Here is a 72,089-nt window from a genome sequence, read left to right as displayed (position 1 = left end):
GACAATGGAGACATTCAGTTATAGGATTAGATAGAATTCTTATACTAAATTCATTGGAAGATATTTTCAAGAGAAATTCAGAAAAAAAGTCCTTGTAATCATTGTATTTTATCAATGCACCATATATGATCAATGCATAAATAACATTTGAACATTTGAACATATCTGAAATGGGGATGTGTCTTACAGTTTATTTCGTCTTATGATTGCCATCAGATATGTGGAAGTTATAACAAAGATGGTGTTTCCTAAGTATACATAAATATAGTCAGGGCTGTTAAAATCATTGCCTTTCCAGTTTAGTTATTTGCAACATTGACACTGCCTGTGTGGAATTCATTACCTCTCACTGTCTTCAAAATGATTGCAATATAGTTTGGAAATAAAACCAAAAGAAACTTTTATATGAGGATACTTCAAAAAGTTCATGTAATGATTCATATTATCTTTTAATTCTATTTTTCCATTAAATTTTTGAAATACCCTTGTATACCTCTAGCAGGGAACTAAATGAGAGGGTCACAGTATTGGAAACAAAGAGAGTAACATAAATTTGACATTATTGGAACAAACACTTTTGGAGAAAAGATCACAATTTTGTATTTCTTGCAAAGCACTAACTGATTTATGAGACAAACTAATTCAAAATACACACATGCAAGTGAAGCTGAGCAAAAAAGGATTGTTTGCAATATTATGTGAAATATAACTGAGGGCACAGCGAATTGCAAGATCTTTCATATGAATGCATTTCACATCCATGACGTGCTGGGAAGATAATTGAAGAAAACCATAATTGAGTTGTAATTTAAATGGTAGCATTTTTTATTTATTGGTTATGTAGGAAGAAGTGATGCAACTTATTAGGATGCTATCTTATATTTCATGAAATAAAATATGCATATAAAACATACAAATAAAGAACATATGAGGAAAAATTTAAAATACCTTCAACATTCTCCCTTAATGCCTTTTCAGTTTCAAGTCTCTCCTTCTAGGAGCTCAGTGACCACTTAAAAATTAGATTTTTTTTTAATAGGATACACACACATACACACTATATATACACATATATGTATAAAGTGTATATATAATATATATTTATATATATATACATACATACTCTCTATATATACACATATACTCTCTGTATAGTATGCATATACACATACATACAAATAAATACATTTCATTTTATTTTTCCAGATGACCATTTGCTTGGTTTATTTATGAACATATTTCTTCTACCATATGATCCAGCAATTTGGCGTATACCCAAAGGAATGGAAATCATCATGTTGAAGGGATACCTGCACTCCCATGTTCATTGCAGCTCTATTTACAATAGCCAAGATATGGAGCCAACCTAAATGTCCACTGATGGCTGACTGGATTAAAAAAATTGGTATATATACACAATGAATACTACTTTGCCATGAAATAGAATGAAATTCTTCCATTTGCAGCAACGTGGATGAACTTGGAGAAAATTATGTTAAGTGAAATAAGCCAGGAACAGAAAGAGAAATACCACATGTCCTCACTCATTAGTGGGAACTAAGAAAAGAAAGAGAGAGAGAAAAAGAGAGAGAAAAGGAAGGAAGGAAGGAAGGAAGGAAGGAAGGAAGGAAGGAAGGAAGGAAGGAAGGAAGGAAGGAAGAAAGAAAGAAAGAAAGAAAGAAAGAAAGAAAGAAAGAAAGAAAGAAAGAAAGAAAGAAAGAAAGAAAGAAAGAAAAGAAAGAAGGGAAGGAGGGAGGGACGACAATAAAATGTTGAGCTTTCAGAAGGAGAGAACAGACCTATTGTTACTAGAGATGAGAAAGGGGGAGAGAGATTGGGGAGTAATTAGGCAAAGGAGACAAAAAGTAATTATGATTTGTAATGATGAACATTGATTTGTTCATCACATACTCTACACAAATGCTGATAGTCAACTCGGTACCCCATAAATATGTATAAGCAAAAATAAATAAATAAATAAAGTTTTTAGAAGATAAAAAAAGAACACATTTCTTATTACTCTGGCTAATTGGACATTTTTGGAATAGAAAATGAAAATACTCAGCAATGTTTTAAAGGCTGAAGACTAGGGTAAACCATTTACCCTTCATTGTACAGTAAATGTAAGCTCTGTATTTCCACATTTATATGAGAAAAGTTGATTTAAATGTTTCCTAAGCATATTAGTAACGAGAGTGCTTATTAACTTATTCCTGCACAACACGTACTATGACACATATATGTACCTGGATATTCTCAGCCTGTTAGAAGTGGGAGGCCCCTGGCTGGGCTAGTGCTTTCTGGAGTTGATGAATAATATGCTGCTGTGCAATAGCCAGGTGCTCAGCATTGACCACGTTGCAGGAACATATGCTCACTTTTAAATATTAATATTTTAGGTTCATTCTCTATTTTTTTAAAAAAAATTCTTAGATTTTTTAATATTAAAGCCACTTTATCATCTTAATTTGGAAATCTATCAAAAGCTCTGCAATAATTATTTTAATAAGATTTATAAAATAGTTTATCCTTAGTCTTTTTAACAAGTTATTTAAAAAAACGATTTTATGTAATGGTCATTTTCTACCTATACATCATTATGAAGAAAAATAAATCATATCCAGTCCTTTTTACTTACTCTTTTTGAAACAACCTCAGAGTTAAGTTTATAGACTTTACATTGTAGTTTCTTTGACAGTCTTCTCTCCATAGTATGAATATTTTATTTATAGTCTACTGACCCTCTTGTGTGTCTATGGCTAGAACTCAAGAACTCTAAACTTGGATGAAAAAACATTTCCTTCGTTTTACTGACCTCTTACTAAAAAGTAGCATTTTCTTTCAAATAAAAACAGGCAAAATCCTTAGTAGTACTAGAAGAACCTGTGATTTTGTCATTGGTAAATGAATGAAAAATATTTTTATCATATATTACTTGCAGATATCATTATACGAAAATCATGGTAGTTAATAAACCTGTCAGTACATTTTATTATTCCATATGTTAATAAAAAAGCAAAAGAGCATATATATGTAACAATATCATAAATATGTTTCTTATTTTCAATAACAATATATCAATATTGTTAGTTTCATTTTATCCTATATATTTTTGTATACATTATGAAACATTATTCTGATATGGAGTATATAGACTTCATCAGAAGTCACTTAACTGTGTGTGTGTGTATGTGTGTGTATGTGTGTGTTTACGGAGAGAGAAAAAAGGAAGGGAGTGAGGGAGGGAAGAAGGGAGAGATTAAAGAAGAGTGTGGATAGCATAAAATTGAGTAAAAATAAATAGTATATGAACCAGTGCCTCTGTCAGCATAGGCTAGCCATGAGACAAGTGATTCTGTAAATCTTCGTGACTTACAAAGAGTTTTTTCCTCTCATGCTATATTTTCAAAATAAATTGTCTCATCTCGTTTCCCAGTTTCAAGCTAATGAAGCAGCTTCTATGTGGAACACATAAGGCATAAAGACAAAGGGGAAAGAGCATGACTATATGTTACTCTACTACAGTGGTCTCCTAAAGCCTTGGTCTAAAACGCTTGTTCCATTTCACTGACAAGCTGCATGGTCAAGCTGACTTCCCCAGGAAGGGTTCATGGATAAGTATAGGCCCTCATATAATCCACCACACTCAGTCAAAGAGAAGTGGGTCTGGAAAAGAGTTGTGCTAGTAAAAATGCCTTTATTTATCAACAAATACTTACTGATCCAGTATTTCATTTGATACAATGTGATAAGTTCTGATGATATAGTGATGAATATAATAGTCATAGTTCCTATCCTCAAAGAACTTGCATAGTCACAAAAAATACCTATATTAAATAAACCTTATGCTAATGTATCAGGAATATGCTAATAGATTACATTGCACAGATTAGGATGGAGTCAAGTGGGTAGATTCAAGAGGCAATCAAAAAAAAAAAAATGCTAAGCCCCAATGATGGTTTGAATTATTCACATTCATGAGAGAAAGTTCAAGGTGACTCCTAGCTTGGTAATTGGGTATACCATGGCTGCATTCAGTGAAACAGAAATAGGAGAGAAGAATAATTATTGTGGACAAAGGATGAGGTCAATTTTGTATATATTGAATTTAAAATGTGTTTGAAACACTAATGTGGTAATAGAGATTGAATCTCAGATTGAAATTATATTATGACGGAATAGATATTTTGATATTCTAATTGAATATTTTTAAATGCTGAATTTGAGATTGCTAGCATGAGTTATTTCAACAGTTGTGATATTCCTGGCACAATCAGGAATTTCTAAAGCAAAATGATCTGATTGTTGAATACCAAATCTTGATATTAAGGTTGTTATCTAACTGTGTAAGTGTGGAGCATTCAAATAGGGTTATGTAGTTGAAAATAACATGTGATTGAAAATGGAAGACAGAGATTTAAATTTTGAAGCTGTAATTTAGAGAAGCAATATCTTTAAAGGTAGTTACTCTCATTGTTATAGACTGAATATTTATGTTCACCCCAAATTCATATGATGAAATTCTAACTTACAAATTGACAGTCTTAAGAGGTGGGGCTTTTGGGGGGTAATGAAGTCATGAGGTTGGAGCTGCCATAGATGGATTAGTGTCCTTATGAAAAGACACCATAGAGATTGCTTCCTCTCTGTTTGCTGTCACATGAGGGTACAATGAGAAGATGGCCATCTGAAAAACAGGAAGAGGGCCCTAAACAGAAACTAGATCTGTCAGCACCTTGATTTTGGACTTCCCAGTCTCCAGACCATGAGAAATAACTGTTTATTGTTTAAAGCCACCCAGATTATGGTATTTTGTTATGGCAGCCTGTACTGACTGAAACTCTCATGAAAGAGAGTAGAAATATATAAGAGCCCAGATCTGAGTATTGAGTCATACTTTTATGTGAGAAGAAGATAAATCAGTGAAGGGAAAGAACAAAAAATGAACAAATACGAAAGAAAAGAAGAACCAGGATAATAGCATAGAAGATTAATATGAATAATCAATGAAATAAACTGTGAAAATACCTGTTTATATTCCAAAATCCCATGACATTAAAGTGTCAGTTTGAAAAATTTGAAGTTGTACAAGAAAACAGTTTGCTTTAACAAATGAGTCTTAGATGACTATTTAAAATTAAATTCAGGTTAATTCAAACACAAAGTCAAAGCATAAAGGGACCAGAGAAGCACCTGAAGTAAAATAACTCAAGTAAAATAACTTGGTATTAATATGGACACCTCTGAAGTGGTAACAGAGATAGTCTGTCACAGACAGTCTGTTTGATAGAGATACTCATGGGTATATCTGTGCATGTGTACCTATAAATATAAGTATAAATAAACTAGAACTAAAGATAACCTATTAGCAGATACAAATAAAAAGAAAAAATGTACAACCAGAACAGAAAATCCAGCTGACATATATGCAGTGGCTAAAGCAGCTGGGAGGATATTATAGCCAAGTACAGTCTCTCAGTGCTGCAGAGCTGGGACTTGACTGGCTATACAAGAGAGATGTGGTCTTCTGCCAACACCAAGAATGAGGTTGAAATTGGGAGCCTAGCATAAGAGAGTAACAAAAATGCACATAAAACTAGTCATTAGATAGTGAAGCATTTGGAGAAGTAAATTTCAATTTTAAAAAATTTTTTTCTTTTACATTATTTTATTGTTTATATTTATTTATTTATTTTAAATTTTTTAACGTTTTATTTTGTTTTATTGGTTATGAATATTCATGGGGTACAAAGCAAATTATCACCACTTGTACATAAGATGTGATGGCCAGACTCATACTGGCAGCATGTCTATTACCACAAATTGTGATTATACTCGGTGTCCCCCACCCAATTATCCCCTCAATTATCCCCAAACTCCTTCCCCATCCCCCTTTTCCCACTCTGTATCCCTAGGTGTGCTCTTTCCCTCTGCAAGTCCAACACACCACTGCGGTCTTTCTTTCCTTTCTTCTTTCTCTCTTAGCTTCCACTTCTGAGAGAGTACATACAGTATTTATCCCTCTATACTTTGCTTATTTCATTCAACATAAGTTTCTCCAAGCCTATCCATGTTGTTGCAAATGGGAGAATTTCAAATATTGGTCATAAGAAATATATCCATATTACAAACAGCAAAAGAAAGTCACCAGAAACCAAACAGACTTCATTTTAGCCAAGGACAAGATTATAACAAAAGCATCCAAATTTGTAAAGAAATAATTTATCAAGGAAAAATAGAAAACTTTGAAAGAAGGGAATAACTAACCTAAGAATTCGGATATTAGAACAAGTTGATATAAACTATAAATTGGTTGATTAAAATGTGTAATATTACAAAAGAAAGATTAAAATTAAGAGGAAAGAGAATAACACCATGAAATAACTCCATGAAAAGTGGAGATAGAGATTAGAAAACTAACCAAATAGAAACTAAAATATATATATATAGTGACAAACATGAAAACTCAATAAACAGGTTAAGCAGCAAGTTTGCTGCAGCTGGAGAGAGAACTAGTGAACCAGAAAAAAAAAGAACTTTGAAATAGTTACAAAGAATACAGTAAAAAACCATAAATTATGACCTATTATAAAAAAAGAGCTTAAGGGACATAAGGAAAGAATTTGAATTTATAAAAACAATCCAACGTGCCTTTCAGTAGGAGAGAATATAGAATACGTGGAAAAGGAATATCCAAAGGAAATTCTAGAATTGATGGAGACAAAACTGTACTTTTTTCAAAACAATATGTTCTAAGCAGGCAAACACACACAACAAACACACACACACACAGAAACTGATATACATACAAATGGAAATTGACCAGACCAGATATTAAAATAGAACACCGAGCCACAACCTAAAGCAACCAGCCAAGAAGCCTAACTATAAGCGCTGCCACAGTTGACCCCAAATGGTGAGACCTTGACCAATGATAGCCAACTTTCCTAATATTCAGTACTCCAACTGTTTACTACATTCTGAAACCCATTCTGGAAACACCTAAATAATAATAACAATAATATATGTGGTTTTGAGTCAGGCAGACCTGGCTACAAATTTTATCTTTACAGTTTTCCAGCTGTGGAATGTAGAGAAAACTAACTTTGTTTATTCTTCTATGAAATAGTATTAGTAGTAGATACTGTGCAGGGATATTTTGAGAATTGACAACTAGGCAAAAAAATTCATCATTGCTTAATAATTGATCACTTGAAAAAAATCTGTTGAATTCATAGGTGTTGTTCTTTGAATATACTCTTAGTAACAACTACTCTCTTTTAAATACTTTTGTAATATAAAAGAATAATTATTCTCTCTGAAATTTGAATTGTACTTTGTTTGGTCTATTAGAAACTTTAATATTTGTACAATTTCTCTTGCAATGGTTCATGTGGTGACAATTTATATATTATTAACATGACCACATTTATTAGTAGATTATAGAGAATAGAGTGGTAAAAATGCTCGTTTGTTTTGCCAACTAATCAAACTATATGTTCTTTCTTAGGTAAAATTGTGATTTAATCTTAGAAGCTGCAGTGGAATGGAGAAAATTCTGAGGCAGGAGCTCTCAGTTTTGGTGTAAATATGAGTGAGTCTGATTGGTCTTAAACAAATCCATCGCTAATTTCCTGCATCTTGGTTTCCTTATCAGTGAAATAAGAAGGTCTTGAATAGCCTTCTAATTATCCTACTTTGAGAAAAAAAATTTGTGATGATTTTCATTGTTGAATAGTTTAGGGACTTCCGTGCATACCCTAATAGACAGGTTGGCATAAAATCTATTAGGAAATATAACATTCATATTGTATATAGCAGGGCAAGAGAAGAAAACTAACTAAGGGACTCATAGATGTTTGTCTAATAAAATGTTTATGAGAATAAAGGCTATTTATTCAAGAACAGAGTAAAGTGTGTAAGGAATGGGTAACAGCTTCTCAAGCTCATGCAAAATACATAACAAACTTTTTCACTGAGAATACACACTCCTAAGGTGAGGTAAAGTTAGCCTCATTTAGCTAATGATAGTTTCATTTGCATATTTTACATGAAACAATGTAAATGCGTTTTCAAAAAGATTATTTTAAGAAGCACACACAGAAAAAATTACAACAAATTACCTTAACTGATGCAGAAATGATTAAATATCAAGAAAAATGACTCTACATCTGACATATTACTTATTTTAGGGTTGAGTTATATTTAAAGGCTCATTTATTCAAAATAACTTGTGTTTACGTTACAAAATAAGCATTAGTTTGGCCTCTTAAAAGAACACGATTTTATTTTTCAATGTGTCAGCATTTACCTGATTTCCATTTTTTAAAAAAAGTCAAGTAAGCTTTCTTGCTAAAAAAGAATTTGTGCATAAAATGAAGGTACTTTTATATAAAATCTCTTCATTGAAATAATTATAAAAGAAGTTAAAAACCCTCTGTATTATCTTATATAACAAGTTGGGTAAATTTAAGTAATGACTACCCGGCCAAAATATTTGCTCTTTCAGTCTCCTTTGGCCTCACAGGTCACATTTTTAAATTGCTGCCACAATATAGAATAGGAACATAACACAAATTCTCTGTTGAAATTCTTTGTTCCTGAAAAAGGACAAAAGGAGAAACTTCTGATATCCTTGTAGTTTAGTTAAACACATTCTTGGAGTAAAAAATGACTCAAAAACTGTGGTTCTAAGTAGGTTCCCTAGAACATCAGCATGAGTGTGACCTGGGAACTCATTACAAATGTAAACTCTCAGGCATAGCCCTAGAAATAACACTGAATTGGAAGCTCTGGCATGTCTAAGAAACTTTCCAGCTGACTCAGATGCATGCTAAAGTTTGAGAACCACTCTGCTCCAGAAGGAGGGGAAACTCCACAAATAAGTGACTGAGAAGCCCAGAAGGTTTCACTCTAGTAAAATCAAAGTAACAGATTGGATTTTGCTCATTCCATTTTTGAGGAGTATGTGGTTGACTTCATGTAATAAGGAAGGTGATAGGTCCCTCTATTGATTTCTTTATGTCTGCTACTCCAGGAAAATTACAACTGGATCCCTGGTAGGATGCTATTTTTAGAAATTTGACAGAAGAGGACATGTTAACATGTGTGGAAGCCATTAGTTCACGGCCTTATTAAAAATATTGCAGCATGAGAACAGCTCAAGATGTCAATTCTTCTGGGGAGCAGAAAGCCTAAAGTATTTATATGTTAAACTGAGGAAGGTTAGTTAAAGTTAGTTTAACTGTTCTAATTTCAAAAGGTATAGATAACTTGGGTTTTCCTCATTGCAAAGGGTCTGCTAGACCTGGACTATGATTTTAGTACTAGCAAGTTGGTCAAATTGGTTTTAGCAAGAGCTAAGAGGAGGAAGAGTTAAGGGTCATCAATCTTACAAGGGTCAGTGAAAACACTTTAGTCCATCAATTTTAGCACTTGCATTAAACCTAATGTGAAAGACAAGAGTTGTAAAAATAAGCCCCCTCTTACTTCAATCATAAGAATTAATTTTCAGATAGTTCATATAATAATTATCCATTTATAAATGTAGGATGTCACCAGGGTATCCTGTATCTAGATTATTTTATCTATTCTTTGAATTATTTGTGATATGATTTCTTGTCTCATATTTTACAAATGTAAGATGGTTGGCCAAGAGAGCAAAGTTTAAAAGTAAATTCTTAGGTTAAAGCATTTCTTCTCAGCAGTTTACCTAAACTACTTCTAAATATACTATAAAAGATAAAATCAATTTTAAACATGCTAGAAACACTTTATAATCAAAGGCAGAAATTAAATAAAACACAATTTTATTAATATAGTTATTCTTTATGTGTTTCCACTTCTACTAAAGATCCATTTTAGTTTTAAATAAAAATCAATGAAACCAGGTATATTAGTCCATTTCTTATGCTTATAACAAACTACATGGAACTGGGTATTTTAAAAAGGAAATTAAATGTATTGCTTACAGCTAGGAAGTGCAAAGTCCAGGGAACACATCTGCTGAGACTTCATTGGTGGTGGTTTTACAGCAATGCAGGGGTCTCACGTGGCAGAAAATGGAAGAGCAGAGGGAGCACGAGATCAATCTCCTCATTTGCTCTTCTTTGAAAGCCCTCCACACCACATCCCTGACCACCACTATTAATCCATTCACTATGGCAGGGTCCTACAATCTAATCACCTCTTCAAGGCTCTGTCTTTCAATTATGGTAATAGGATTTCCCACCCTCAGCAATTATAGTGGGAATTAAGTTTGGGGGGACATTCAACCCAAGTCGCTGGGCTAAAAGATTACAATCCATTAAAAATACCTGATTATTATGTGAAGGAAAAAATCTTTGGCTTTCTAGATCTGCAAGTTTTTCAACAATGATCGTATAGCCATATGGAATATACAAAATTGATAATGAGATTTTAGTTTTATTTTTACAAATAGGCACATACACACATACATACACAGGACTAAGTTTTTTTCCCCCCAAGAGATTACTTAAAATGCAATGTTTATTGGTTTACAGATGATCGGAAACTAGAGTCCAAAGCTATTCTTTGCTACATTTAAGGGCAAATAAGTGGCAAGTGTTTTTCACATAATTAAGTAACTCAAAGAATGTTATTTGATATGTGCAAATAACAAGACTTATAAGAATAATAATATCTTAGATAGGACATAATTGATAATCGATTGCTTCTCTGCCAGGTCAGTGTATGGCCCATTGCTAATTTGAAAGTCTGTTGATAGAGCAGCTTAGCATAAGACCATTTTTGTCGTATTTCCCATGGGCAGGTTGAAAGCAAGACTCATTAATGTTATTTAGAAGTAAAGCTCTCTTCTCTCTTGATTCTCCCAGCACTTTATTAGACCAAATACAAAGTTAGCAAGATACAAACCAATCCCTCTTGGAGTGCTTAAATGAAACGATTTTTTCATCACTCTTTTGAGCCCACAGGAAAAAAATAAGATGAAAGTTTCAGCTACAGGAAGCAACCAAGGTTAAATCAGAGTGTTATCACCAAACATGGGAGCAAAGGCTTATATACTTTAAGAAAATCATTACAATATTTTTTTTTTATGTATCAACCTGCCTTAGGGAATATTTTCAATTTTCTTGACTATTTAAAGTACTTCATTGATGCTCACAAGTCCCCTAATAATTAATAACACTACAGAAAAGAGAATAAACTTTTTTTTCCAATTGCACACTTGTTTTTCAATTTATTAATTTATTCTTCTAAATGTTATAAGATTCAATTCCTTATTTTCCCTCATTTCTTCTTCCAACTTTTTTAGTCAAGGTATTTATTTCATGCCCATCACATTAATGAATCTGCTCCTCTAAATTCATTTTGGAATCACATCCAATCTCCTTATTGTGGACTTTAAACTACTCTACATTTTGGTATTGTCATGCATTTGCAGGGACAGTGTTTTGAAAAACACCTATTCCTCTTCTTTCTATATGCATTGCAGTTTCTTCACTGCCATACTTGGGAATATTAAGTTAGCATACTGAGGCTCTCTGTTTCCAGAGTTGTTATGTCCTGATGTATGTGTGCTCCAGCAATTTGTTTCTGATCACCGTTCTTCTCTTTTTCCTCCCTTGGTTAATAATGCAACAATCAACACATCTGCTGAGCTCTTTCTAAGTTCCAGGCAAAGAGCTAATTAATTTATATGTACAATGCAACATAATAAAAGATAAAAATTAATTTTTTATGGAGCTATGAGATTCCTGTTTGCTTTTTGCTGACCCAAGTGACTGAACTTCTTCTGATATCAATTTATTAAGGACATTTAATAATTTAAGCAATGATACAAGACTTTATTTGTTATTATCAGCATCTATTTAGACCACACAAACAAAAAACTGCAAAGAGCTACAAAGAAAAATCTATAAAAGCTCATTTAGCATAAACATGTAAATAAATAATTCAAAATTTCCAGTGAATTCCCAAGCATACTATTTGTTTTAATATTCACAGCCACTTTTTAGTGCAGGTAGGAATTTGTTAAATTACAAAGTTCACTTAACTAATATATAGAAGGAGTTAAGAACTGAATCCATGTTTTTTATATTCTAGTTGAGGGACTATTCTGCTCTGTTAACCAGCCTCCTGGAAATAGTGCTGAAATGTATGTTTCCTAAAGTTCATTGTGAATTTAAATACTAAGTACAAACATTAACCCATATTAATATATAGACTTGAATAGAATTTACCTTCAAATGACTTCATCAAATTTTAAACCTCTTCCATTTTATTGACAGCGTTAGGATAATAATACAAAAATGAATGTATAGTCTCAGACTTTACCTCAAATCTGTAAATTGATATGCTTTATAACATTGAATAAGCAACTCAGCCATCCCACACCTTAATTTTCCCATCTGTGTAATAGAATAGTTCATGATTCTCAAGAAATAAAGTGTTTAATACTCCACTTGGCTAGGAAGACATTATATTATGAATTAGTATATAGCAAAAGGAAATATAAATCAGAAGATTCTGGATTTACAAAATATGCTTAAAGCCAGAAGGTCAGAGAAAAGTTGTTAAAACTGAAGCTACTTTGCTTTACTTATTTGTGCAAAATATTAGAGTCAGACCAAAAGACTCATGAACTTGACTGTCCTTTATGAATTTGCTTTCATTTTATCACTATGGAAGTTAATAGTCACACTGCTGAATAATGATAGCTAAAATTATCATAGCACTTCAAAGCAATGTAAGAATGAATTGAGAATTAAAGAAACAAGACAAGAGTTACTAAGAATTATGTTTTATAATCATTTTGCTTGGTGCTTTTTTAGGTCCCAAATTTTCCTTTTTTGCAAAATGTAGTTTATTTTTTAACAATTATTAATTCCTGCAGGGATCTGTTGGAAAAAATAAAGAAAACTGCCTTTAAATGAATTATTCAATTTTGTGTGTGTTTGGGTGTGTGTGCGCATATTAAATCTCAGATCACAGTTTTAAAAGAAAGAAAAATCACGTCAAGATTAAGGAACAGTTCAAAACACAAGGCACATTCAATAAGATGGCAATTTATTCTAAAATTTGATCTCCGATTAATGTGAAATACCTTCAGAAAAGAAAGACTTCGTTCTGAATACAGGATAATGATTACTTTCTTTTCTCTGTCACTTGAATCAATCCAGTGGCAATTATAATGTAAAGCAAAAATATTGAGAATAAAGACAGTTTAAAATAATAACATAGGTGAATGAGTGTGCTATAAGTTTTATAGATGAGAAAATGAAGTCCTAAAAATTGATTCATTTATTTAAAATTGCACAGCAATTGTCAGAGTCAAAATTAGAATTCTGTTAAGACTAGTATTTTTTCACTACATTAGGTTACTTTCTATACAAGTTAATTAATAGAGATATAAATAGGGACTCTTTTACCCTAATGAAAATAGGTCTTAGAACAGTGGTTATAAATCCTGTTACTAGTTTAACTACATAAGAATTATTTGTGAGGGGATTATTTGTGTCATGGCTTTGAGTATCTGCATCCCACCTATAGTGGTTCTAATTCAGGAAATCTGAAATGTATCACAGGAATTCTAATCCTTAAACAAGTTTTGCAGGTTCTAGCTCTCAAGCACGGTGCAAACTATTATTCTGAAAGATTGCTCTGTAGAGTTCAAAACTAACCAATAATAAGGATTTTTTAAATTATAAAATTGGCTTACAATTTCACAGAAACAAACCCCCAGACAAGAATTTCAGCACAAGTAGGTTATTTCTTCTTAAGGTTCCAGAAAACATTACTCCAGTAAAGAGTTGGAAAAATCAGGAAGGGAAGAAAAGGAAGTCACACTAGAAGGTTCAGTGCCCACTGTGAGAAACTGGAACAAGGACACTGGATTATTGATCTACTAACTGTCCATCACTGACTAAGGGCTGTCCCTAGGGCTATAAATTAACCCCTTTCTTGCTCCCTGTCTCTAATACACACACACACACACACACACACACACACACGTGCACACGTGCACACACACACACACACACACACACACACAATCTCTCTGTCTTACATTGTACCCAGAAGGTCCCTATAGTCACATATAAAATACTCATAGGTGTTCGAAGTAAAAGCTTTTCTCATGTATGGGTGTGCTCTAAGATTATGTGGGTAGAGCACTGAAAGTGTTTGCTGCATAGAACCCACAATGAGTATACTGATGAGTCATGTGAAACAACAATTGTGATTTACATGTATGTGTTGATCCAATTATTGGATAAAATTCAATTATAAATAATCAATAGTATAGTGTAGTGTGTCTTTGGTATAGTGTTGAGAAGTTTAGCAAAATAAAAATACAGGACACAGTCACATTTAAGTTTCAAATACAGATGTATCATCTGTTAGTACAAAATGACCCAAATATTTCATGGAGCACACTTGTATTTAAAAATATGTCATTTATTGCTTATCTGAATTCAAACTGAATTGTGCATTATCTATTTTATCTGGTAATATTACCTTGCCAATAGCTTTAGTAAGAAACTGACTTTGCAGGATTATTAGAGCTTAATGTTTCCCTCAAGAAAATTCTGAAAGTTCTCTGACATTATTTATTTTTCCGAATAGTTTAAGTGAAGATATGCCAAGCTATCTAATATATTTTAAAAATTAGAAGCAAGTTTTCTTTCAGTACTGAACTCCTCTCCAATAGATGTAAATGAAGAAACATACTTATAAATCTTAAACATTTCAGAGATATTTAAGTCATAGTTATTTCTTCGACCGCTTTCTGGCACTACTCAGATAGATTTTTGCCAGTTTGGAGGTGGTCGACTCATTTTTTGCATCAAGAGTAAAGAAAACTGTCCTGTGAAGTTAAATTTCAATTCTACGAACTTATACATCCACTCATCATGAAAATGCATGCTCATTCAGGGAATAGATACAAGCATTTTCATAGTCAGTATTCAAAAGTGTGGGAGAATTATGTAAATAGCTCACTTTGTGAAAATTTCTATGTATATATAAAATTATTTTCTTTCATAGAACAAATTTTATCAGCATCTTATAAGTAAAGCAGGAACAGAAGTTCAGTATAGTAACATAGTATGTAAGAGTCTGCCCTTCAAAGTGATAGGGACTGCTGTAGATTGGATGTCCTCCAAACTCATCAAAGCTTGCTCCCCACTGTGACAATGGTAAGAGGGTGGGAAATCCTATTATGGTCAATAAAAGGGAGTCCTTGCAGAGGTGATTAGATTGTGAGGACCATGCCCTAGTGAATGGATTAATCCATTGATGGCTTAATGGTGGTCATAGGCTTGGTTCTGATGTCTTTACAAGGAGTGTGCGTGAAAGGCTCTCTCTTTGCTCAACCCATCCACCTTGTGACATCCTGTGTTGCTGAGTCACCACCAGAGAAGGCCCTCAGCAGACATCTTCCCTAGACTTTGGACTTCCCAGCATCTAAAACTGTAAGCAATAAATATTGTTTCTTACAAATTACCCAGTTTCAGGTATTTCTGTTACAAGCAACAGGAACCAACTAATACAGAGGTATATGCTCACAACAAAGTTGCAAAGTGCAGTAGTAGAAATATCAAGGGGGCAAATTAAAATTATTATTATCCGTGGTGCACAATCTTCTTTGGGTGGCTATTTTTGCCCTGTGGGCTTATTCTTTTTCTCCAGCAAATTTACTTCTCCCTTATGTGCAAGAATATCTTAAAATCTCCTTAGAAAAACACCCTGCTCCACCATCTTTAACCCCCTTAAATAAGTAGATGAACTCAATTCCTTACTGATAAAGTAGAAATTCAGACGGAAGTTATCTTAAACTTCCTGCCACCAGATCTATATATCAATCTGTATTAGGACATGTTCTTTCCCAGCACCTCCACTTGCTTTCAAAATCTGGTATGCCCTTCTTTATGAAGAATTTTACCTAAAAATTATTTCTTCTATTCCTTCAATATCTTTTTGTATGTATTGAATCAAATAGAAGGGCACTTCAAAAAGTTCATGGAAAAATAGAATTGAAATATAATATGACTCTTTCCACGAACTTTTACAAGACCACTTGTTTGTCCATATTGGCAAACAAAATTGTTATACCATCTTAAAAATATGTTTAAAAATAAATACTTCATTGATTTCCCATTTCTATACAATGATGACCTTAATTTTCTCTTTTTTATTATCTATATTTTCTTGAATTATCTGTAGGGACAGTACCCATCTTCTAGTTTATCTCTTATTTTGATTCTCTTTTAATGACTTCTTTCTTCACTATGCTATAGGCACTATTTGGTTTTATATTCTTTCCATTAACTCACTGGTGACCTCTATCTGATTAAATTAGGCAAAATCCTTGAAGTCTTCTTTTACCAGTAATTATATGGTTGATGGCTCCTTGCTGTCTTTGTTTGGTAGTTCCTTGGTTTTAACTCGTAACCCTTGGTTTCCATGATGTCACACAAACCTGGATTTTCTTTTTTTTCCTGAACGCTGGTTTTGAGCCATATATGCCACCCTTTCATTCTTCTTGACATTATTAGATGCTGCACAGAAAGATAACCCACATCCTTTTTCTAATTCTACACTGTCTTTCTAGATGACTGTTTGCTACCATGTTTTTAGCCAACATCAATGTGCCGAGAGTGGACAAAACTATACCTCCAGCAAAGATTGTCTTCTGAGCCTCAAAAGCTTCCATATCTACAGGTATACTTTACAGATGTATTTTTATGTCTAGCAGGAAGTTCAATCTCAACATATTCATCCATCCATCTCTTCACCTTCCATCCATCCACTCGTTAAATGTTTACTGAATGCCTACTATGTGTTCAGGGAATATGGCAGTCAGTGAATAAAACAGAAAGCAAACAAAATAAAACAAATTCTGCCTTCTATGTAGTTAAGGCACTACTGTAAAGGGTGAAACAAAACAAAAAGTTTGTGATATGCTTATTAATAATTTACTTATATTTAGCTTTAAATGTACTAAGGAAAGAAATAAGATTTGGGGGAAGGTTGGAAATTTTAGATGGTGTGGCCAAGGAAGGCACTCCTGTGCAAAACCTGTGAGGAAGGTGAAATGAATAGCTTTGAAGCCCTCTGGGGAAAGATCTGTCCAATCAAGCAATACAAGTATGAAGGCCCAGAGGCAGACATGTGATTGTGTGTTTAAGACACTGCTATAAGCCTCGTGTGCCTGAGTAAGGAAATGATAACAAAGGATGAACAAAGGAGGGAGAAGAAAATGATGAATTCAAAGGAGTAATAGGAACCCTGATTAGTAGGACCTTATGCATTGTATTAATCTGTTTTTCTTTTGCTGTTAATAGAATACCTGAAGTTGGGTTAATTTATACAGAAATCAAATTGATTTATTACAGTTTTGGAGGCTGGGAAGTCCAAAGTCCAGGGGGCTCATCTAGTGATGGCCTTTCTTATGGTGCAGAGTCATGTGGAGATGCAGGGCATCAGATGGAGAGGAGGGGCAAGAGTACTTGTGATGTGCTCACTTTCTCTCCTTATAAAGCCACCAGTTATCATCCATGAGAACCAATTAAACTACTAATCCATTACTCCATGAATGGACTAATACATTCATGACAGAATAGTTCTCATGATCTAATCATATGTTGAAGGCCCCACCTTTCAACACTGTCACTTGAGGATTAATCTTCCACATGAACTTTGGAGGGAACAAACATTCAAATAATAGCATGCCACCCCTCATCCCCCCAAGCTCATGTCCTTCCTGCATACAAATACATTATTTTCAGATGTGAGGGCGATCTGGCTGTGACATCTGTCACACCATTGATCTCCAGCGTTGATTCAGCTGATTTGGCTGGCTAGGTGGGTGTCCCTTTCTTCCCTCACCGCTTCATGTGTGTCCCTCCTGAAGTTGCATGCTCAGTCGAAGAGGACGACCTTCCCCATGGAGGACAGGACCGTTCTTTAGTTGAGGGTATACGAGGAGCTGCACTCCCCTGCTAGAACCTCCAAACAAGCTCTCAAATACATTATTTTCATCCCATAGCCCCCCAAATTTAACTTGTTCTGGCACCAATTCAAAAATCCAAAGTCCAAAGTTTCAACTGTGAAATCAGAATAAGTTATCTACTTCCAAGATACAATGGCGGGACAAGCATAAGGTACACATTCCCATTCCAAGAGGGAGCAACAGAAAAAGAAGAAAGGAGTAATAAGCCCAAATCACATCTGAAAATCATCAGGGCAGGCATTAAACCTTAAAGCTGGAGAATGATCTCCCTTGTCCAGCATTGTCTGCACACTGTTGTAGGGATTGGGCTTCCAAGTCCTTAGGCAGTCCTGCCCCTATGGCTTTCCTGGGCTCAGTTTATGCTTCAATTTCCTAGGCTGGGGATGCATGCCAGTAGATCTACAGTTCTGGAGTCTCAATGGTGGTTTCACTCTCAAAGCTTCACTAGGCATGGCTCTGGTGGGGGCTCTCTGCTGCAACTACGACCCCACATTTCCACTCATCATTGTTCTAGTGAAGGCACTGTGCAGTGACTCTGCACCTGTGACAGACCTCTCCCTGTGTTACCAGACTTTTTACAAATTCTGTGAAATCTGGGCTGAGGCTGCCATGTCTCCACAGCTCCTACATACTATGAGCCTGCAGACTTAATACCACATGGACATCACCAAGGCTTTTGGCTTGTATCTCTTGAAACAGTGTGTATTGCAGCATCTGGGGCCAATTTAGCCACCGCTGGAGCAGCCAGAACAGCTGGGGTGTGGGAAGCAGCACGTTAGCTGGTCCTGGGCAGCAAGGCCCAGGCCTGTCGCCCAAAACATTCTGTCTTCCTAGGCCTCTGGGCTGTGATGGGAGGGGTAACCTCAAAGATATCTGAACTCCTTGAAGGTATTTTTTCTATTGATGATGCATCATAATAAGTGGTTTAGTTTTTACGGTGAATAAGATTGGAGGTTAATGGAAGGTTTTGAGCAGAGGAATGAAATTGATTGACTTAACATTTTAACAAGATAAATTTCTAGCTGCTCTTTAGGACTGAAGAGGTCATGGGAGGAAGCAGTAGAGCAGTTAGAATGCTATTGAAATAAATTAAGCAAGAGATGAACTGCTTTGGATAAGATCTGAACAGTGTAGGTGGTGTTGATAAGTTTTAGGATGATGATATTTATGAGGTTGAAGTGGTGATTCTGATGTAAGGTTTGGAGAAAAGTATAAAGGACAATTACAAGGTTATTTATGTAGATGGAACAATCAGAAAAATTGATTAAACGGTTACTGACTATAGTAAAACTCAAATAAAACATTCAAGTTATCTACCAAAACCTCATTCTTGTCCAGGGTTTCTCTTCTCAGTAACTGATACTGATCAGATGTTTAATCCAAAAACTTGAAATTATGCTTGTATTCTTCTTACTGAGAATAATATAAATTTATATGTATCTCTTTTTTGAAATGTAGAGACCTAATATTAGCACCAGGAATCTACTCCCTTATTATCCTCTCTAGTCCAGTGTATTGCAGAAGAAACTTAATCAGATTCCCCACAGCCATTTTTGACCCTTCAAATTCATTATTTAAATTAAAGAAATAAAATAATTTAAAAGTAAAGATCCAAACAAAACTTAGATTCTTAGCTTAAAGCAATTTGATTATCTTTCTAGTATTCCTTACATTTAAAATTCTTAAATTGAGCATCAAAATCTTGAATCGTTTAATTGCCATCTGCCTCTCAAACTATCTGTCAAATACCCAACTATCCTTTGATCTGTGTATTTTAACCCTGGTGATCGTCTTTCAGTTCCTCTGATGGACTCCATTCTCTTTTGCACCATAGGATCTTCACATATGCAGTTTCCCATATAGTTAATATTCTAGTTAATTTCTACTCCTTTTTCAGTCTCAAATAAGGTGACTTCCTTATATAAAGATGTAATTTCTGAACCCATAGAACAAGTTAGGTTCAACAGTTAAATGTATTTATAGAATTTTTTCCCTTAATTATTTATAAATATCTTACCACGTAGATTGATAAAGTCCATGAAGACTGGGAATAAAATATCTTGATAAGGTACAGGTCTCCTGCACCTACAATGCAAGATTATTTGTTAAATTGATTAAGGGTTAGGTTTTATGTTGGTTTTAACTTGTCTCTTTCATTGTACGATCTACGTGCACTTTTATTTGGTTATAATGTGTTAATATATGTACATATTAATTTAATGTATTATTTAACATATATTAACTAATATTGCATTTATATATTAATTTAATGGTTAGTTTCTTAAATTTATACAGGTTTTTATTAGTTATAACATGAAGACTTTTCCCAAGTTGTGTCTAGAAAAACATCAGAAGACTAAGTTTTTGATAGAAAATAAATTAAGAAAAGACTGGATTAAGAAAGTGTTAAAAACATATACCTTTAAGACAAAAGTTCTCACTGTTACAAAATAATAAAATTCATTATTAATCTACAAGAGAGACATGAAATAAGAAAAATTTTTCAACATTATATGACCATGGACCATCTAATATAATGATCTTGGTGGACAACAACTTACAATGACCGGATAATCTATAAAACATAAAAACAAAAGTTAATAAACAATAATTATTTCAATCGATAAATCAAAATAACAGGCAGACTGCATTTAGTCACAGATGCTCACTCAATTACATATAAACTTATGATGATATAGTCTGGAAATAAAAAATGGAGAATTAGAATAAAGAGATGCAGTGGCTAAGAGATAAAGGCTACAGCAGTAATAAAGTCTCATTTTCATTATCAATATGAATAGTTCTATAGAAAATTTCTTGGTAATCCATGATTTTAATGCAAAATGATTTTGTCTGATTCTTAAAATATTTTATTTCTTTATAGGAATTTAAACCAGAAATTACTGAAGGATTATTTCAGACTTTACAGATATAAATAAAGGGAAAGTAATTTCAAGAAACACATATTCTTTGATTACAAGCTGAATTCAAAAATTTTTTTAAAAAGTGCCCTGTGGATATCAATCCATTAAATTGTATATGTAAGCTTAATTTTTCACAACGTAATTTATAGTACTTTTGCCATTCTACAAGGTTTTTTTTTGTTCGTTTGTTTGGTTGGGGGTTTTTTTTGGACCAGTAAGGGATCGTGACCCTTAGCATGGTGCGGTCCTCACCACGCTCAGCCAGTGAGGGCACCAGCCATCCCCATATAGGATCTGAACCCACGGCTTCGGCGCTGGTACTCTCCCAAGTGAGCCACGGGGCTGGCCCTCTACAAGGTATTTTATACCTGTTATACCAGGTGGGTAGAAGAACCTTAAGTATACATCTTGTTCTTGAATAATACATTCTTTATAAATATTTTGTAAATAAATAACAATAAATACCCTAAGACTATTAAAAAAAAAAAAAAGCTTTGTAAATTTAACACCATACTCAGCATCTTATAAGACATCTGAAAAATTCAACTTACATCCTGATAGGTGTTCTAAAATACTTCCTGAACCACCTTCGAATTTTATTTTGAAGTGAAAATTAATCCTAAGGGAGCTAAGAGCAGGACCCTGGATGAGAACCAACAGTCTATAAATATCCATAGGCAAGGTTGCACCTGAATATTTTTGTAAAGAAATGAAAATCACAAGAATCATGAACTTCTATAATATTTTCCTAATGTTAGTTTATTTTATCCCCACTTCATATCATATGTAATATTAATGTTACTTTATGAATTCCTAAATGTATTTGAATTATACATGTAGTTTAATGTTTTAACCCTCTCTTATAATTGAGAGAGCCTCTCCAGAGGAACAAGCGCACATTATTTTGTGTTTCTATTTTTTCTGTAAATTTATTCTAGAAGTCAGCTTTTTCTGTGGTCTCAAATGTCAATTAGGATCAGCCCTGAGTCTCCTGCTGACTGTTCCCTATTTCTGTCTCTGGCGGTTTTCCAGAAGTTTCTCTTAGTACTTCATCTGAGACCTGACTTGCTTATTTTAGTAAAACACATAAGACTCATATGTTTTTTTTAAATTGTGTTTGTTTAAGAGGCTGTATCTTCAAGACATATTTTTAAATGTTTTTGTAAATGTTTAAAACATGATGCTAGAAGGCTGATTATTGCTTATACACTATTTCTTGACTAAACTATTTTATGACTGGCCTTGGTTCCCATGGCAGTTTTGGTAATAAATTCGAAACCATGCATCATAACTTTTGTAATTTGTTGCTTCTTTTTGTTAAGTGTTCATGACATTGGGCACAAGTGTTTTCATGATTTGTTTTGTAAGAATAAGATTGTGGGAGTGAAAGTTGTGTATATAAAATATACACAAATTTTATATACACAAAAGATAGACAATAGGAGGCTCAAAGATACAACTTGATGGGAAAAAGATTAAACCTTAATATATGAACAAAATTAAACCGTTCATATTCCATCATGGCACAGGATGTCTCTCATGGTATTTAAGCAGACGACAGATAGTTAACTAGAAGAGGTATTATAGGATGACCTCTGGTACTGTCAGAAGGTATTCCAGTTAATTTTTTAAGATATTTTGATTCTAAAATTTTATAATTATTTCAATATTCTACTGTAGAAAATGAATAGAAAAATTCTATTCTTGGAAATCCAGTATCTTCAAAAACAGAAACAAAAATCATCGTAAAAATAAGTGGACATGCATATTAAATAAGAAAGCATTACTTTATTTTCTGATATCAAAAATTAAAAGCAACAACTGAAATCCAAAAATAAAGACAGGAATGGAAACCAGATTTGTAAGCTGAAATATAAATGTAAGCTGCCCTACAGGAATTTTCTCATTTTAGTTCACTAGAGGAAAGCACGTTTAAAGGCTACCCCAGAACAGTGAGAGAAGGCATAGAGTTAACTTTAGTATTTTGAAAGGAAAACACTATCACAGGTAGCCATAGAGCAAAAAGAACAATCCTATAAGAATAGGCTGCAAAATCAAGGGAGACGATAAAGAAACCACTCCTTGCATAGCTGAGCAATGTATGACAAAAAGGTACTTACCTCGAGCAATTTTAATCACAGAACTGCTCTCTAACACATCTAATTTTTGAATTTTCAATACCTGCTATCTCCGAATTCAGAAAAACATAATTAACTAAAATTAGTATTAGGTACATAGAAACCTCACTACCTATAATAAAAAGAGCAATATTCTTTGAGGAATAAACTATCAACTAAAGTTTTATAGGTTCCACTTGGCTCAACTGAAAATGAGCTCACAAAATATAAATTATGAAACAAAAGGAGAGAAGCCACTAAACAGAAGAGCCAGCAGCATAATTAAATTCTAGGGTGCCAGACAGTAAAATTATAGGAAATAGAATAGATTATAATACGCATGTTTTAAAAGTAAAATATGTTAAATAAGAGCAAGAAACATGAAAATTTTAGTAAAGACAAATTTTTAAAGGTGCCAAATTGAACTCGATGTATAAAATAGTATCATTACAAATAGAAATTCATTGTTCATGTTAAGGCACAACCAAGAAACACTAAATTAACTTGTAGATTAATGTAAAAGTATTGTCAACAATACTTATTAAAAGTAAAAAAAAAGATAAAGATAAATATTTAATGCACAATAGTAATGAAAGTTGGCTGAGATAAGAATAACAGATAATATAGAATTTGAAGTAAATTTTCTTATCAAGCATATTGACCATAACTATATTTATAAAAGTTACAATTCACCAAAAAGTTATAGTCTAATATTGCATTAAGTACAAATAATAAAAATTTAAAAAACAAAATTAAAGATAGAGAAATTGAAAAATTCACCTCATGATGAAACTTAAAAACCTCTCTCATAATTAATAAAATTTTTACAGTATTTGTAAGACTGCAAAAATTAAAAAGTATTGAGTAAGAATAAGTCAATATATGCATAAAAACTAGGTATCCCAAATTTATATCATACTTATTTTTCTCAAGTGCACATGTAAAAGTGATAAAGTTTGACCATGTCTTAGACAGCAAAATGTATTTCAGTAAAAATCTAAACACTGGCATTGTAGTAACATTCTCTCAGACAATAAGATTAATTTAGGTATCAGTAACACAAAGAAAAGTCAAAAAAAAAAAAAAAAGCCATCTGTGAAAATTAAACACAATTGTAAATAACCTGTAAGTAAAGGAGAAATGATATTAGAATCAGAAAATACCAAGAATTAAGTAATAAAAATATAATGCCTCAATCACGGTTAGATATAATTCTTAGAAATTGATATCTTTGTATGCTTAAATTAGAAAATAATGTTGAAAATTAATATAATTGTTGATACTGAAGAAGCTAAACAAATAAATTAAATGTGCTTTTAAAGAAAGCAATGAAAGGGCAGAAATTAGGGAAATGTTTAAAAAACATTTTTTAAAACCTGACAATTGAAGTCAAGTTCTTCAAAATGACTAATAATATATGCAAAATTTTGTTGTTGTAGGTAAATTGCATTATTTCAAAAAAAAATTGCAATTTTTCCATACTAAGCCCATTCCAATCTAGCCCTATAGAAAGAAATACGTTTTTATTATACTAAGAATCATTTTTTACCAAAGCATAAACTAGCTGATACAGAAATGAACAATTTTATGTGCAGATTTGCTACAACAGATATGAATATATGACATTAGTTCCCGGAATAGACAGTGAAAGTTGAAAAGATGCTTACCATGTTATAGAGTAGTGAAACATTCAACAAAAGATTACCTACCATAATACGGAAGGGATATAATATATCTAATGAATCTTGGCTTTGGGCAACTTATTTACAAAACTAAATATTACTAGTGTGTTATGGGTTCAAGAAATGAGCCCCTTCCCCCAAATGAGCCAAAATACGAGAAAGAATGAAAGGAAATCAAGAGAAACCTAAAATGTCTATAATTATAATTGTTGCTTAGCGTGTGTGTGTGTGTGTGTGTGTGTGTGTGTGTGTGTGTGTGTGTGTGTGTGTGTGTGTGTGTGTTCATAGGGGTATATAGGCATGTAGTAAAATAAATTTTAAAAAATAATAAATAAATGTTCTTTGCTACCTGAAGTAATAAGTTCAAGGGACTTATTACCAGCCAGCCACCAAAAACAGAAAACAAAAATCAAAAAAGAAAGAATGAGAAAGTTACCTTTAAGTAGAAATCTGAAAAGGCAAAGGAATCAACCAATATAAAGTTTGTATAGTGATACAAAGAGAGCTTCTGGAGCAGTTCAAGCCAGGAATTAAATAGACAAAAGTAGTCATCATTTAAGAGTTTGGATCATATGTTAATTCTATTTTAATTTTTATTTTTTTAGGAACCCCCACATTGATTTCCATAGTGACTACACCATTCTGAATTCTCATTAACGGTGTGTATAAGTTCCAATTTGGATAAAGAAAATGTGGTGTACACGTATAATGGAATATTATTCAGCCTTAAAAAGAGAGAAATCCTCAAAAAAAAAAAAAAAAAAAGAGAAATCCTGCCATTTATTACAACATGGATGAATCTAGAGGACATTATGTTAAGGGAAATAAGCCAGTCACAAAAGGACAAATACTTCATGACTCCATTTATATTAGATACTTAAAAGAGTCAAACTCACAGCAGCACGGTAGTTCCCAGGTGCAGGGAAGAGGGAAATAGGGAATAGCTTTTCAGTGGGTATAAAGTTTCTGTTGTGCAAGATGAATAAGTTCTAGAGATGGACTACATGATTTAGTACCTATAGTTAGTAACAGGTTGTTATGGACTTTAAAACATGTTAAGAGGACAGATCTCATATAAAGAGTTCTTAGCAAGACCAACACGACTTCCATCACCACCACCACCACCAAAATACCACGCACACATAAAAAGCACAAGAAAATTTGGGGGTATGATGAATATTAGTACCTTGGCTATGGTGATAGTATTATGGATGTATGCATACATACAAGCTCATCAAAATGTGCACTCCTGAATTTGAGATTAAATTTCTTAAATACTAGCCATAATTATTTAGAAAATGTGATGTGGAGAGAATATTCTTCACTCATGTAACTCAAATTACAAAATGTAAATGCAAACAAAAAAAGGTGAAAAACAAAAATAAATAAATAAATGTATGAAATTATTATCACGTGAACTGTAGCTCAATAAAGGTAAAATTAAAGAAAAATAGAGATAGCCGTTTTCAATTGAAAGGAGGGCCATAGTGCAAAAGTGCAATGGTGAAGGAGGGTGCCTGCGGGGAGGCTGCAGAGGTAGGTGAGCCCAGGTAATCAGACAGAGCCTCATGGTCCAGTTAAAGAGTACTGACTTTATCCTTATTAGAAGGAAAGCATTGGATACATTAAGCATGAAAGTGACATGCTTGATTTTCTGGTTTAGAAGCCTTGCTGTTTTGGAGATGAGAAATAGAGGTTTAGAATAGGGTAGGGACAGTGGCAATCTGACAAGCGGAAAATTTGAGCTCTATTTGGTAATTAGAAATGACAGACTTGCTGATAAAATGTCTGTGGGAAGGAAGAAAATAAAGAATCAAAACACTAGAACATGTTATGTCTCTAAATAGTTCAGTGTACAGTAGTGCTGTTGACTGAGAAGGAGAAAATTTCAGTTTTCCCTGTCATAACCCAGTTGATATTCCCAGTTCATCAAGTTTGTAGAGAAGTATTCTGTGTTTCTGTTTCTGATTTTGTTTTTGAAAAGCATTGAAATGTGAAATATTTTATATGACACCAACATGGAAATTTAAAGTGATAAACTGAAAATTAGTCCCACTGTTAAGTGGGTTATGAGAAGAAAACTGAAATTAAAAGAGAAATCACACGTTGCAAAATGTCTTGTGACCCACAAGACAGATAATCTGTTCCAAACAAGATATTATGTGTATCATGAACTATTTAAGTTGAAATACTTTTACCCATTTTCTTTTTGTTAAACTCATGTCTTCTGAGATAAGACCCAAGACAAACTGATCTAACAGTGACACTTCATGCACTCAAAAGATAAAATTGCTAACTATTCCAGTAACTCACCATTTTACAAATTCTGACCATTCTGGACTTGGGCCATCCTAGGATAAACTTCAGCATTCTTATCCCTGTACGTATCTTTTCTTGACTCTCCCTTTTTGAGGCCCCAGGGTTTCTCATGATGTGTGTTTTCTTTTGCTCCATTAAGTTAATAAACCTAACACTCTCATTACAGATGCATTTCTGTAAGTCTTTGGACAATGAGCTTTATCAAATTATATAGTTTAGTTAATTAGCCTGGTGACCATCATCTCTATGGAGGAAATCACCATGAGGAAGAGAATAAAGGCTAAAGAATGTTGAGTCATAGCAGATGAAAAGGGGATTATTTCAAGAAGAAGAATGAAACAAATAGTGTCACATGCTAACGGGAGGGTGACAAATATGAAGGAAGGGAATCACCCAAATGTATTTTAGTTGAGTGTGTGCACGAGGACCAAATTGGAGGGACAGATGGTGAATGGAAGTGAGGCAGTATAGACATGTAATGTAGATAATATTTTCCAAGAAGCTTTGTTGACAAATGGGAGAGTAGCTCCACAGGAATGAAGAGTCAGGTGAAATTGTAAAGCTTTCCTTCCTTTTGTTCTTCCTTCCTTTCCTTTTTCCTTTTTGAATACATTGATTATATGTGGGGAAGGGGAGCTAAATGACATAAGAAATTTGAAGAAAGATATAAAGTTATATAATTACTATCTAGATGAATTTGTTGAGCTTCCTAATGAAAATCATACCATCTAACCCCAGTTAGGATGGCTAAAATCCAAAAGACCCTGAACGATAAATGCTGGCGAGGTTGCGGAGAAAAAGGAACTCTCATACATTGTTGGTGGGACTGCAAAATGGTGCAGCCTCTATGGAAAATGGTATGGAGGTTCCTCAAACAATTGCAGATAGATCTACCATACGACCCAGCCATCCCACTGTTGGGAATATACCCAGAGGAATGGAAATCATCAAGTCGAAGGTATACCTGTTCCCCAATGTTCATCGCAGCACTCTTTACAATAGCCAAGAGTTGGAACCAGCCCAAATGTCCATCATCAGATGAGTGGATACAGAAAATGTGGTACATCTACACAATGGAATACTACTCAGCTATAAAAACGAATGAAATACTGCCATTTGCAACAACATGGATGGACCTACAGAGAATTATGTCAAGTGAAACAAGTCAGGCACAGAAAGAGAAATACCACATGTTCTCACTTATTGGTGGGAGCTAAAAATTAATATATAAATTCACACACACACACACAAAACTGGGGGGGGGAAGAAGATATAACAACCACAATTACTTGAAGTTGATACGACAAGCAAACAGAAAGGACATTGTTGGGGGGGGGGAGGGAGAAGGGAGGGAGGTTTTGGTGATGGGGAGCAATAATCAGCCACAATGTATATCGACAAAATAAAATTTAAAAAATAAATAAATAAATAAATAAAATAAAATAAATAAAAAAAATATTTCCAGGCAATGTAGAAAAAAATATTTTAAATCTGAGATTATGATATTAAAATGTAGCCAGTGTTTTCAATTCATTTTTCTCCAGGATTATTCAACTATTTGTATACATTAACAAAGCAAGAAGAGAGGAAATAAATTCCATAAGAGAATGTCTTAGAGCTTATTGCAGTATCTGTTGAGAGACAATGTATTGTAGTGATTGTAATAGATATACGAATGAAAGATTTGAAAACTCAAGGCAGATTTAATAAGACTTGATTACTAATGTGATGAATAACCGGGGAATGAGTGAAATTAGCAGCATCACTAGATTTTCAGCTGAAGTAATCTGCTTGAATGTCTGTGACATTTACATTAATCGTGGATTGTGTAAATGAACATCCGTATTTTGTTAAGTTTTAGCAATAGTTTGAATGTATTTGTTTAATAGACACCTCCATGTTTAACTTATTTATTTATTCAATAAACGTGCTGAATAATTATTAAGAGTAAATTGTGTTACATGTACTGAGAACAAAATAGAGAATAAAAAAAGATACCTTGTCTGTCATTATGCAGCATACATTGTGGTGGCTTTGAATTTTTAAAGAGAAGTCTGGATTACAAATAAAAAGGTGAGTGATAGCAGAACAAAATAATGGAAAACAGTCTTTTGAAAAAATGTGATATCCCAGAGAGAGGTCGTAAAATGTAAAAAGCAGAGGACTTCACATAGAATCCTAAAGATTTCTAATACTTCAGAGTAAGGGAGATGGAAAGACACCAAAAGACATTGGGAAAGAGGTCAAGAGATAGTGAATTAAAAAATGGGTGGATTTAGTACTTCCAGATGCCATTAGAGGTAAGTGTTCAAAATCAAGAAATTCAGCTTACAGGGTAAAGCAATTACAAATTGAATATATTACATGAATTACTTTGTAATTATTAATATTTTTCTGAAAGCAAGATTAGAGCTATGGGAACAAATATCAGATTAGGATGGGTAGAGAAGTAATGTAGCAGGATTTAAGGTTGAATTAGTCACTTATAGTTTAACCCAACGTGAAATGGGTTAATTAAAAAAGTACAGCTAGTGTTCTAAATGGTAATGATATTGAATCAGCAGGAGTGACAATAGGGAGTGACAAAAGAGAAAATCTCCTGAGAGGTGAATAGTTCCCATAAAGTTTAAGAGAAATAAACTCAGAGCAAACAATTACTATAATTGGAAAGAATTGGAAACACTCATTTCATTCTAACATAGGCAAAGTGGAAAGTACATGCACAGATGTAGGCAGGTGCATGTTTAGATTCTGGTGGAAGGAGGATGTGGGTGTTTGTACAGAATGGCTTTGAGATTCTCCAGGGTATTACAGGGCAAGTTAACAATCTGAAGGCAAAGGGGAGGTGTGGATTTGAAGATTTGAGGAAAATGGATATTCTTTGATTAGTTATTCAGAAAATGTGACTATGCACAGATTAGAGATACATGATGACATAGCGGTATTCAGGCAACATTAGTCATTGACTTAGGTTATAACAACCTGTTTGGATATGTAATTTCTTTTAAGATACTTTCAAGATAGTGGTTGAAATAGTGAGCCATGGCACTGTGGAGATGGGTGGAGTGTGAAGGAAGAGAAAGAGGGTATATAGGGAATGAATTAATCCTCATTTAGAATAACTTCTAGGATAGGACTTATCACATATGTTTGTACAAGTCAGGATAGGATAGGTTCTGCGTTAGTGATACAAAAATAAAAAATAACAAAAGACAAATCCTCCAAAATTTCAGCAGCTTAGGAAGTTAAGGTTTACTTCTGGCTCCTATCATAGTTTCATTGCTATTTAATGAATGACCATTTGGTAATTCAGGAAGCAGCTGTTTTCCCAACGGGTGGCTCCACTGCTCTCATGGACCTACTCAAAGGCCTCCAATGGGGTCTCTGCATTCAGCCAAACAGTCTAAAAAGAGTGAGCCAAGGATCTCATGGAGAACCTACAATAAAAAATGGCATATGACATTTATGACCACATTCCATTGGCCAGAACAAGTAGCATTAACACCAGCGCAGCTGCAATTCTCCTGGACACCCAGGAGGAGGAAATGGAAAGATGAGCATCTTGCCAGTCTCCCTATGGGAGAGTAAATTTAAACCATATGCAGGAAAGGAGGACCACACTAGTCCCGTGATCCAACAGAGGGAGGGAATATTCCTAGGGCTACAAATTGAAGTTGAGGGGCGAGGGGGAGGGGGAGGGAGGTTGGGGGATAATTGGGAGGGGAGATTTGGGGGATAATTTCTAGTAATGGGTATGTCCCCAATATGAATCTGGCCCCCACATCATGGGCAGGAGGGGGGACAATCAGCTTTATATCTCAGGAATATTCGAAATAAATAAATAAGTAAATAAAAATAAAATAAAATAAAATAAACCATATGTGTCTCACATCATCTTGACATGAAAATTCTTAAGGTCAGGGACCCTATTTATTTATCTTTAGGGTGATCATTATATCGGAAGTGAGTGGGAAGACAGATGGAACTTCAGCCATAATAGATAGTGATGTGCCATGAAAAAGGTATAAAATGCTGAAGTAGCTCAAAAGAAAAATGAAATAAGAAGTAAACTAACATTTTCCATTTGTAATACAGCTCAGACCAGAGGGAAATTTTGATAAAATATGGTTTCAGAGAACACAGTCTATTAAAGAAAGTCAGATCTCTTAATTAAAAGATAAAGGCCAATGGTTAAAAAAAACTCTAATTTTCATAAATAATAGTGTATGCCTAATGTAAAAATACCCCAAAATATAATTTTACTTAGAGGATTCTGTATTAGGTTAAAAAACTTAATTTTTATGTTTTTAAAAACTGTAAAATTTCAAAAATAAATACCACATTCTTTATGAAATTCACAAATAAAATTAATACTATACATAAAACATAATTCAATGTAAAAAAAATTATGTCACAGAAAAAAATAAGACTTATTTTAGCCATTCATTCTGCACCAGATTCTTTTGAACTAAAATCTGTGGTGTCCTAATTTTAAAACCTTAAACATAAAATATATTACCATTGGTAATGAAGAATAACAGAATATTTGTGCTAACAAATAACAAAATCTATAATATATGCCCATAGTTTGATATTCCTAAAAAGATAGTTTTAGATCCAGTTCACTGGTTTTAGGCATGCTGACTATATGCACTATCGTGAAAATATGAAATAATGTATGGAATAGAGACAGCACACACCAGTCTATCCTCAGTCTTCAAAATATTGCTCTGAGTTATGCTGCTTATGAGAGTACCAAGGGAGGCCAGTTTTCAAAGTGGCTACATAACTGTGTACACAAATCCTAAATAGGTTATTGTAATGAGTCCTTAGGAGCACAAAATTGATTATGACACCACAGATGCCTACATACATATGTGAATGTTTGAGTTAAAACAAATGTTAGCTACTATTTCTAAAATTTAGTTCTACAGTGCTACTGACCAATTACACTTGGAATTGATTTGATGTATTAAATATTTTAGACTAAATGAATGAAAAAAATTTATGCTTTTTTATTCCATCTTGTCATATCAATGACACATTGAGCATTATTTACATTGCAAACAAAATTAAAGCTCTAAGGCAATTATTGTCCATTTTTGCATATATCCCATGGATTCCTTTTTTGACAGTGTTCAGATGGTAACCTTGATTAAACAGACGATATTAGATTGTTATTTTGAAGAAGAAAACAAGAATGTGACAAATTTTTTCTTTAGAACTTTCGTTTTGTATTGTTTTTAAAGACATCACAAAACAATGCATTCAAAGCCATCAAACAACTTCAAAACTGACATATTTCATGTATCATAATATGCTATCATTTCTAGCAAATCTAAAAACAAAGTACTTTATAATCTATTAATATGAGAAAGTTACATCTAATATTTCTATAAAATCTATAGAATTTTAGCTATATAATAGAAGTTTCAAGACATGCAATTTTTCTTGCATCCTCAGAAGAGTAGAAATAACTTTGATGAAACTAAAATTGCATTTATTTTTATAGAAACACTGGATTTACTACTTTTATCTTAAGATGCTATATCATGTGGATAACAAAACAATATTGTATGAAGAGCAAGAAAATAAACAGTTCTGTGATGTTATTTTTAGTGGATTCCTCAAAAATGGCAATTTTCTGTTGCACACACACATACACATATAATCGCCATGACTACATTTTAATCACATTTGAAGATTACTAATTAATCATATGAGAATAAAATATTATTGATACAAATAAATATATGGAAGCTCACACAATGGATTATTAGGGATTGTTTTCCATTAAGAATGGTCTGATCCTGGCTCTGAAATGGGAGAGACCCCTAGAGTGGGCCCACTATTAGTTCCCCATATGGAAGCAGAAACAACCTTGCTTAGAGCTGGCCTCAACCTTGGAAGATTTAAAATCTGCTAGCCTAAGGGTAACAGGCTGAAATTCCGAAAAGTAAAGATAATTCCTTACTAGACAACAGAGATAAAAAAAAAATAAGGCTAAAAGTAGAGAATATATTTGTAGATTAGATATTAACCAATGGTCACAAGATGTTTGTCTCTTGGAAAAATGGCTTAAGATAACATCAATGACACAGGTTTGTCTTGTAGACACTGAAGCAAACAATTGTTCATTGCAACCCTACCGTGGAGCACTTAAACCCCAGACTTGAAGAAATCAAGGAAAACATTATTCATGGTGCCAGTGTGAATAATGCTGACTTCACTTTGAGCTAATCAGACTCCAACATGATCCTGAGACTTATACCTATGTTTTTCCCTATAAATGCCTGTGATTTTAAGACATCAGAGAGTCCAAGATTTATAGCTTTTTATGCCTCATTCTCCTTGATTGGCCACTCAATAAATGCTGATCTCTATTACTGCAAATCTTGGTGTGTAGACTTACTGGTCAAATAGCAAAGAGGATGTCGAACTCCTCTCATTTCAGTAACAGCTCTTCAATACTTGAAAAAGTTTTTCCAACTTACTTCACAGTATTAATAGATGAGAATCATTTAGAGAACTACAAAGGAAACAAAATTATTTTAACTCTTTCAGTTCAAATAGTCCATGCACACCTACCATGAATGAGTCTATTTTCTTAGTACTTTCCTATGCATTATTTAAGGTTTTAAAACTGCTGTATATTCTTATTCCAATTTTACAGGCACAAAACTGGACTGAGGCTCAGACAAGTACATAATTTATTCAATATTAAAAAGCAAGCAATATTCAGATCTCCCTAGTGGCCAGCCACAAAAATAAAATAAAATAAAGCAATAATGCACACTGAGGGTTTTGAAGCCCTGTATTTTCAAGCTGTTGGGTTCTTTTATCTGCTCAGAATCCTGATGGCTATGCCAATTGTCAGACTAGGGCTCAGATCCTTCAAACCCATTGTACAGACTGGGTCACAGACCCCTCACATGCCTCACATGCCAGGCTGGGTCACCAGAATCCCTCACATGGCAGACTGGGTCACAGACCCCTCACATACAGGTTACAAGCTAGGTAATAAGGAAACATCCCAGGAGCCATTGACAGACAACATGAGCTCAGTCCTCAGCTTCCTCAGCAGCAGTAGTGGTGGCCTTCCAGGGGCACCTCCAGGGGCCCTGGCAGCAACAGCATCCAGTAGCAGTAGTGGCCTCCCTGTGACCCCCCCTGGGACATCCTGGGGGTGAGGGACACTCTGGATCAGAGCCATTAGTCCTTTATGCTTAAGTCCAATAACCCAGGAACACCTGCATGCAAGTCAGACAACCCAGGAACACCTATTTGCACATGCACAGCCATCATTCACATCAAATGCTTGGCAAGATTCTAAACATCTGAGGAGCCCTGACCATTACCTTCACTTTCCCTACACAAGCTCAGGGCATCTTGTCCTCTTCCATAGTCCCATTGGATTCCTTTCACCAGTTCTGCACACTAGTGCCTCAAGTTCCAAGTGCTTTACTTCATCAGCTTTATTCTGCATCCTTCTTCAAAGGGCTTCTCCTGGGCCACTGTAGTTGCTTCCCAAAGAACTCAGAGAGAGTAGAGCAAGCCCAGTCAGGAGTAGAGGGTGGTACCTTGGATGAAAGCCTAGAGGGAATAACAATAAAGTTTAATTCATAATCCAGATGATTTCCCAGGATTAGACTAAGGCTGAGACTTCACTCACAATTGTGCTCTTGCCTTAACTCTTTCCCTTCCCTATTTTGGTTCCCCCACTCCCTTATTGATTCTTCCTAGCAGAACTTGTGTAAAAAAATCACTTGTACCTGGGCCCATATCCCAAGGTCTGCTTTGAAAGAATAAGAAGAACCGTTGTTAAACAGAGGTTCCTGGGCTGCACTCCTAGAGATTCTGATTCAGTAGGCCTAGAGGGAAACCTGCGAACTTGCACTTCGAACAAGCTCTGGGCTGTTGTGGATCCTGTGGTCAATGGCCCACACTTTGAAAGCTCCTCTGTAGAGAATCTAAACTAAGGTAAGTCATATTCCATCTATGTTGTCACAAATGAAAAAAATTTATTTCTTTTTTTCAAGACTGACTATTATTCCATTGTGTGTATGTACTGTATTTTCTTTATCCATTCCAATGTTGAACACAGGTTGATTCTGCAACTTGGCTAGTGTGAATAGTTCTGCAATAAACATGGGGTGCAGATATCTCTTTGCATACTGATTTCAAATCTTTTAAGTAAATATCTAGAAGTGAGATTGTTAAATTACATGGTAATTCTATTTTTAGTTTTTTGAGGAACCCCATACTGTTTTCCATAATGGTTGTACTAATTTACATTTCCAGCAACAGTGTACAAGGGTTTCCTTTTCTCCACATCCTCACCAGAACTTGTTATCTTTCCTTTTTTTGATAACAGCCATCCTAACAGGTATGAGATGATATCTCATTGTGGTTTTAATTTGCAATTTCCCAAGATTAGTGATATTGAGCATTTTTTTCACATATCTCTTGGCCATTTTTATATCTTCTTTATAACCCAGGCACAGAAAGACAAATTCTGCATGTTCTCACTTATCTGTGAAATCTAAAACAATTGAACTCATAGCAGCAGAGAGTACAATGGTGGTTACCAGAGGCTTGGAGGTAGAGGGATTGGGGAGATAATTGTCAAAGGGTACAAAGCCTTGGTTAGACAGGGGGAATAGTTTGTTTTGTTCTGTTTTGTTTTTTGAGATCTACTGCACAGTGTGTTGAATATAGTTAATAACAGTGTGCTGCATATTTCAAAATCTCTAAAAGAGTAATTTCAAACATTCTCTCCACAGAAAATCAGTATTTGAGGTGATGAATGTGTTAAGGAGCTTGATTTAATTATTCTACATTGTATTCATAAACTGTAACATCAGTTTGGACCCAGTAAATATGTACAACTATAGTTTGTTGATTTACAAAAAAGAGAAAAAGGAGATTTTCATAATGAAGCAGTTTTGTACCTTTGTTGTATATCTGAATCCCCTGGGGGCTTGTTAAAACCCAAGGTTGGGCCTTGCTCTTCTAGTTTTAGATATGCTGCCAAACTGCTTTCAACTTCCAAGAAATACAGTTTTACTATCAAGATGAAAAGAAGTAACTTGATAACTATCTTGATAGTAAAAAAAGAAAAAATATTTTATAAAAAATTTATAATATTTTTCTATTACATTTTCTTAAAAGAAATTGTTTTCCTATTCCAGTTTTCATTAATCAGTTACTCCAAAGATGGATACCTTATTTCTCTCTAAGATTACTATATTATCATATACTAGTGAATGCTGTTAGGCTGGCAGTGTGGATTGAGTGAAGAATATTAAGGAGCAAAAGGAACTTCTGCGCTGAACCCATTTATGGCTCAGATTTGACAATAAATGTGTAGCCATCTTCCGAATAATATCACTCTTGATCATAATATATTTTGTTATTTCATTCACATCCCTATGAAAATTGATACAATATCTTTTTCATGTGTTACTTATTATATGGTATTAGTTTTCTTATTCCTTAAGTAGTAGACCTATAGAAATGCATAGGGAGAAACTAAACACACACACTCATGCACGTGCACACACACAACAAAAACAATGATTAATAACTTTGCTGTAAGAAAAGTGATTCATGGTAAAAATTCCCAATTGAATTTATTAAAGTAAAAATGTTCACTATAATGCCAAAGAGAAATAATTGTTCATTATTTTAAGGCGTTAACACCATGCTGTAAACATATTTGCATAAAAAGCTGTCAAATTCTCTTGATTGTTTTTCCTTAAAGATATTTTTAACACATAAGCATCTTATTGTAGTTTACTTTTGACATCTGTCAATATAGGAGCACCACTATAAAATCTGTTAGGGTGACTGCTATGGGTTGAATTGTGTCCACCAAAGGTTCATGTAGTAGCATCCACTGTAATAGTGTTAAGAGAATAGACCATAATTCCATTACGGTCATTGAAAGATGGGGCCTGTAAGAGGTGATTATATTGTGAGTACTGTAGCCTTGTGAATGGATTGATCCATTCATGGATTAATGGACATGGTTCTGATGGCTTTACAAGGAGAGCAAGTGAGAAGCTTAGCTTCTCTTGCTCAAACCATTCACCATGTGACACCCTGTGTTGCCTTCACCACCCACCCACCAACAAGGCACTTGACAGATGTGTTCCCTGGACTTTTGACTTCTCAGCCTTTGAAACTATAAGAAATAAATTTCATTTCTTTATAAATTACCTAGTTTCAAGTATTTTGTTATAAGCAACAGAAACTGACTAACACACTTAATAGTTTTTTTTTTTTTTTCAATAGTGAATATAAAACTTCCAAGAAGGAATCTATTAGTTAGAGGGGTCAGTAATATGGGTTTCATTTGAATAAAAACAGGCATTTCTGACTTAAGGATATCAGATATATTAATATACTTGAAAACATCAAGGTCAAGTATCATGTATGAGCATATAACTTGTGTTATTTGTTTAGGATAAGTAAAGTTAGTTAATTTATCATTATGCTTTTTATCCATCTGCTATTCTATCTCAACATGTGACATTGGTACAATTCATTGTAGGGTGCCATAAATACATAAATAACCTACAATACAAAAATGAAGGAGATATAAAAGAAAAACAGTCAAAGTTGACCCTGGAATTTTAATTTTTGTATAAATTGTTCAATATGATGCCTTTTCTGTTTCGTTTAGTTATTCAAAAAATGACATTGACATTTTATATCATAAAAAGCAATATTTCATTTTGAGGACAGGTCAAAGGGATAGTAATGATAGATTTATGACCATGCCAAGATCGTTATATGGATAAAAATAGAGCAGAATCTCAAGAAATCCTTAGTCAGCTCTTCATATAGCCTGAACCTATGTCTTTGGAGGTGACTTTGATCTTAATTCCTATCCAGGGCATCTCATCTCATGGCTACATTTGTCATATTTCTTATAGAACATTTCAGCATTGGGAAATTTTGAAGACAATTTTGAAGAAATTGCCTGTAACTATTACACCAGGGACAGGCAGATGATCTATTTGTTCCCATGTCTTTTTTAAAGGCAAAGAACATACTGAGTGCATTAAGGAAGATGTAAGCAGCCAGAATAGCAAGCTGGGAAGTACTGTGCTATGAAACAGGGGTTGAAACACATTTATTTTCCCCTGAAATTACTTAATATTAATCATCTTGCAATTACAAACCAGTTTTGATGAATAAATATATTTTTATTTCCATTAGTATATATGTATAATTTTTAATGATTCATAATTACTAAATAACTAATTATCATTTTCTAATCATGCATTGTATAAGTGAATACATTTTCTGGAAACAAATACATAAATATATTAATCTGTTAGCATGAAGTACAATGATCAATAAATTGTTACAAATTCGTAGCAGAAAGCATTTCTGCTTACTTACACGCTGTTATTTGCCTTACATTTCAATAAACAATCCAAGTTTATGAAATGAACACACATTATTAGAAAATTATATATATATATATTTATATATATAATTATGTTGAACATTTAATATGGATCTTCTACTCAAGGAGCTTATCAGTTAGCATGTCAATTAAAACATATAATTAAATAGAAGAATAGTAATTATCCTAAGATTTTCCAAAAATAAATTGGTATAAATCTTTTTTTGTTTTATCTCCAGTGTCGATTTTCCTTATTTATGTCCAGCATCCTGACATATGATGAACATTTTATATCAGCGGTAGTAAAAATTATTTGTATAATTAATATACACTTGTTTGGAAGCATTTGTTGTCTGGAAGTAACAGACGTAATAATATGGAGGTAATTTTAAGTGGATTTTAAAGGCTGACATGGAAAGAGAAAGGAAGTAACTGGGTGTTATAGACAGGGAGGGTGACAATACAAACAAAGGAAAGGAGCTGAGAATTACATGATGTCTATTTGTTGGATACCACTTATTATTCAGGAATTTTTCACATTTGCCCAATAGATGTTGCCTTCTGGGTCTGTTTCAAGCATTTATAAAGAATTTCTGTGTGCATGCACATATTTGACTAATAAGGTTAATTAGTAGAATGCAAAATGACTTCGACAGGTATGTTCATTGATGACCAAATTCAGTCTTACGTAGAAACTTTCAGGTTGGGGAATTTGCTCATACATTGGTGTTTGTAGTGACAAAATATTCATCTAAAGTACAAAAACTGATATCACAAAAATGTGACTTCTTTCCATAAATTTTTAAAAATTTTATTGGAAATGTAACCCAAATAACTCATTATGAATACCATACTTGACCCATTTTATTTGGAGTATTTCATTCTTGGTTGCAATCTCATCTAAGGAGACCTCTATATTCCCAGAAATGAGGTCCATAGGTACATTTACCAAGACCATATAAAACAAATTGAGTGATATTTTTAATTTTGTCTCTGGTATTTAATATTGGATATTATTTAGATCCATTGTCAAACACAATTATTCAGCAGTATCATAAAACTTTAAAAATATTTGTGAGCTTATCTGTAGGCTAAGAGTAATATTTGCAAATTTTAAAACAAATGTTTTTAATATTAATAGTAAAGAATCATAAATACAAAAATGAAAATAAAAAAGGAGGGAATTATTTGTCATTAGACTTGAAGGTATCTCAGTAGATTAGAAATGAGTAGATTCTTGGCCCTAAAAGAACTAGAGCAAGGACAGAGGCTGAGAGCAGTGATCTTGGTGTTCATTCCCCATTCTCCTTTCTGTTTCTTTCACTGAATCTGCCTTACATCTTCCTCATCTCTCTCTGTCCTTCTTTCTCTGACAATTGTAGTTTTATGAAGTGAATATTGGAAAATATAACAATTGAAACATTTGGAGAGAACATCCTAAGTGTGTGTCCGAATGACTTAGCTTGAATCAGGTGCTCACATCGAGTCTGACTCATTGTACATGGATAGCTGGAAATTTACAAAGACACTGCAGAAAAATGATTCCATTTCTGAACTTCCAGAGGTTGTCTTTTTCTTTTGATTCTGCTTTTAATTTAGGCCATTTTGAACTTCACTTATTATTATTGGTAGCATTATTATTGTTTTCAGTTGAAACATCATTGATTATACATATTTACAGGGTACAGAGTTGACTATCAGTACTAGAGTACAATATGTGATGATCAAGTAAGTATTGTTAGCATGTTCGTCATTACAAAACACAATTTTTTTTTCCTTGACTTTTACCCTCTATTTTTTTTTTCCTTTTTAAAAAATTTTTATTTATTTATGTAAGTTTTATTTTGTCGATATACATTGTGGCTGATTATTGCTCCCCATCACCAAAACCTCCCTCCCCCCCCTCCCCCCCAACAATGTCCTTTCTGTTTGCTTGTCGTATCAACTTCAAGTAGTTGTGGTTGTTATATCTTCTTCCCCCCGCCCCAGTTTGTGTGTGTGTGTGTGTGTGTGTGTGTGTGTGAATTTATATATTAATTTTTAGCTCCCACCAATAAGTGAGAACATGTGGTATTTCTCTTTCTGTGCCTGACTTGTTTCACTTAATATAATTCTCTCAAGGTCCATCCATGTTGTTGCAAATGGCAGTATTTCATTCGTTTTTATAGCTGAATAGTATTCCATTGTGTAGATGTACCACATTTTCCGTATCCACTCATCTGATGATGGGCATTTGGGCTGGTTCCAACTCTTGGCTATTGTAAAGAGTGCTGTGATGAACATTGGGGAACAGGTATAACTTCGACTTGATGATTTCCATTCCTCTGGGTATATTCCCAACAGTGGGATGGCTGGGTTGTATGGTAGATCTATTTGCAATTGTTTGAGGAACCTCCATACCATTTTCCATAGAGGCTGCACCATTTTGCAGTCCCACCAACAATGTATGAGAGTTCCTTTTTCTCCGCAACCTCGCCAGCATTTATCGTTCAGAGTCTTATGGATTTTAGCCATCCTAACTGGGGTGACATGGTATCTCAATGTGGTTTTGATTTGCATTTCCCGGATGCTGAGTGATGTGTGAAAATGTCCATACTACCCAAAGTGATATACAAATTTAATGCAATCCCCATCAAAATTCCAATGACATTTTTCTCAGAAATGGAAAAAACTATCCAGACATTTATATGGAACAATAAAAGACCACGCATAGCCAAAGCAATGCTGAGCAAAAAAAATAAAGCTGGAGGCATAACACTACCTGACTTTAAGCTATACTACAAAGCTATAATAACCAAAACAGTATGGTACTGGCATAAAAACAGACACACTGATCAAGGGAATAGAATAGAGAATCCAGAAATCAACCCACACACTTACTGCCATCTGATCTTTGACAAAGGCACCCAGCCTATTCACTGGGGAAGGGACTGCCTCTTCAGCAAATGGTGCTGGGAGAACTGGATATCAATATGCAGGAGAATGAAACTAGATCCATACCTCTCACCGTATACTAAAATCAACTCAAAATGGATTAAGGATTTAAATATACACCCTGAAACAATAAAACTTCTTAAAGAAAACATAGGAGAAACACTTCAGGAAATAGGACTGGGCACAGACTTCATGAATACGACCCCAAAAGCACGGGCAACCAAAGGAAAAATAAACAAATGGGATTATATCAAACTAAAAAGCTTCTGCACAGCAAAAGAAACAATTAACAGAGTTAAGAGACAACCAACAGAGTGGGAGAAAATATTTGCAAAATATACATCTGACAAAGGATTAATATCCAGAATATATAAGGAACTCAAACAACTTTACAAGAAGAAAACAAGCAACCCAATTAAAAAATGGGCAAAAGAGCTAAGCAGGCATTTCTCTAAGGAAGATATACAAATGGCCAACAGACATATGAAAAAATGCTCAACATCACTCAGCATCCGGGAAATGCAAATACAAAACACAATTATTCTTTGTGTCCATTACCAGATTTCTCCCTAATCACCCCCTGCCTCTCCCTGGCCCTCTCCCACCTCCAGTAAGCATACACCTGTTCTTTCCTTCTATAAGTTCAACATATTATTGTGGCTCTTCCTTCCGCCCTCCCTCCCTCCCTCTCTTCCTTCCTTTCTTTTCTCCCACTTATGAGTGAGGACATGTGGTATTTCTCTTTCTGTGCCTGGCTTATTTCACTTAACATAATTTTCTCCAAGCCTCATCCATGTTGCTGAGAATTTTACTCTTTTTTTTTTTTTTTTTTTTTTTTGTCGTTTTTTCGTGACCGGCACTCAGCCAGTGAGTGCACCGGTCATTCCTATATAGGATCCGAACCCATGGTGGGAGCGTCGCCGTGCTCCCAGTGCAGCACTCTACCGAGTGCACCACGGGCTCGGCCCGAATTTTACTCTTTTTTTATGGTAGCTTAGATTCCATTGTGTATATATACTATGTTTTCCTTATCCAGTCATCCATCAATGTACATTTAGGTTGTTTCCATATCTTGGCTATTGTAAACAGAGCTGCAATGAACATGGGAGTGCAGGTATTCCTTCGATGTGATGATTTCCACTGCTTTGGATGTAATTGTTTGAGAAAACTCCATAGTGTATTCCATAATGTCTATACTAACTTACAGTCCACCAGCAGTGTATAAGGGTTCCCCTTTTTCTGCATCCTTGCCAACATTTGTCATTCTCTTTTTGATAATACTCAGTCTAACTGGGGTGAGATGATATCTCAATGTGATTTTTGATTTGCATTTCCGTGATGATTAGTGATGTTGACCTTTTTTTTTTTTTATGTACAGGTTGTCCATTTGTATATCTTTCTTGGCTAAATGTTTATTTATCTTCTTGCCCATTTTTTGATTGAATTGTTTGGGGGTTTTTTATAGTTAAGTTGTTTGAGTTCCTTGTATATTCTGGATATTAATCTGTTGTTGGATGTATAGTTTGCAAATATTTTTTCCATGTTCTGTAGGTGGTTTTTTACTCTGATTGTTTCCTTTGCTGAGGAAAAGCCCCTTAGTTTAGTATAATCTCATTTGTTTATTTCTTTCATTGTCTATGCTTTTGGGGTCTTATTCATAAAGTCTTTGCTCAGTCCAACATCCTGAAGTGTTTTCCTATGTTCTCTTCTAGGAGTTTTATATTTTCAGGTCTTATCCTTTAGTTTTTAATTCATTCTGAGATGATTTTGGTATATGATGTATGGGTCTAGTTTTATTCTTCTACACATCGATATCCAGTTTTCCCAGCACCATTTACTGAAGTGGCTGTCCTTTCCTCAATGTATATTCTTGGTGCCTTTGTGGAAGATAAGCTGGCTGTACGTACATGGGTTAATTTCTGAGTTCTCTATTCTATTACATTGGTCCATGTGTCTGTTTTTATGCCAGTACTATGCTGTTTTGTGGCTATAACTTTGCACTATAGTTTGAAGTCAGGTAGTATAATATCTCTGGCTTTTTTTTTTTTTTTTGTCTCAGAATTGCTTTGGCTATTCGGGGTTTGTTACTGTTCCAGTTCTATATGAATTTTAGCATTTGTTTTATGTCTATGATTAGTATTTTGATGGGGATTGCATTGAATCTGTAGTTTGCTTTGGGTCACAAAGCAAGTCTCAACAAATTCAAGAAAATTGTAATTATTCCATGTATTTTTTCAGATCACAACTGATTAAAATTACAAATTGATAACACCTGAAACTCTAGAAACTACACAAACACACGGAAATTAAATGACATTCTACTTAATGACATATGGGTCCAAGAAGAAACTAAACAGGAAATCAAAATATTTCTTGAAACTCATGATAATAATGACACATCATAACAAAACCTTTGGGGTACTGCAAAAGAAGTACTAAGGGGAAATTTATCACCTGAAATGCTTACTTCAGAAGAATGGAAAAATGGCAAATAAACAACCTAATGCTTCACCTTAAAGATCTAGAAAAACAAGAACAATCCAAACTCAAAGTTAGTAGATGGAAAGAAATAGTTTAGGTCAGGGCAGAACTAAATGAAATAGAAACCAGAAAAATGATACAAAACATCAACAAAACAAAAAGTTGGTTTCGTGAAAAGATAAAGTTGACAAACCATTATTAGCAGAGCTAACAAAAAAAGAAGAGAGAAGAGCCAAATAAAAATTAGAAATGAAAAAGGTGATATTACAACTGTAACTCAGAAATACAAGGAAGCATTAGAGTCTATTATAAATAACTATATTTCTCATGTACTTATGGTCACCTATATCTCTCTATTGATTGCAGATATAGTACTTTTGAGAATTTGTTGAAAGGCCCGTGTTGTGGTGGTGAATTCTGGCAGCTTTTGTTTGTCTGAGAAACATACTATTTCTTCTTCATTTCTGAAGATAAGTTTTGCTGGATATAATGTCATTTTTTTCTCTTAATTTTATTTTGTCGATATACAATGTGGTTGATTATTGTGGCCCATTACCGAAACCAGATTGGAAAAGATGAAGTCAAACTGTCCCTGTTTGCAGATGACATGATCCTATATATCGAACAGCCTAAAACCTCTACAAAAAAACACTTGGAGGTGACAAATGATTTCAGTACAGTAGCAGGATACAAAATCAACACACAAAAATCAGTAGCATTTCTTTTCTCCAATAGTGAACATGCAGAACGAGAAATCAAGAAAACATGCCCCTTTTCAATAGCCACCAAAAAAATAAAATACTTAGGAATTGAGTTAACCAAGGATGTGAAAAATCTCTATAATGAGAACTACAAACCACTGCTGAGAGAAATTAGAGAGGATACAAGAAGATGGAAAGATATCCAATGCTCCTGGATTGGAAGAATAAACATAGTGAAAATGTCCATACTACCCAAAGTGATATACAAATTTAATGCAATCCCCATCAAAATTCCAATGACATTTTTCTCAGAAATGGAAAGAACTATCAAGCCATTTATATGGAATAACAAAAGACCACACATAGCCAAAGCAATGCTGAGCAAAAAAATAAAGCTGGAGGCATAACACTGCCTGACTTTAAACTATAATACAAAGCTATAATAACCAAAACAGTATGGTACTGGCATAAAAACAGACACACTGATCAATGGAATAGAATAGAGAATCCAGAAATCAACCCATGCACCTACAGCCATCTGATCTTTGACAAAGGCCCCAAGCCTATACACTGGGGAAGAGACTGCCTCTTTAGCAAATGGTGCTGGGAGAACTGGATATCAATATGCAGGAGAATGAAACTAGACCCATGCCTTTCACCATGCACTAAAGTCAACTCAAAATGGATTAAAGAATTAAATATACACCCTGAAACAATAAAACTTCTTAAAGAAAACATAGGAGAGACACATCAGGAAATAGGACTGGACACAGACTTCATGAATACGACCCCAAAAGCACGGGCGGCCAAAGGAAAAATAAACAAATGGGATTATATCAAACTAAAAAGCTTCTGCACAGCAAAAGAAACAATTAACAGAGTTAAGAGACAACCAACAGAGTGGGAGAAAATATTTGCAAAACATACATCTGACAAAGGATTAATATCCTGAATATACAAGGAACTCAAATAACTTTACAAGAAAAAACAAGCAACCCAATTAAAAAATGGGCAAAATAGCTAAGTAGGCATTTCTCTAAGGAAGATATACAAATGGCCAACAGACATATGAAAAAATGCTCAACATCACTCAGCATCCGGGAAATGCAAATCAAAACTACACTGAGATACCATCTCACCCCAGTTAGGATGGCTAAAATCCAAAAGACTCTGAACGATAAATGCTGGTGAGGTTGTGGAGAAAAAGGAATTCTCATACATTGTTGGTGGGACTGCAAAATGGTGCAGCCTCTATGGAAAATGGTATGGAGGTTCCTCAAACAATGCAGATAGATCTGCCATATGACCCAGCTATCCCACTGTTGGGAATATACCAAGAGGAATGGAAATCATCAAGTCAAAATTATACCTGTTCCCCAATGTTCATTGCAGCACTCTTTACAATAGCCAAGAGATGGAATCTTCCATCATCAGAAGAGTGCATACGAAAAATGTGGTATATCTACACAATGGAATACTACTCAGCTATAAAAACGAATGAAATACTGCCATTTGAAACAACATGGATGGACCTTGAGAGAATTATATTAAGTGAAACAAGTCACTCACAGAAAGAGAAATACCACATGTTCTCACTTATTGGTGGGAGCTAAAAATAAATAAATAAATTCACACACACAAACAAACAAAAAAAAAACGGGGGGGAGGGGGAAGAAGACATAACAACTACAATTCCTTGAAGTTGATAAAACAAGCAAGCAGAAGATGGATATAATGTCCTTAATTGTCAGTTTTTTACTTTTAGCACTTTGAGTATGTCATCACATTCTCCTGGCCTGTAGGGTTTCTGTTGAGATTTCTGCTGTTAGCCTGATGGGGATTGCCCTGTAGGTGACTTGACATTTTTCTCTTCCTGTTTTTAGAATTTTTTATTTTTCTTTAACTTCTAATAATTTGAGTATAATGTGTCTTGGGGATGCCTTATGACAGCTGTGTGCACTTACTTCCAAACCAACAGCTGACTGAGTAGCAGTTTTTCTCCCTATATCATGCCTCTAGAAATTTTCTGAGTCCTGAAGCATCCACACAGGCCTGCTCAATAGTTGAGCCAGTGGCCCTCTACAGAGCTGCTAGGACCTGTTGAAATGGTATATATTTGCTCAATGAACACCAGCAGATCCCCTACCCCAATAAGAAACCCACCCTTTTAAGTAACTACCAAGGGTCCCCACTGCCTAGGCCAAAAAGGCACCTACAGACAACTGTTAGATTGAACAGTTGAAGAAGTCACATAAAGGCTGCACTACTGCACTCACCCAGATCCAAACTTAAAACACCCAATCCATCTGTCAATATACAATACTCTACAGGAAAGAATCTCTTCCTTCAAAAACATTCCTAGAATGAAAAGAAGTGACTACACCACCAGATACCCAGACATCAATGAAGAGAAATGAGAAACATGAGAAAACCTGGAAACATAACTCCACCTAAAGAAGACTACGGTTCTCCAATACCAGCCCCTAAACAAAAGAAAATTGATGAATCACCTGAAGAACAATCACACATGGCAATACTATGGAAACTTAAAATGATGGATTAAAAAATAGAAATCAAAATGAAGTCAATAAAAAATTTGAAGACATGTATGAGAAAGTCAACAAAGAGATACAAATAATTTTTTTTTAAAAATCAAGCAGAAATCCTGGAACTAAAGAATTCATTCAAAGAAATAAAAAATACAACCAAGATCGTAAGCAGCAGGCTAGAACAAGCAGAAGAAATAATCTCTGAACTATAAGACAGGCTTTTTTGAATTAACACAGTTAGACCAAAAAAGAAAAAAATAAAGAATTTAAGAAAATGAACAAAAGCTACGGAATCTTTTTGATAACCTTGAGCATACAGTCGTATTAATGGTGTACCAGAAGGGGAAGAGAAAGAAAACTGCATTGAAAGCCTATCTAATTAAATAATACCTGAAAACTTTCCAAATATTGGGAGATATATGGTCTTACAGATCCAAGAAGATCAAAGATCACAAAAAAGATTCAACTCAAAAAGATATTACTATTTTTTTGGAGTAGGTATATAATAATTCAAATATTATATACATGGAACACAGTACAGATGGTACAGAATATTTATTGAGCCACAAATCTCCCATGTCCACTGCCAACGAAGTTTACTTGACTGAAAGAAAACACTGAAATCACTTCTTGAATATCTTTTATTCACTTTTTGAATACCAAAGTTCTTGAATATCTTTCCTGTGTATTAGAGGCTATAAAGGCATACAATGTTCTTTTTGATTTTCACAAAAATGGTATTAAAAAATGTTTATTACCCTCCACCTTACTTCTTGCTGTCCACTTAAAATGAAGGCTGAAAAGTATTTCTTATCAATGCATAAGATGTTGCCTTATTCTTTTCTAATATGTTTTGTATTTCATTGTATAGCTGCAAGTCACTTTTAAGTTTTAACTATACTGTTATCACCAACAACATTAAAATGAATGTCGTGTATTTATGTAATTCTTCACATATTTGAGTATATCTTTAGAATAATTCATATAAATTGAAATATAAATAGAATTGTTATGAATAAAGTTAGTTCAATTTTTTTTTTTTTTTTTTTTTTGCTTTGACAATATTTATTGTCTCACAGTTCTGGAGGCTGGATGTTGGCAATAAGAGTGCCAGCCTGGTTGGTTATTTCCCCAAACCGTCACCAGGAAAGTATGCTATCATTTTGATCTTTCCAATAGGTGAAAAATATTCATTACATTTTTTTTCATTATTACTGAAGTTGAGAATCTCTTCATGTGTTTGAAGATATATTTACTTTTTTCTAGTAACTTTTCACTCTTATTCTTTCTTTTTCTATTATGTGTTAGCTTTTTTACTGTTTTGCACTATTTCTATTTGAAGGAAATTAATTTTTTCCTTAGATCTGTAATGCACATATTTTCCTCCTAATTTGATATTTTTCTCTTGGATTTCTTAGTGGTAAAGTAAAAATTTTTAAAGTAGAATATCTTTTTATTTATATAGCAGATTAGCAGATGTATCTATTTTTATTTTTAAGACTTGTTCAGTTATTATGTGTAGAAAGTCCTATCCAATTCTGAAAATATTTTTAAGAAATTTAATCCCACATTTTCCTCTATTTTTAATTTTAATATTTAATGTGGATTTATTTAGATATTAATACAAATGAAGCTTATTTTTTTGTTTTAAGAGAAGAGTAAAGGTTCCAATTGTATATATATTTTTAATTAGTTAAGAGGTTGTTAATAAACCATTTATTGCTATAGATTTAGTTAATAAACCATTTATTATCACAAATAAGCAATGTCATCTCTACTGATTTAAAATCTTATATTTCCATCTGTAGTTGTGTCTAGTTTTGGAGTTTTTACCTTCTTCCATTAATTTTATGTCAAGATATTATATTATGTATTTATGGTTTGTTATAATATCTTTGGGGTTTAGTGTCTCTTATTGATTTCTTCTCTTCCTCATCATCCTCTTTATTATTATTATGATTGTTATTGACTTTCTTCATTATTCTCACTTTTTAAAATTTTCCTAATAGCTTTGAAATCAGCTTGTCATTTCCTCCATCCAAGATGTGTATTTATTAGGAAAAATTAGATTCATGCCTTAATATCGTATGTTTGATATCTTCTTGATATTAAGTTGTAACACTGAAAAACATGGTATGTTTCTCCATGTCTTAAAAAAAAGCTATTTCTTATTCACAGTAGTATTTTGCTTTCTTTGTATTATGGCTGCAAGATTATTTAGTTTATTCTTCAATAATTTTTATTTATCTTCAACTACATTGTGAGTCTATTTTTGTGTGTACCTTATACTTTAAATATTTGCCAGACCTTCTTTCTGGTCTGAGGTATAGAAACATTTATAAACAAAATAAACTATAAGACTAATAACAATGTAACATGTCCATACTTTGTGGGAATCAGTTTAATGTTTTATTTTTTTGTCCTCACAAGAATCAGCAATGCATATAAGCTTTTCTCGGCTTTGATCTCTGTCTATACATCTTTCTTGGGGAACTGATTGGAAGTAGTTATTGCCCATGGACTGATGCTTGGAACAATCTCAGGCTTTTGTCCAGTACCTATGCACAGGACCCTCAGACCTGAGTTTCTATAGATCTTTATTTCCTGGCACCTGTTTATCTAACAATCAGTAGTGTGGGACATTTTATAGCTACCATTCTAACTGAATATTTGAATAGATGCATTACTGACTGACAGGGGTGGGCCGTTTTTGTTCAAATATTAAAATTCTATGATGATTGCAGTTTATATGTATCCAGCAAAAAAGCAGAAAGAACATCTTTGGCTAATGGATCTATAATGTTAAAATGTCTTTATACAGACTGTGTCTTCTGCTTTTATGATGTTCAGGATTTTGATTTAGTTTTCCAATAAATAAGTTATGTTAATACACAAACTATCTAGTATACAATTATTTTGTACATAGATCAAATAAGCTAACTAGTAACCATACATTTCCAAAATAACACTGATTATTACTCATTCCAAAGAGAACATACTGAGAAGATTACACGTATTTGCTTATCTGAACAATAGGATTGGGAGAGTTCTGAAAAGAAAAAAGTGACATGAAACCTACCTTTACTTGAGGTATTTCTAATTTCTACATACACATTGACATAAAGTGTTAATATCTGCAAATTGATAACTGAAAATGACTAAATATAACTACTATAACTACCATATTGTAATTTATTCACATCTATTCCCTGATGAAGTAAAATTGCAGTCAAGAAATGAACACCAGTGAATCAAAGCAAAACTCATGAATCATTAAAATAATATTCTTATAAAATCCTTTCTGGTAAATGAATATTTGCCATATATAAATAGAAAAAATAGCAATATGCACATACATATAACCATTTATATATTGGTAATATCATTGTATACATTTTCCTTTGATTATAGCAAAAAGAAAGAAAAGTGAAAACATTTTTTTTAGTAAGAGTAAATTTTGGAGACATTTAAAAATGGAATTTTAATAACCCTATTTATATTAAGCTCGTAACTATTCCTCTTAACTTCAATTTATTTTATAAAATATGAATTGGCAAGTTGATGGCTGACAGAATAAGTTACACATTGAATTTAATTTGATGGCCAAATATAACAGTAAGTAAGAGCCTATGACTTGAGGGCAGAATATATGACTAAATTTCATTTCTGACAAGTTTTCACAAGGATGAAAACACATGAAGCACACTCAAGATAATAACTCAACTACATATGGAAAATAAGTGCAGATTTTATATTATGGTCTAGTTTAAAAAATTTTTAAATATTTTATTATGTTATAAACCCACATAAGTTTTCAGAAACAATTCGCTGTGTCACTGAAACACTTGCTCTGAAAATTCATTCTTAAATAAGAGAACATTCAATTCTAGGATAAGGTTGCACAGAATAAACCACCTCCCTAGCATTTAATGAAATGAATATCAAAATATAGTAAAAAATAATTAAGAAAAGAAAAATATCCCTAGAGTGAAAACTAAATTTAAAAAAATGGAATAACCCCATTTTCAAAACATAACAAGGTGAAAAATATGTTTATAGACCTGAGGGAAGTAGCATAGATTTTTAAGGCATCTAACTCCACCACTTTTTTAAATCAAAATTAAAATTAATAATTTGGAAAATCTTATGAATTCATATTAATATTCCCAAATATCAGTGGGGAGGAGTGCAGTGAAGAGAAAATAAGCTGAATAATTGTGCTTACCATTTCTTCTTCTGACTGTACAATAGTAGAAATATTTTACTGGGGGAAATTGGGTGAAACAAAGTACAAAAAAAAAAAAATACACACCACAATGAGCCTGAGAATTTTATGTCCAATGCTATAGTAGAATATATACCATAAGTAGCCATCTTAGCAAAAACAACTAAAAAAGGTGAATAAGATACTTATCCACTTTTTAAGTTGTTTTTGCTAAGGTGGATATTCATGGTGTATATTCTACTACAGCCAAGACATGGAACCAACTGAAATGTCAATCAATGAATGATTGGATAAGGAAACTGTGGTATACATACACCATGGAATACTGCTCTGCCATAAAAATGAATGAAATACTCCCATTTGCAACAACATGGATAAGCCTGGAGAAACTTAATGTTGATTGAAATAAGCAAAGAACAGAGGGATATATACTGCATGTGCTCACTCATATGTGGGAGCTGAGAGAGAGAGAAGGAAGGAAAGAAAGACCACAGCGGTGTGTTGGAGGTTGGGGATAATTGGGTGGGGGACACAGGGTACAAATACAATTTGTGGCAATGGGTATATAGCCAGTATGAATCTGGCCCCCACATCATGGGTACAAGGGGTGACAATCAGCTTTGTATCTCATGAATATTCTTAACCAATTAAAAAAATTGTAACACAGTGGTTAAGAACAAAGTCATACTGCTGAATTTGAAATTCAACTCTTATTTATTAGCTCACTTACCTTAATAATCATTTTTTCTTGCTTTTATAAAATGAAGACATTATAGCGCATTGGTTTTATTTTTTTAAATTGATTTTAAAAAGTGCTGTTTAATACATTTTTATGGCTTTTCTCTTCCCCTTCCTTTTTTCCTTCCTTCTTCCTGGAATTATACGTACTGTGTTAATATTATTATTTGAATGTATAATAATTTCAATAATACAATAGAACAGAAGCAATGCATATTTTGCAGCATTACCAATCATATACCAAAAATAATGTAACTTTACCACTCAGTACTAGTCTTTGCTAGTAAAAATCACAAAGTGAAATAACAGGCACTCTTTATGGAATTTGTAATTGCAGGGATACAAGCAGAATTTTAAGACATATTGAAAGCTGGATCATATTTCCAAAAGAATTTTTCACAAATTCCAAACTGTTAGGGAGAAAAAACAGCACAGAACTAGGGTCAGAGTCTTGTGTTTGTAAGGAAGTTCAGTCAATATTCCAGTGGAATTTCTCATCCTTCCACCACGTCACATGAAGATAACAAAACAAAACAAAACAAAAAAATGGTATTATGTCAGGGAAATGTTACATTATTAGTGAAATAATCAGTTCTCTGATATATCACAATATTAAAGTAAATGGCAGGTCCCCACAGCACTAGTGCATGAGCAAAATGAAATATAAAAGGGGTGATGGTGATTTTGCAAACAGAATACCGCCAAACATAAATGAAAGAAATATAAATATGCAAACGACAGACAAGAAAAATCCACTCTAGAAGTATATGTAACCAAAGAACAAAAGGAAATTTCCCACAACATCACCAAGTTGATAAGAACATGTGCTAGATGAAATAAGAAATGAATGGCAATAATAAATAGAATGACATAAATGGTATATTTCAAACCTCAGGAAGCACGTTCAGTAAAAAAGAACATAATTCCAGCTAGAAATTTCAAGAAACAGAATATATACAGTAGAAAATCAAATTTCCGACACAGATAAAGCTTGATATAAATGCAATTCATTCTGATAAAAAAGACAAAAAAATAAAAGCTTACGATGTATATAATTATGGAAGAAAGAGGATTGATCAAAATGACAAGTAGTGCCCTAAACGGAAAAATAAAAACATGGACTGAATTATAAGAAGAAAAGGATATGCTGCTGTCAGGAATGTTTAAAACTATCTCCCCCCCCCCCAAAAAAGATATTCAATTAGCCAAAACATATATAGATGTGTGTACACACACACATACACACATACACATATATATATCTCACATACAGGTGAGGAAAAAAAATCAGCCACATATCAGAATTTCCTCTATAGTAAAACTAGGAAAGAAAATAACCTAACAGCACCTAACAAGTTGTAAAGAAGAAGCAGTGAATGGTAGATGCAGAATTTTCTGCTGATACTCAAAGCTGCCCTTGTGTCAAAATTAAAGGCCCTGTCAAAAAATAATGTATCAAATCGGTTATGACACCTATGTGTTATCGCATTGATTATTAAATTACATATAAACACAACAATTCTTGGGACCTTGCTCTGTTGCTGAGAAGACTGCTTGTCAGAATTTCAATTCAGAAAGGGAGTAATGACATTTGATGATCCGGTAGGACAGTGCAGAAGGAAATTTCCTACGGTGGTTAAGTCAAGAGAAAAGAGGAGTTAAAAAGGGCCACGTCCTCTCACTTGAACTTTTTCTTCCCTTGGTTGACACTGGGATATTCATTTTTCTTCACGTTTCTTGGAGTCACTTTTTCTTTCTACTTGCTAAATTCACAGATTCCTAGTAATATTTGGAGCCTATTTTTTTTCTATTTTCAGCCCCTTTGGGAAGGAAGTAGATCCTAAGTATGATTCGCTATGATTTTAAAATCTTTTACATCATGATAGATTATTTCATAGATCATTTTGAAATGTAAACAAAACTTCTATTTATTACAACAAGAAAATCGTTTTTGGTAGAAGATAGACCAAGATAGTGGGCAGAACACATTGGATAAGCAATGCTTTCAAAATTTGTGACAAGGACACCACACTGATGATTTTTGCCATGCTCACACACAAGTGAAGTATATTATGTGCATTTGCCAAGAAAACTTCCCTATTCTAAATGACAGATAAGCCAGTATAACGTCATAAACAAAAACTAACCCTACAATCGATTAAAATTATCCTCAGTCCATATTCATGAACCACTAAAAATAATCTTATAAACAGTGAATGGTCCCATAGTATGAAAATTTGGTTAGAAAATTTGGAGGAAAAATACCTTACAGGAGACCTATGCAGGACACCTGACAGATCTCTTCAAAGGAATTGAAGAGACATTTATTTGCATATCTATTCAGTATTTATGTCAGGAACAAACATAAAAGGAATGATAAAAGCTAGTAGAATGAAATTTTAGCTTACCATATAAATGATAAGAACTGAAAAGGAGGAATTGGTTATTTTTTTTACTTAATTCCCATTAGAAAATTCTCATTACAAAGGGTAGCTAATATCTCATTTCACAAATGAAGAAATTCAAGCTAGAAATGACTACTTGCCAACAGATGGTAAAACACACGCACAAGGCCTAGGTGGGCTAATGGAAAAGTCTAGATTATTTCCTTCCTTCCTCCCCCAGAGCTGACCCATAACATCTAAGCACTTGAGGAAGGTGAATGGACACCACTACACAGGAGACTGGAGCAAATGACATTTCCAGATCCTTTCAAAACTAAAGATCTTATAGAACAGTGATAGGTTAGGACCAATTTTATAAGTTTTCAAGGAGAGTCAAAAGACTGAAAACTAAAGAGAAGAAATAGTTGTAGAAGGCAGGGGTATTGTCTGGTCTAACAAACATAAAATATGCAAAAAAAACCCAACTATTGATTTTCTTCACTTCACAGTCTGGCTTTTGGGTTAGGGCTCCTGATGGTCAGCTTAAAACTCTCCCCATGATGATTTTGTGATTACTGGAGAAAATGTGAACAGTAGCAGTACATTAATTGCCCATGGCCAGCAATTCCAGTTTCTTCGTATTGTATACCATAAAATTCCAAGAGCCATTGTGCAACAATTACTTCATTTCCTTGTTGTTCCCATAATTAATGTTGGTCATCAATATCTGGCCCTCGAACTGCCTCTGTGTCTGTTATCAGTGTTTCTACTTTTCTGACAATGTACTTGGTTTTGACTTGGTGGTCTGTGATGGGTTAAATATATCACCAGAAGTTCATATATTAGAAACTTGACCCCCATTGTAGCAGTATTAAGAAGGTGGAGAAATCCAATTATGGTATTTGAAAGTAGGGGACTTCGAGAAATGATTGAATCGTGAGGACTGTGCCCCCAGGAATGGATTACTCTTATTTATAAAGTGATGTGTTATTATGGGCGTCATTCTGATGACTTTATAAGGACAGCAAGTGTGGTGGTTAGCTCTTTGTTCATGCCATCTCTTGCCATATGATATCCTAGTCACCACCAGACTCTCTAGAGTTCCCACCAAGAAGACCCTCATCAGATGTGTTCCCTGGACCATAGACTTCCCTGCCTCTGAACTATAAGAAATAGATTTTTTTTTTTTTTTTTTACAAATTACCCAGTTTCAGGTATTCTGTTATAAGCAACAGAAACAGACTAATTCATGGTCAGACTAGTACTATATTAACTTTTTGGCTATTCTTGTGATGATCCTAAAATTAATGAGTGATCCCATGGTACCCACAGCACCAATCTCATTAGGCGGTTCCACCCAGACTGTGAACTAGAAACTGATTTTGAAAAAGTCTCCTCATATTTAAGTTCTGAAATTTAAAATATATGCTAACTTCATTGCATATTTCTAATATTTTTTGTTAGTTTCTTTTAAATACCTGTTTATACATAAGTCCAGAGCACTAATATCAGGAAGAAGAGTAAACTGTGAGGCCATGTGTCACAAGGCACAGTCCTGTATACATACAGAAAGAAATTAATCTGTTAAGTGATTTGATTTAGATATGAAACTGAAAAACTAACAAAAACTGTATATTTGATTAGCTCAGAAAATGAAATCAAATAATGAGCTCTAACACTACCTTAATGTTTCTAGTGCCCAATCTAATATCATTATGATAATCGATGAACACAAATGCATTCAGTATGTGATGAATAAACAGTCCCACCATGGTGATGGGCTTGTTTCACAATTAATATGACACGAAGTAAAGACAGAGTGAAAATAATTGAAAAACTAAAAATAATAAACAAACCAAGTTAAACAGTCATTTTAAAATCGTGATGTTTAAGCCTTGCAGTCTTAGTCTAAAAAATATATCAATGTTTAGAATTATGTTATGATGGAGGTACATTTTGGAAAAAAGAGGACTTTAAAGATAATTGAGTCTGTTGAGTATTTTCATATTACATCACTGCTATTTTATTTTTTTATCCTCCTTCTTGGAGTCTATATTTTATTTCTTTTCTCTTTCCTTTTTTTTTTCAAATTACAATGTAATAGATTATACATATTTATGAGTTACAGAGTTAACTCTCAGTATTTGTATACAATATGTGATGATCAAATCAGTATTATAATCATGTACACGGTTACAAAATATGATTATTCTTCATGTCTGTTACCAAGTTTCCTCCTAATCCCTATGCCTTCCCCGCCCCTAATCATAGTTCTGTTCTCTCCTTCTGAAACATCAAAGTATTATTATGGTTGTTTGTTTCTTTCTTTCTTTCTATTTCTTAGTTTCCACTTGTGAGAGGATATGTGGTATTTCTCTTTCTGTGTCTGGCTTATTTCACTTAACATAATCTCCAAGCTCATCCATGTTGCTGTGAAAGGCAGAATTTCATTCTTTTTATGGCCGAGTAGTTTCCATTGTGTATGTATACAATATTTTCCTTATCCAGTCTCCATTGATGGACATTCAGGTTGGTTCCATATTTGGCTACTGTAAATAGAGCTGCAATGAACATGGGAGTGTAGGTGTCTCTTAGTTGTGACTTTTGGGAATATATCCAGTAGTGGGATTTCTGTTTCATATGGTAGTTCTATCTATAGTTGTTTGAGAAACCTCCAAACTACTTTCCATAATGGCTGCAGTAATTTGCAGTCCTACACACACTGTAGAAGATTTTACCTCTCTCTACATTCTCACCAGCATTTATCATTCTTTGTCTTTTTGATAATAGCCAGTCTAACTGGGGTAAGATGATAACCAAATGTGGTTTTGATTTGCATTTCACTGATGATTAGTGATGTTGAGCATTTTCTCATGTACCTTTTGGCCATTTGTATGTCTTCCTTTGATAACTGTCAGCCATTTGCCCCTTTTTTAATCTGATTTTTTTTCTACTGTTAAGTTCCTTGTATATTCTGGATATTAATCCCTTGTCAGATGCATAGTTTCCAAATATTTTCTCCCATTCTGTAGGTTGTCTTTTCACTCTTGATTGTTTCCTTTGCTGTGCAGAAGCTTTTTAGGTTGATATAATTTCATTTATTTTTTTCTTTTCTTCGCTGTGCTTTTGGGATCTTATTCATAAAATCTTTGCTCAATCCTACATCCTGAAGTGCTTCCCTATGTTCTTTTCTTGGATTTCTATAGTTTCAGGTCTTATACTTAAGTCTTTAATCCATTCTGAGCTGATTTTGTTATGTAATGTATGAGTGTAGTTTTATTCTTCTAAACAGTTTTCCAAGCACCATTTACTGAAGAGGCTGTCCTTTCCCCAGTGTATGTTCTTGGTGCCTATGTGGAATATCAGTTGGCTGTAAGTATGTGGGTTGATTTCTGGGTTCTCTATTCTGTTCCATATGTCTAGGTGTCTGATTTTATGCTAGCACTATGCTGTTTTGTTTACTATAGCTTTGTACTGTAGTTTGAAGTCAGGTAGTGTAATGACTCCAGCTTTATTATCATTATTTATTTATTGCTCAGGATCACTTTGTTATTCAGGGTCTTTTGTTGTTCCATATGAATATTAAGATTGTTTTCTCTATGTCTGTGAAGAATGTCATTAGTATTTTGATGGGGATTGCATTGAATCTGTAGATTGCTTTGGGTAGTGTGGACATTTTCACAGTGTTAATTCTTCCTATCCATGAATACGGGATGTCTTTCTATCTTTTGGTGTCCTAGTTTGTTTCTTTCAGCACTGTTTTGCAATTCTCATTGTAGACATTTTTCACCTCTTTGGTTAAATTTATTCTTAGGTATTTTATTCTTTGGTAGGTATTGTAATGTGCTTGCTTTGTTGATTTCTTTTTCTGATGTTTGTTGTTAGTGTAAAAATCGCTGATATTTCTGTACTGACTTTGTATCTTTCAACTTCACTGAATTATTATTATTATTTTTTGACTGGTAAGGGGATTGCAACCCTCGGCATGGTGTCATCCACACCACGCTCAGCCAGTGAGCGCACCAGTCATCCCTATATAGGATCCAAACCCACAGCCTTGGTGCCACCAGCGCTGCATTCTCCTGAGTGAGCCACGGGGCTGGCCCTTCACTGAATTATTTTATAAGTTGTAGAGTTTTTTTTTTTTTTTTTTGGTGGAGACTATAGATTTTTCTATGTATAGAATAATGTCATCTGTGAACGGGGATAATTTGGCTTCATCTTTTCTAATCTTGATGTTATTTATTTCTTTCTCTTTCCTGATTGCTCTGTCTAATACAACTAATGCTGTGTTGATAGGAGTGATGAGAATGGGCATCTTTCTCTTGTTCTGGTCATCATTCAGGATGATGTTGGCAGTGGGTTTATCATATGTGGCTTTATTGTGTTGAGATACTTTCCTTTCATATCTAATTTGTTGAGGGTCTTTATCATAATAGGATGCTCAATTTTGTCAAAAGCTTTCTCTGTGTCTATTGAGATAAACATATGACTTTTGTCCTTGCTCATGTTGATATGGTGTATCGCATTTATTGATTTGTGTATGTTGAACCATCCTTACATCCCTGAGATGAATCCCACTTGATGTTAGTGTATAATCTTTCTGATGTGCTGCTGTATTCTGTTTGCTAGTATTCTGTTGTGGATTTTTGTGTCTGTGTTAATCAAGGATATTGGCCTGTAGCTTTCTTTTTTTCACTGTGTCTTTGCCTGATTTTGGTATCAGGGTGATGCTGGCCTCACAGCACGAGCTTGGGATAATGTCCTTTGTTTCAATTTTTTGAAGTAGATTAAAATGGATTGGTGCTAATTCTTTAAAGGTTTGGCACAATTTAGCAGTGCAGTCATCTGGTCCTGGGCTTTTCTCTATTAGAAGACCACTGATTACTTCAGTCTTGTTGCTTGTTATTGGCCTATTCAGGTTTTCTGTTTCTTCTTGGTTCTGTCTTTGTAATTTGTATGTATCCAGAAATTTATCCATTTCTTCCAAATTTCCAAATTTGTTGGCATACAGTTGTTCATAATAGTCTCTGATGATTCTTTGTATTTCTATCATATCAGTTGTTATGCCTCATTTTTCATTTCTGATTTTTGTTGTTGAGGTCTTTTCTTTTTTTAGTTAATCTTGCCAATGACTTGTGTATTTTGTTTATCATCTCAAAAAATCAACTTTTTGTTTCATTGATTTTTTTGTAACATTCTTAAAGTCTGTTTCATTTAGTTCTACTATGATCTCAGTTATATCTGTCTACTAGTTTTGGAATTGGATTTTTCTTGTGTTTCTAGACCTTAGAGACTTAAAATTAGGTTATTTGAAGTCTTTCTATTCTAATTTCATTGATATTTTATTTCTTTTAGAAACAAGAAGCTGCTTGCTGTGAAATATTTATTTTATTTTATTTTATTATACATGTATAATTGGGTACAGATTTGGCTATCTGTATTTATGTACAGTTTGTGATGATCACATCGATATTATTAACATGTTCATCATTACAAGTAGTAATTATTTTTTGTCTCCCTCATCCAGTTATTCCCTAACACCCCTCATACTCTCCCTTTCCCTCCTCTAGTAACTGTAGATTTGGTCTCTCCTTCTGAGAGTATAATGTTTTATTCTCTCTCTCTCTCTCTCTCTCTCTCTCTCTCTCTCTCTCTCTCTCTCTCTGTCTCCTCCCTCCTTCCCTCCCTTCCTTCCTTCCTACCTTTGCTCCCACTTATGAGTGAGGACATGTGATATTTCTCTTTCTGTGCCTGGCTTACTTTCCTTAACATAATTTTCTCCCCGCTCATCCATGTTGTTGGGAATGGCAGAATTTCATTCTTTTTTTATGGAAGGATAGTATTCCATTGTGTACATATACCATATTTTCCTTAACCAGTCGTCTGTTGATGGACATTTAGTTGGTTCCATATTTGGCTGTTGTAAATAGAGCTGTGGTGAACATGGGAGTGCAGGTATCTGTTTGATATGATTATTTCCATTCCTTTGTGTATATACCCAGAAGTAGGATTGTTGGATCATCTTAATAAAGGCTCAATGACATTTACTCCTATATCTGTACCTGTAAGTGTATTAAATTTATTAATAAATGTTTAATTACAGTTATGGAAGCTGAGTGGGCTCTTAGGTAAAAAGTCAGACACATCTTTATTAATGTAGATTCTCACCATTCATCACTTTTGTTCTTTTGCAACCTCATTTCCTCTTGGAAGATCCTCATCATTATATTATCCTGACTGTTGAGAATAGGATATATGACAATAGATTTTGAGCAGAAGTAGAACATACTCTCTTCTATCAATTTCAGGTAGAAATTTCATGTTATTCCAGAATTATTAAAAATTATTTGAGTTTCCTATCCAAGAACATGGAATGCCCTTCTATTCATTTTTCTTTCATGTTTTCCATTAAACTTTTTAAATTTTGTGACATAAAGAACTGAACAACTTTTATTAGATGTATTCCTAGGTACAGTGTTTTTTTATTTGTCTGTTGGTATTTTGTAACAATGTAGTTGACTTTTGTATATTTACCCTATTTACATTTGACAAATGCATTTTTGTACATTTTTAAATGTTTATTTTGTTAATTTTAAAATCTCTGTCTTTAGTTTGCCAGAAAGACAATCATAACTTAATAATCTTCAAATAATGAATTTTTTTATTTCTTTCTGTGCAATAGTTATTCTTTTAATTATTTATTTTTAATTTTGAACTGGCCTCTATTTTCATTAGGATGTTGTATAGAAGTAGTAAATGTAGGCTGCCTTGATGTGTTCCCCATTTTAAAAAATATGCTCTTAATATTTCATCTTTACAAATTATGTAGCCATAGAGTCTCATAAATATGATTAATCAAGTTTTGGATTTTTAAATCTATTCCAATCTTTTTAAGGGTTATTATTATGAATGATCATTAAATTTCATTTATTTTCTGAATTTATGAAAATTATTGTACCTTCTCCCTTATATTACAATACATTGAAAGATTTCCTCTTTATGAAGAAAACTTGCATTCATGAACTATCAAACTTAATTAGGATTTGTTATCCTCTTTATCTGCTTAAAGTTATTGTATCTACATTTATGAGATAGGATTTGGGTAATTCTGAGTGGCATCATAAGCCCATACCCTTAATTACTGCCTCATCATGCTTCTTTATGATACAGAAATTAGTATGCATTCACTGGCAGATACCTGTCTAATATACAAATTATTGAAATTAACTTTAAATTAAGACAGTAATAAATAAATGCACATCATAATATTGTGGACACATTAGAAGAACCACATCTCTATCCATCTTCATCTATGTCTAAGCCTATGTCTACAGGTGCATCTTTAGCTATTTGTCTGTGTCTATCTATCTGTCTATCCAACTATCTATTAAAAAACATTTTTTTTTGGTGGCTGGCTCGTAGGAGTATCTATCTATCTGTCAATCTACCATCTGTTTCTCTAAAATCTATTTATCTATTTATTTATCTATCTACCTATACATAATTTATCTATGTATAGTACCATGGGTATAACTCAAGCACATAATGTTGAATGCTACAGAAAAAAATATGGAGAATGATGAAAATGAAAATGTAAACACATGTATAAATACTATGCATGTTTCATAAATATACATATATGAATACACATTTAGAAAAACAGTTAGAACCCTGACGTTTGCCTCTGGAGAACAGGATAATAAGGTAAAACCGAAAAAGCTGATACAGGAGCTATTAATTTCTGTATTTTTATTACATATGCATATGAATGTGTATAAATGCATAAGAAACAGAATAACAATGTCAACAATTGTCTGTGGGTAGATAGTGGGTATACAGGATTTTTCTAAAGTTTAAATAGTGTTGTATTTTAAAATAGGTTAAAAAATAAGTAGAATATTGTGAAACATGTACTTTTGAGACAATTAATTTAGTTTTATTTGTTGGCCATTCTTTAATAACCTCTTACTTGTGATTTCATATCAATGTCAGGAGAGGAAAGATTAATAATTTAGAGTTCTTGGGCCAAGCCCCTGGCGCACTCGGGAGAGTGCAGCGCTGGGAGCGTGGCAACGCTCCCGCCGCGGGTTCGGATCCTATATAGGAATGGCCGGTGCGCTCACTGGCTGAGTGCCGGTCACGAAATAGACAAAAAATAAAAAATAAAAAAATAATAATTTAGAGTTCTTAAAAATTAGTGGAACTATTTTTAAAATTTTATTTTTAATTGACACTGAATAATTGTAGGTACTAATTGTTTAATTGTTTTAAGTGAACTGTGTGTAAATTATTAAAACTTTTCTTTCAGTTTAATTCATTTTATATATACTGGCTTTTTGTACAACATTACAACATTGAAAAAATGTTTTGAAGATTAATTTAATTACAGTTCCTTCCCTGACTCAATATCTCAATATATTCTCCTTTCTCCTGCATATACTATACATTTATCTTAGGATTTGTTGTTTTGTCTTTAGGACTGATGAAAAAAAAAAAAAAGAAAAAGTAGAAGTGGGTATTTTTTTTACACCTGCAGCCATTCTAGTTCTATATATTAACATCCAACTCTTCTGTCAAAAGCTACAACTGCCTCCTAGAAGCTGGCTGGATTTGTTCTGTTCATTTCTCCATGTTACAACAAAGAAGCGTGAAGAATATACAGGAAAAGGAAAAGAAAGTACAGGGAGCACTGCAGGTGAAGTCAGGGTAAATGACTGAGTCCCTGAAACTAAAATAAATGATGAATTCTTTGCCTCACATCATTTTCATGTTAATCAGCCTGAATACAAATAAAAATCCGAAATAGAGTACGTTCAAGGGAATGTGCATGTAGATATTTTACATCTAGTCAGTTGAATTTAATGCATTTGTGGTTTAAACATTCCAACAGAAATATAAAGGGTGGTGATAATAGCAGAGTGGTCGCTAACTTACTGATGAGGTACATTCTCACATTCTTCTGCCTCATTTGCAAACTCTGTAAAATGAGTTCTATTCTCTGACAGGCCACTTATCATTCCTTCCCATTTTATTACAACGCAGAGCACTTCAACTCAGCACTAGGCATAATACAGCCCTCTTACTGTGTTACTTTTTTGGATTTGATGTTGTATGAGATAAGGATTTAATCCACAATATATTTTAATATGTCACTATTTTAATGAAAAAAGCTATCTCAAGAGCATTAATATAGTTGCAGCTAGTAATCGTGGGGCACTGGGGTTAAATGGAGAGTGAGGAAATGTGAAGTGAAACCATTATATCATTGCAGGTTGGTAATCACACATGGTATACACTATTCATCCTCAGATTTAATTTAAATCAGCAAGCATGGAGCTTCATAAAAGCACACTTTAGAGATAGGCTTGCTTTATAATAATATCATATAATTCTTTTATTTAATAAATGGAAATATTAAAATTTCTATAAAAGGTTATTAACTTTCTCAAGATTATTCACACAGCCACCCATTCTAATGTATTAAAATGAATAATAGATTTTTTAATTTTATGATATTAATATTTATATAGCAATATACTTAATAAAGTAAATTTATTTGTGTAATACATTTTTTTCCTTAGGTCTTTAAGAGACTCCTTTCTGTATGAGCTGCCTATGTTATTCTCAGCACCTATTCAAAAAATAAAATTTTAAAAATGATGAGTTGATACTTTGCAAATTTACATCTTTCCCTTGTACACTGTACTTTTTTAAAATAAATAAACCCACATATTTTTATTATTTACATGTTCAATTTTGTGAAATAACATTATACATTTAAGGAAATTTTCAATATTTTTTTTTATTCAAATCTAAGAGCTACTTTTTTATTGACTTGCCATATAACTAGCTATTAACATTGTCTGAATAATATTATTGATAGAAGGAAACCAAAATATTTACAAGTCCTCAGATAAAGAAAAGGATACAGGTATAGATTTTTTTTAACTTAAAATATATATATAGATAGACCCAAGTTATGTAAGATTATTGATTTAATTTTAGCTATTGGATCAAGAGCTCACTACTGTTACTTCCTTTCCAGTCTCCCTGCTTCCTGCTCTACTAAGTTTGGTCTTAGTAGAACAGCTGCAGGTATTCTTTTAAAATGTAAATCAAATTTTTGCCACCCCTCTGCTGGAAACTCTGCAAGGACTCTGCATTTCATACGAAAATAATAGGCTGGAAGACTTTGCATGATCTGTTCTCCCATTTCCAACACACAAGACTTGTCATTTCTCTGATATTTGCTGCAAAAACTTTTCCCCATACCCATCACTGCTGTAGCCACACCGATTTCTTTGTTGTTTCTTGAGTACTAGGTACCTGGCTTAACTGATTGATCTCCCCGAAATGCAGTTTGCTCAGGTGTAGACTTTGCTAAATCCCTTACATTCCTCAAACATTTGCTCAAAGTTTACCTTTTTTTTTTTTTTTTTTTTTTTTTTTGTCTTTTTCGTGACCAGTAAGGGGAACGCAACCCTTGGCTTGGTGTCATCTGCACCGCGCTCAGCCAGTGAGTGCACCGGCCATTCCTATATAGGATTCAAACCTGCGGCGGGAGCGCCGCTGCGCTCCCAGCGCCGCACTCTCCCGAGTGTGCCACGGGGGTCGGCCCAAAGTTTACCTTTTCTTGAAGGCTCACCCTGATCACCCTACAAACACTAGGAACTTCCCCAAAACCAGCATTCTATTTTTTAATTACACCACTCAATATCTTCATTTTTTTTCATACATTCATCACCTTCTAACATGTTATATGAATTATTTCTTTATTATTTTAGAAAGCAAAAATTATCTGACTGTAAATATCTGACCAGCCATGAAATATTTAGATAAATTCACCTGGAAAGTTAACAGGAATCCAATTTCTCCCAAGATATGTGGCCACAGTAAAATGATAAAATGATTCCTTTCTTTGAGTGACTATCACTTTCTTATTTATTGAAAAGCTGGAACTTGGTTCTCTAAAAGTTTACACTATCATAAACATTGCTTTTTGATATTATACCATAGGAACAAAATATCCCATTCTTCCCTGGAGGATCTAAGTCATTTTGACACAGAAAAGCAACCCCTATATCCAACCCAAGTTCAAAACTTTAGATAGGGGTTTCTGGATAGAATATTCCACATCTCTCCTAACTTTATTGTTTTAAAGAAACAAAACTCAGAGTTCACTTTGCAGTCCAAATAAACAGATGCCTATTTTATATTTAAAAAATGACCAAATTAAGTGAAAATTGAAAACGAATTAATAAAAAGAATAGAATAGCCTTAGAGCAAATAAACCAGAAATTTCCCTTCAGAATACGTATTATAAAAAAAACTATTCCAAGTGAACTCAAGGATCCCAAATAATATGTCCATAAACATAGTGAATATGATTACTAGAAATTTAGCACTATATTTTTACCAATGGGAATTGACATTTTCAAATAATTTATAACTCTTTAACAGTGAAAGTGGACACATTAGATCTATATATACAACATAGAAATCTCTTACAAAGTTAACTTTTAGTGAAATTGGATGATTTCATATGCATGCATTTGAAAACAAAACAATCTGAATAATTTGAGCAATACTTATATATAGCAAATGCATAAAATAAGGATGGGAAGGATTCAGAATAGTGATTGCCTCTGAGATGGCGTACAAAGGATCTTTAAATATCTTTGTATTTTAAAAAAAATATCTGAAGCAAACGTAGCAAAGTGTTCACATCTTTTGTCAGACTAATATTAGGTACAGGTACATTTGTTGTATTATTATCTAATATTTCTTGAATGTATAATATACCACAAAACTAAAAAATTCAAAAATAAGTTAGCTCTAAATTAAGAAAAATAAAATAAAACATATCATTGACAATGGCAGCTGCACTGATTTAGAAATAGATTTAATTATTCCATGTCTAGGAAAAAAGGTCTTGCTTTTCATATTCTGCTTAATATGATAGGTTCTGTGATTGGTGCTCACTGTGAATCATTCCACATCCTTTCCTTTTACCAAATGGGAGCTGTTTTTGCAACTATCCTTTTTTTCCCCTCCATCAATGTATAGTAAGGGTGCTGAGAACTGGTCAGAACTATTTAAATATTTTACTTTCAGTCTCTGACAAATGTGAATATTAGTTATGAAGTTAGGTCTTATATAGAATGTCACATATTCCCCAGAGATCCTGTACTTATAATTGAATGCAATAGCAGGATTAAAAATTTAGTTTGCAGCCAATAGTGTCCTAAATGACAAAGAAATAATTGACTATTCATTTTACTGGTTACCCAGGGCCCACCTCTCTTTCTTCTCCCCTGATAACTTTGCTGTTGGCCATTTCACAGTTCATTACTTTTTGTTTTGTCTTAGGTAGGAAGAGACAATAAACCCAGAGTAACACATTAAGCTACCTCAAAATTTAAATGAGCCTACCAGAATAATTCACTCCACTCCACTTATTCAAAAACTATCTAAAAAACAGGGGAAAAAGGATACATACGTGTGTGTGTGTGTGTGTGTGTATGTGTGTATTCTTTTCAATGAGACAGAGAAACTATAAAATACACCTGCCAAAACTTTTGTTGAGTTTGAATAAGTGTGAAACAATTTTGCCTTAACATTTTAAATGAGGATGTAATTACTGGAATATAGGCCAATGAGAATTCTCCCTGCATTTCTGTACAGGCAAGGGGCTTGAATCAAAGTCACCAATCTACATAATATTTAAAGCTTCAGTGATGCTAAAAGTGTAGAGAAGGATCTAGAGTAATCAATCTACTTTGAGTAAACTATGATTCTTTTATTAATATTTCCACAAAATTATTTATTAAAACAATATAAAATATTGTTTTAGGCTTATGAGTGGTGGCTTTATTTATGTTATGATGTCATAAATTTTCCTAATAAACCAATATAATGTGTTCATGAATAATAAGATTATACATTGTTACCTTTGCTAATCTAGATATCCAGCTGGATAATATGCATATATCACTATCCTCTGTACTTTGTCTGACTCAACCAATTAATTTGACTTGTGAATTTTAAAGGTAAACACATCAATATAAGAAGATAACAACAAAGGCAATGGTTTTAATCAAAATGTGACTCCTCTATATGAAATGAAAGTAAGTCTTCCTTCAGTGTCTGTGCAAAGTCAATCAAATGCGCACAATTTAAATTACTTGACAGAAGTCAGTAAATCAACATGCTTAAACCATTGTGAACATATACCTTTTAAATATTATTTTCTAGAAGCTAGTATTTGGTATGTAAAACATACGTGTAAAGTCATATACGGAATTAACTTCCAAGTGGATTACATTTTCAATAATATAATAAAGCCCATAACCAAGTGCATACTCTATAGTACTAAGATAGAAGAAAAATTCTAACATTGACACATGCACAATTTTTTTCTTTTCTCTTCTTCTGCATATTTCCAAAGGCTTTTATTAAACACCACACTCACACTGTGTTTTATGCTTTTAGGGGAGAAATTGAGAGAGCAGGTTTTTATTTGTAAGAGCACTGTGAATTCATATAGAGTTTACTGCATATTTTAAATTAATTTGGAGAGATACATTGACATAACTTTCGATTCTGTGAAATTGGTCAAAATCAAAATGGAGTAGTTCATGGAAAAAAACAAACAAATAAAACTCTGAAAAATAGATCCTAGGGAGGCCAAGAAGGGTGGGTTCTCAGGCATGAATGCTTGATAAGGAAATTATCACTAAGGACCATGCAAAACCACAACTACACACAAAGGCTATTGTGACTTTACAGAGAAAATACTTTGGCAAAGGTATCTGCCCAGCAACTGTCTGTCCAGCCTCAGAATGGCATTACCCTTGTTACTGATCTTTGTAGTCAGGGATAATTATCCTAAAACAGTTATGTAATTCTCTATCACTTTTCCTGAAAATTCTTTGTCTTCCTTTACCTCCCTGAATACCTACATAGTTGACTATGGCATGTGTGTTCCCACAGCAATTGCCTTAGACTCAAACAAACTATATATTTGGCCTCAGCTTCGTTGTTAGGTCAACAATTCATAAAATTATTATAGTATTGAAAAAACTATTTGTCAATTAATTTTTTCATAACTTTCTGAAGCTAGTTTGAACAATCCTGTTTTCATTTTTATTGTGATATTTTTCTGTACATCAAATGATGATATTTTCAATACTCACTCATTCATCCAGCAAATATTTAATTGCTTTTTAAAGGTTCCACCTCTGCACACCAATGCATTGGAGATTAAGTTTACAACATATGAACTTTAAGGACACATTTAAACAATAGCTGTAGGCAAAGAATATTTTCGATACCTAATTTCTTCTTGTGGACTCTCCTTACCTCCAAAGAATAAAAAAAAAGAAAACTACATTATTACAAAAATTTTATAAGTATTTAGAAGCATAAACAAAATAATATGGTTTATAATATCTAGTTTGTCTTCTGGCTATCTGTCCTGGTTTCCAGTGTATTTTTATTTACTAGTGGTGTTATATATCTAATCTAGAAATATATCATCCTTCTAGATTCAGTAAAGTCAGAACTAGAAAAATAACCATCTCCTAACTATATGAAACTTGAAACATTTTGGGGGCAGGGAGACAAGTGTTTGTTAGGGGGTTATGAGTAGATATCACTGTCCCCTAATTTGGCATGCCATGCTTCTTAAATAATTTAGTTGGTTCATTTACATACTTCCTTTTAACTCTTCAAATGGCATCCAGTATTCTATGTTGTTGAAGATTGTGGCACTCTAGGAGTTGAGCATGAGGGTCAGGAAAAAAATTATGAAGTCAAAGCTCTTTCTGTTGGGCTTTAGTTCATCTTGTGGCTGGGTTGGAGGATTGCTTCTTTTTGGATTGGGTTTAGGGTGGCTACTGAGTATCCAGTCTGGCAAATCAGATACAATATTATGGTTCATGCTTTGGTTAAACATCTTAAGGATATAGTGTATTGAATTTTTCTGTCCCTCCCGTTATTTTCTTTTTTTTTCCTCTTCAGGAATACACTATGGAAAGAAATGCTATCATCAGAAAGTTCCACATAAACTGAAACATTTGTCCAAGACAAACATTGTAGCAGAAGATAGAAAATGTTTCATGATACATGGTAGTTAAGTTCCACGAGACCTGGCCAAAGACATGAGAAGATCAGAAAATATATGATGCAAAGCTGTTTTTTTAAAATATAAGTATTTGGTCAGGTACTTATAAATAGAAAAGGGTATTCAAAATCAATTTTTTCTGGTAATCCCTGCATGCTTTTTATTGTTCCCTAAAGTTTCTGGAGCATCCATCAACAATGCCTATCAACACTGTAGTCATTGCTTTTGGGGTGAGCAGAGAGCCACCTAAATGAAAAATTATAAATTGTATTATTACATTAATTTTTGGAAGAAATGGACCCTAATAAGCCAAAGAATAATTATTCAAACAGCTAAGTCCTAAAGTTCAACATGAGGTCAGTTGTTGGAAAGACATGCAATGAACGTATGGAATGTCTTTGGGAAAAGTGGCCCATTTAAAAAATTGCAGGAAGTGTTGAGCTTCTTGCAATTTAATCCAAACACCCTCAAATTTCTGTTGATGATGGGCATGGTGTCTGGGAGCAGTGGATTCCTCATCTTATCTTACAATAACCGATATTTGGTGATGCAGATCAAGTAACTCATAGCAAAATCAGGCATACTGGAAGAGACGAGCTACAATCTCAATCTTTATCAGGCAAGGTTAGAAATACAGTACTTTCTGCATCACTTAAAAAATAAGAAATTAAGATATACCAAATAAGTCAAATCAAAAAAATGTAGGAAGAATTCAGAAGTATAATCAAATGATCTATTAGTGGCATGCGAGAGATAATTAAACGTCACAATGGGTATAATACTCTTGAATTCCCAACATTATACACCCCAATGGAAAAGCATCATGACCATCCACGAGACACAGAACTTATTCCTTATTAATTTCAGCTGCTTCCAGGATGGGTTTTAATTGGAAATTACTGTTCAGGCACAAAAAACAAGAATGAAACATATCAATCTTCATCAAAAGTCACCATGAACCAAGAACACAGTAACAAAGAGAGAGAGAGAAAAAAAAAAAAAGATAAATAGTATTTAACCAAAATTAAAATTTTTGTACTTCAAAAGTACCATCAAAAAAGTGAAGAGACACCTCACAAAATGGAAGGAAATACATACAAACTGTATGTCTGATAAAGGAATTATATCTAGAATATAAATGAACACTTAAAATTAAATAATAAGTGACAAATAATAACCCAGTTAAAACGTAGACAAATGATCTAAATAGAAGTTTCTTCAAAAAAGATATACAAATAGCCAATAAGCACATGAAAGAATGCTCAACAGCATTTGCTGAACTGTACATATTTAAAGTATACAATATGATATGTTCTGATATACACATACACCTGTGTAACCATCACGACAATCAAAATAATATACTCATCACTCCAAAAGGTTTCTATTTGCCCTTAGTACTCCCCCCCACAGCCTCTCCCATTCTTAGGCAACAATTGATGTACTTTCCATCACCACAGATTAGTGTGCATTTTATAGGATTTTATATAAATAGAATAATGTATGTTGTCTTTTTTTGCCAATGCATCATAATTATTTTGAGATTTTTGCTTTTTGTTGCATGTACTAAGAGTTGATTCCTTTTTATTACTGTGTAGCATTCTGTTGTATGAATATGTCACAATTATTTTCATACATTTACCTTTTGATTAAAATTTGACTATTACCAATTTCTGACTGCTACAAATAAAACTGTTATGAACATTCGTGTTCAGGTATTTGTATGAACATATGGATGTCCAATGTTTTGAAATTATTGATTCATGTGGGACCATGTGGCTTTGGCTTTGATTTGGTAGAAAACTGATTAAATAAAATACTAAAAATTCAACAGCCTATAAAATACGATAAATGACCAGGAAATCATAGGGATCACAGGATTACTATGTTGGTGTCTCCAATTGAGACAAAGAGTTAAAAAAGTAAAAGATCTGCAGAAATGGATGAAGCAAGGCCAAAGCAAGTCTGAAAACCAATGCACTTTACCAGCAGCCGAGAAAGAGCCCTAAACCTGGCAGCTTGTTGTCCCATGGTTGCAAACGCTAGCGACAAACCTCTACAGCTTGACCTGCATGCCTGAAGCTGTTGATAACTGGAAAGAGCAGCCTGCGTTATTAGCGTGCAGGTGAAAAACAATTCTGTTATCAGGCAGAAGCATTTCTGTCACAACAGTCAATAAAAATGTCCATACTTAACCCTGATCTCAGATATTTTTCTTCTGTTCAGTATTTTGCAATAACAAAAAAATTCTTTACTGTGGCAAAACAAACAGGCAATTAGAATGTTAACTATGACTCTGAACTCAAAATATTTCATTTACTGAAGGCTTACAACTTCAAATGAGTTTATCCTGCCAGTATAATAGCAGTTTTCACAAGATCTGCAGGAACTCAAACTGGTTTTGCCTGAGTTTATTGATTAATTCATTTTTTAAAATAAGATTTGAGGCGAAGGGTTTTACTTCTGACACATTCCACACAATGTAAGAAATTTA

This window comes from Cynocephalus volans, chromosome 2 (genome assembly GCF_027409185.1).
Source record: "Cynocephalus volans isolate mCynVol1 chromosome 2, mCynVol1.pri, whole genome shotgun sequence".
NCBI lineage: Eukaryota > Metazoa > Chordata > Mammalia > Dermoptera > Cynocephalidae > Cynocephalus > Cynocephalus volans.
The sequence above is the reverse complement of the archived record's forward strand: the minus strand, read 5'-3'. Positions refer to the sequence as shown.